The 61817-nt window shown below is 37.9% G+C and overlaps 2 protein-coding genes across 2 annotated transcripts; one reads left to right on the forward strand and one right to left on the reverse strand.

Moving 5' to 3' along the window:
• Positions 1-3963: 3963 nt before the first annotated feature.
• LOC134648672 (transketolase-like protein 2) lies at positions 3964-23869 on the forward strand. Its single transcript, XM_063503172.1, has 13 exons — positions 3964-4167; positions 8825-8942; positions 10334-10551; positions 11447-11597; positions 14171-14398; positions 15328-15515; positions 16267-16338; positions 16848-16971; positions 17589-17737; positions 19900-20017; positions 20800-20911; positions 23146-23265; positions 23680-23869. The coding sequence occupies exons 1-13, from the start codon at positions 4070-4072 to the stop codon at positions 23850-23852; spliced, it is 1869 nt and encodes a 622-aa protein (XP_063359242.1). The 5' UTR covers positions 3964-4069; the 3' UTR covers positions 23853-23869.
• Positions 23870-26899: 3030 nt separating this feature from the next.
• Positions 26900-38835, reverse strand: LOC134647947 (uncharacterized). Its single transcript, XM_063502336.1, has 3 exons — positions 38363-38835; positions 29503-29581; positions 26900-29022 (listed from the first exon to the last, which is right to left on the reverse strand). Exons 1-3 carry the CDS (start codon positions 38388-38390, stop codon positions 27066-27068), a joined length of 2064 nt encoding a protein of 687 aa, XP_063358406.1. The 5' UTR covers positions 38391-38835; the 3' UTR covers positions 26900-27065.
• Positions 38836-61817: the final 22982 nt, after the last annotated feature.

A 61817-nucleotide genomic window follows, 5' to 3' on the forward strand; every position in this document is an offset into this window, starting at 1 on the left:
ACGGTATACGGCGTGCCTAATATTTATATATAATAATATTTATATATATAATAATATTTACTTCAAATTAACCTATTTGTCCTCAAAGTATCGAAGAAACCAAATGAAATACGTTCGCGTGGTCACCGTGCCGCCAGCGCGCGCCCATTCTCCCGCCCATAGACAACAGTTTTATTGTTTTTATATTTATTTATCCAAACTGTTTTTGCTGTCCGTGTCCCTGTCGTTTGCGCCTTTATGATAGCAAAGAACCAGAATATTATTATAGATACGACTTGTTATCCGTAATAGAGATCGGACGTAAAGATTTGCCTCTTGATCCTGGGCCATTATGATGATTGAAAGGTATAGCAGAATCAAACAATCTTATGTCCTTTCTATTTATTTCGCAGTGGTTTGTTTAAGAAAGTTAATATTATTATTAAAGCCAAAAAGAAGAAATTCATGATGGCGGCCCACAGGCCAAGAATATGGGCGGCCCACAATTTGGCCAAGAATACTTTCATACAAACGAGTTGACCACTATATTAAGACCCCTCACAAATATATTTTGGGACTTCTAGCTCCATATCCATAACCCCTTTATCTATCCTGCTCATATTCAATCAAACTTAAAAAATAGAATGCTCTCTACTAAAATGCAATTAGGTACCTAATAGCCTACCAAATTAGAACAAATTTACTAAAGTTATATCGGGGGTCAAAGTATGAAAATCAAAAAACTTGAATGTACTTTATGTAAGAACTCAAAGAACTGTGATATTCCCTAATAGCAGAAACCTACCTATTGTTAATTTTAACTGATTACCAATACCAACCTCATTTATTGTCCTTTAAAAAAACAGTTTAAAAAGCCTATCATTTTGTAAGGTCATATCCCTACTATGCTATCTGTATCAGGTGAAAGCAAAGGTCCGACTATAATACGTCAGCGCGATTTAGAATAGCCACCCCCGCGTTATCGTAAACCTTTACCGCTTTATACTTACGGACTCTTTAGACTAACATCGACCTTAACGAATTGTTCCTAGGGTCGGTAGTGAGAGTAAAGATATTTTGGTAAGTGTGTATGATATTTTGGCGTTCGAAATCAATCCAATATCGCGTCGTGTTTGATCGCATCGTTCCGAATATTACTCATACAATGTCGCAAATGGATATAAATATGTACGTGAGATACGTTGAGCGGAAAACATGTTTTGATTGCGTTATAGAAAATAAATAATGAGGGGTTTTGGAAAAAACGTTAGTTACCTGTAGGTACTAGAGTCTGTTCGAAAAGAGAAGAGTCGTGGAATGTATTGGGCCCCATACATTCCACGACTCTTCTCTTTCCGCACAGACTCTAGAGTCTAGTTGTTAATGGGCCTGTCTAGTCCGGAGGTCACTAGGGATTTCAAAGCTGTGCATGTGGCATCAAGTCATACCTACATTTCTGAAATGATAATTAACCTTACCTACCGACTTACATTACACCTACTTAATTAAGTATGTAAAGGTTTTTTTACCTACTTATTTACCTACCTACACGTTCGCTGACAGTGCTAGCGTTAAGCGGCGTTATCTTGGCAAGGCTCAAAGTATTTTAATTTTAATTTTAGTTTTTTGTCACCCGCAGCCGAGGGCATGGCATGAGTGGTGGGGATAACTGACAGAACGGGATAGTCTTATGTATCTTTCACTAGAAGTAGCAGAGAAAGCGCTATTATTGTTTGTCTTTGTCACAGTCTCATATTTTTTTATTCCCACCGTAGTTTATGGTGGGATAACAAACAATGCGTAAACGTCAAATTGGTGTGAAACATATGAACAGTGCAAAGATTATCAGGAAAAATATTGAAATCAGTGTTTCGTGTGCATGTAGTAGTACTTAACAATTCAACAAATATGGTGAATTGCTCAGTTTTGCGCTGTACAAGTGACTGCCGGCAAAAACAGGACAACGTAACATTTCACAGGCAAATACAGTATTTTATAGTTCGGTCACATTATCATGCTTAGTAACAGCATCCTACAATCTATATCAATTAAAATCTGAGTAGAAAAAGCATTTACAGTAAATAATAACTCGGGTAAAAAAATTAACCTATAAATATTTCCTGATAAATTAACCGACCAAATTACGTACGCATATTGACAGTAAGCCGTCACCCTTTTAATAACGTGTATTCAATTTAGTCGCATTGCTATTATTCGAGGGATACCAGCCCGTGATGCATACAATTACCCCAAAATTCGGGTATTTTGTATTTTAATAACATTTTTATAAATAATTTTGCTGCAGAACTGGACATATACGTAGAATAAAATTGAACTGTGTTTAAATTAGAATGTAAATTATATTTATTTAAGCATTACGGATTCTTTCTAACGTTATAGGGGGTGTTGCCACGACTCAGAGAATCTAATTGATATGCTGCAGGCACTAATTCTTAATTTTGCAATAAGAGTGACAGATTACAAAATGAATATTTCGTTTATTACCTCCAGATTTCCACAAGATGCAGGCACGCGTGCTAAATGGATTTTAGCAACCGGAAGGAGAAACTGGGCACCGACGCCACCGACGCAAAACTACCGAATATGCTCAAAGCATATTACGAAAACCTACCTTTTCTATTTCTTCCTGTGGCACACAGTATGCTAAAAATTCTTTCTTTATGCGTACTTGTAATATGTATAATGAATCGCTTAATGATATAGACATTTTTGTTCATAGTTTGTCCGTTTTCAAGAACAAAGTTCGGCATATTTTGTTTACGAGTAATTGAAAAATTGTTTCAAGTAAATATTTTGCATTGTTTTCTTACTTTATTTGCGTCTTGTACTCACAACTATACCTACGGGTAATTTATAATTAAGTAACCTATTTACTTTTCATTGTAATAGTCAACTTAGAAACGTATTAGGCCTATTTTTAGTCATTTTTGTAAGACTTATTTGTAAAAGGCTGTTTGTTTTCTAAATAAATAAAAAAAAAAGAAAATTGGCCCATTGATATTTTATTTATCGCTGCGTCTTACGTAGGCGAACAACTCGCGAACGTGATTAAAATTATTTGATAATATTCGGGTAATTTTTAACTATATGGTATCCCCGGGTTTGTGACGTCATCTATGTCTATCCCTTACGGGGGCGGTAGGCCACATCTATAGAAATACTACCATCTATCACATCTATGCCCGCAGCCTACAGGTCGTACTGGACATAGCCTATATCTATAGGACAGATAGATCAACGGCAAGATGGCGGCAGTCAGTTTTTGCCGCCAAAACTTCGCTCATTTAGTTTTTATTACCTACGTCGCACGCCGCCCACTATGGTCGTGGTTCTTGTCGCCATCAATCAATGTTTTATGCTAAAATCTAAGCAGATACAACCTCCTACAAAATATAAATGTATTTTTCATTAAATAAAACTCATCAAAACCAGTAAAAACCACAACCACAGTTACGATTGTGTGGGCTACTCGTACCGTGTATTTTTGATTAAGCTACCTTCATACTAAGAGTACCACGATATATAGGTAAGTGGGAAATATACACCAGCCTAGTATCCAATTAAGAGTTAAGATTTGTATGGCAATAAAATTTTTGACCATACCATGGACCTAGAATATTATTATAGGTTCATGGACCATACCATATACTGATGAATGACGAATAGTCGAATACTGAAACAGAACGAATAAAGGCTGCCCTCTAGCGTCGAGTAGTCAAACGAAAAAAAGAAAATGTTAAGGCGTTATAATCACAGATGGCACTACTCGGTACACAAAAACAATGAATTGAATGAAACTATTTAATATAAATAATGCTTACTGCTAAAAGCTGAAATATACCTTTTTTTATTATTTTAATACTGTGCAAAAGAAAAGAATTCTAACTAAAAAGTTGCATTCACATGGCATTACCGGCATTGCCTCACATCCGTTGAGTACCAAAGTTATTAAAAACAAATCAAACGTCAATTTTTGACACTTCTCGGTTGAAGCGCGCGGCGGGTGGTCAAACGCCTGGTGTAACAACGTGGTGTCTTATATCCTGTGATAAACATTCCTAAATCCAAAATGAAGGGGGACAAGAACGTAGACGTCCAGGCTCTTAAGGACATCGCCAACAAGCTCAGAATCGACAGCATAGTCGCCACAAATGCGTCTAAGTCCGGGTGAGTGTCTAACCTCATAGCGTCGGTACTTTCTTGACCTGTTTTGAAGGTCTAATGAAGGTTAAAAATGCGTATATTACCAATTAGATTACAATAGTTTCCATAAGGAGTTTATCTTGGTGGCTTTCTCAGCAATATTACTTACTCGATACACTCAAAATAGTAATCAAATGGTGCCTGACTTAGACCGGCCGCGTCCTGCCCGGCGGCCGCGGTTCTGGCCGGCGTTTTAAATGTGATGCAAATGAGCTCACAAGGTCAGAAGTACATTTGCCGGTGTTCCGGTGGACTTTCGACTGTAATATATGTTAGTACTACTGTTAGTTTTATAAATTATGACAGGCTTTGGATTAGGTTTGCAATCGCTAGGTTAGGACCACGTGATTGTTTTGTAGCCATGATCCAAGGCCGCCCGCTCTCTCATTTCGTTTACGATAAATACTGACTGGCTGTATCATTATGATAAGAGATATAAACACAGTTTTTAGGTAACAGTGATTCTTTATAATCAGTTCATTAAATAAGCTATCTGTGTGTAGATTATATTCAGCTTCTACATTGAAGCATGAATTCACTCTAAATTTAGATCTGAACTAAGTGTTTTGTGATTTTTTTATTCTGAAATTCATATTTGGTGAATTTTGATTCTATGAGCCTTTACATGTAGAAGTTGAAAAGCAATTCCTATCCAAATTTCCACCCTAATATTCATTGTCATAGTCCTATAATATATTAGACCAGGTTAAACATACAGGTGATGGTAGCATAGTGGTAAAGTGCCTTTCAGTTGCTGTAATATGCAAGAGTGGTAGAGAAGCAGAAAACGAATGATTATTGCAGTAGGCTATCTGTAGTTCTTAACTGATGGTCCCTGGGAATACCTGACCTGCTAGCATGAGTTGCCGGTCTGAAGTGGTCTGTGAATTATATTTATGATATTATCCATAAATCAATTACAAATTTAAGACATAAAAATACAAAGTCCGAAATTATACAATTAATTATAAATACATACCTAAAAACTAAAAATTAAACAAGCAACTAATTCTTAAAGAATAAAATACAAACTACATACAATTTCATCCATCAATATTACAAAAAAATAAATCTAAAATAACCCGTCCTGGATTGTACCTGGCTCAAAAGTCCCCATTATTCAATGGCAATGGACACCTGTTGAACCAGATACGACCCAGAGCGCGAATCGCAACCCCTTCTCACGCAAACGACGCCCTAATTCCCTGAAGAAGGAGCGAGCCTCTAAACCCCAAGGCCCGCCGTCTCAATAGCCACCAGCACAAAGTCATAAGCTGATTCAAACGCAGAGTACTTTGCGTGCTTTGACTTTGTCGCGGACTCCGCTGCCGAGCCAGCACAACCCGTAGTCTGCCTCAAATGGGATGCAGCATACGTGCTGACACACGTTGCATCCCACAAAAGGCAGCGCCCCCTCCGCCATGGAATCAAGGTCAGTCCATCAGGCCTTTTGCCGTCTGTGCGACTCAACCCCGCCGGCTCCAAAACGCACGGCACATTAGCCGATTATCCAACATAAGTATTAACTTCTAAACAGTTGATGGTCCCTGCAAAAAACTACAGCCCAATATCAACCTTTGTGCATTGTGACAAGGTTCTTGGTGACATGCCGCACACAATGGTAAAGAACTAAGAACTGCTAGTATATGATATGTTAAATTGTTACTTTTTGCAATTTACTTTTGACCTAATTTGGGTGATAATAAATTGCCAACTTGTCAATAACCTTAACTTGTCATTGATGGAGGATTGTGATTGACCAGTGACCTGAGATATAAATAAACCAATACCTATTGATAATGGGTGATATCATAAAGTCACATGTGATAGCGATTGGTTAATTAATTTGTTCATGAAGTTTTTCCACCCAAATCTGTTGAGCCATTTATTTTGTATGTTTGAGTTACAGATATTCAAACCTAACATCTGAAAAGATACAGACTCACTATCGAAGAAGATTTTTATTCACTGTATAACAGGATTACAAGTTTTTTTTGAACACCACAATGTGGCAAACAAGCAAGTTGCTCACTGTAAATGGGCTTAAAAATTAAGTAGTAAATTTAAAAGTGCAAAAATTACTGTCTTGGGTGAGACTTGAACTCACAGCCTCTGGATTCTGCTTGTTAAAAATTAAAAATTAAGTAGTGTCCAAAATCCTCAGTATTGTGGGACCAAAGAATTCGGTTGAAGAAGAAGTGTCGAAAATGTGTATTGGCAATTGGCAACATATACTTTAAGTATAAAAGGTTTATCTGTGCTGACAAGCCCCACAGTGCATATTTGTGAGCATTAGGAAATTCATAACAGAGTTTTCATGACAAAAACTGCTGATCTTGCTAGACTAAGCCTGTTTCTAAAAGTACTGAAATGTGTTATTTTCCGTTAGAGTTCCCAAGTAGTTCACATAACCTAGTTATTTAATTAATTACATAAGTTAACTACATGAAGATAATGATTACACTGTAAACCGAGTCAGTAACACTATAACTCAAGCATACAATGACATAATTACGAGTAAGTAGTAATTGTGGTCCAATCTGTTTCTGCTTGTGGGTCTTTCAATTTTTTACTTTATGGACGTCAAAAATTAGGTTCATTATCTTTCACAGTTTGTTATTCAACTGAATCATGAATATTCCTTTATCTTTTGCGTGGCCAACTTTTGTTTTGATTATTTCTGGTATAAAGTTATATAATATTGATTTTGATAGTAAAAACAAAACCACTCTAATCAATCGATTTTGTATTATCTTGTCATGGATGAATCTGTCGCATTAACCATTCTTATAGACCGCAATTTAGAGAAGAGTCTTAAATAAGTGTGCCGTGAACAAAGTTATGTACGGAACACTAAAAATTACTTTAAATGGCAACCCCCTACATGTGTAAGGGGAAGGGCAACGGCTGTGTGCGGTGTCCTAACATAAACCCATAACCCATCTAGGCTACCGGAGAGCGTCATGGTAAATTTGGTAGAATGTTCGCGATTCCATAACGTTCCCCAGACGGCATTGCGGGCAACACCGGTGTGGGTTTAGGGGCTGCTCTCCCTCTTGGTAAAAGAAAGGTAGGGGAGATGACTCCCATACAACCCTCACGGGTTCCCAGGCACAAGGCGTATGCGTAACAGAATTACCACACCGTTAAAAAAAAGGCAAGCATGAACGGAGGCAGCGGCATGAGCGTTGCCCACTGCCCTGCATTGCTTACTGCCTTAAGGGATAAACAGTATATAAGGGATAGTTTAGGAATGACGTCCTTAAAAAGGCAGTTTATAGAGTTATTGTTTGACAATTACTGCGGTAAAATCGCTAGTACTTACTCACTAGGATAGCGTGCAGTGATAATCACACTGCAGTAATAAATTTAAAATAATTAGGTACTATCCGTAGTCATCGCGTGTCTACCGCGCCTGTCTCCTAACTTTGTTAGTTAATTATCTATTTACTGAATATTTATGGACGTTAAAGTTTAGATGGTCGAATGATCTAAAAAGAATAGGAGGAGGTAAATGGACGCAAACAGGAAAAGAAAGAAACAAATGGAAAGCTATGGAGGAGGCCTACTTCAAAGGATGAGTTGAAGTTAAAGTTATGAAACCGAATTAATATATACTATGTACCAACTAACTTCACTAATAAAGGCTAATTACAATACAATTACAATTACAAATTTATGGACGAAAGTAATTATTATGGATAGCACCTTAACTATTACCTAAATGCGACAATCCAATCGAGGTGAGTTTACGTTCCTAATTAGTTAAATTAGTAAAATTGCTAAATGGGTATGCGATTACATAAACTTTAAAAATATGTACCGACGAAAAGACAGCCCGGTGTGCCTATTGCGCATATGCACACGCATGGCTACAGTATGGCATAGTCTTATGGGGGAATAGTTGCGATGCATCAAAATTATTTTTACTTCAAAAACGGTGCCTTCGAATTATTGCAAACATAGGTATTATGACAAGCTGCAAGGTGTACTTCATTCAACATAATATCTTAACTCTGCCGTCGTTATACATTTTAGAAGTAAGCACTTTCGTTAAAAACAACATTTCCCTTTTCCCGCAGTACTCTCATCCATCTAACTTACGACCCAATACAAGATTAGCCCGCCTTAACTCAAACATGAAAATGATCCACTCTGGTCTATTTGCCATGTCAGTCAATATATAGGTATAATAAAATTCCAAATTCAATACAGGTGGAAACAAAAATAAATAGATTTAAAGTGCAATTAAAGCGATATCTAATTAGCAAATCATATTATTGTATCCAAGATTTTTTAAGTGAGATCTATACCCTATACCCTCGCAGGGTTCATGTTGAAACTATACTTAACCCTAAGATACACATGAAATGCAATAAAATATATGAGTATGAGTATGGTTCAATAGAAAGTCTAATTTCAATTTAGACATTGACTTCTTCGTTTCTTCATGAGTAAGGGTCGCGACCACATGAAGTCGTGACAAAATAACGACCGTTGGTAGTTATTTTGTGCCCCAAAGCTGTCCAGTCTCCAGTCTGTACGATTTTCCGTCTTCCGTCAACAGACCACATTCAGAAGAACAATTCTGGATCTCATCAAAATGATTGTTTCATTGCAGACATCCGACATCATGCGCTTCAATGGCAGAAATCATGTCTGTCCTGTTCTTCCACACCATGCGCTACAAGATCTCCGCGCCCAGGGACCCCTCCGCCGACCGCTTCATTCTTTCCAAGGTATTTTGGAAAACATTTGCTACACTTAGCGGCGACCTTACCATGCTGCCTGAGGCACAAAATTGAGAAGAGAAAAGTGCATCCACACCGCAGTTAACTTTTGTTGAGACACACTGTGCAACAGTAAAGCTTTGGATTCCTCCGAAAACGGTGCCGTCATATTACGGCCGCTATATAGCGTTGACTGACGTCACTAGAACGTTGTCTATGTAAACAAGATGGCGCGGTTTCCTAGACGGCGTTACGTTACGTTGACTGTCAACGTAACGTAAGATGACGGCCGTCATGACCTTGTCGATAGTTTCGTGAACGTTTTATTAGATAGCGGTGACGCCATTTTGAATAAATGACACGAGATTTGAATAAATGATTCCGTACTACGATTATTTTCCTCTTCTGATGATATTTCATCCTCCAAGTAAATTATAGATGATCAAGCAAATCTTGTCAGTAGGAAAAGGCGCGAAATTCAAATTTTCTATGGGACGTTATCCCATCGCGCCTACATTTTTCAAATTTGCCGCTTTGACCTTGGTGGATGACGGTGTGTTATGACGCCGTGGTACTTTCCACATGTCGCCACCGTAAAGACGGCCGTCTTTTGCTGCCGCTATATGACGGCCGTCATATAACGGCACCGTTTTCGGAGGAATCCAAAGCTTAAGTAACTTACTTAATGTTACCGTGTTGCTCCACAAAAGTTAACTGCAGTGTGGATGCACCTTAAAGAAGCTGGTCAATGCTTACTTAACTGAGGTTATTATGCCTCATCAATATTAAACGCTCGTGTGGGTATTCATGCTAGATAATAGTTGTAATTGTAAATACGTTAACATATACTGACGACTCTGAGAAGTCTGAAATCATGTTTTGTTGGTCGATTTAGTTGGTATTGTAAATACATTTAACATATACTGACAAGTCTGAAATCATGATTTGTTGGTCTGTTTATATTTGCCTCAATTATCGTTTGCATTATAATAGGCAAAAGCAAAATACTAATTTAACATTTAGGTACACGTCTTTCATATTTCATAACACGAATACTCATATAAATTGTTTATATGAAACCACACCTTCAAGCTAATACAGTAAAATTCAAAATGGCTTATTCAGGATTGAATTTATTTTATAATAGGTAATACTTGCGTTGCACCATAGCGCGGTATAAACCAATTATATACTTTATTTCTTAAACTTTTATATTTAGTTTTCTAACGGTAACGGTAGATGTTGTTAATGGCCTCCCTAAGGAGCATGTGAAATATATGGCGGAAATATTCGCTGTCAATAAGTAAATCTTGTTGGTAGAGCGGTGGGCTTGTACCCCAGAGACGCGAGTTCCAGTCTCGTCCCAAACAGTTTCATTACCTACCGAATTAATTACCCAGGGTCACGCCGCTCCCATCCTATACGCCGCGTGGGCTGAGGCCGGCCTCTTCCCCGTGGAGGACCTCAAGAACCTCCGCAAGATCGACAACGACCTCGAGGGCCACCCCACGCCCCGCCTCAACTTCGTGGACGTGGGCACTGGCTCGCTCGGCCAGGGCCTGGCCGTGGCCGCCGGCATGGCCTACGTGGGGAAGTACTTCGACCAGACGCCCTACAGGTATGTGGCCATTAGTTAATGGACTCCACATGGACGACTAGGACCTCAAGGATTACCCTGCACTTTGCCTGAACTTAATGGACATGGACAGTGTCTAGGTCATCCTATGTTTCATTGCCATTAGAACAGCTCTGCTTATATAAAAGGATTCTGCAAACTCCTATCTTTATATTATGCTTCTGTTGTCTGTTGTACTGCGAAAGCATTGATAAATTTGTACCACTTAAATAAGTACTTATGTACATTTTGATTAGGTAACTATAACGAATGATAAAATAAATTTGTGATTAATGGTAGAATTATGGAATGTAAGTAATCAGCTGAATATGTCATGATTTTCTTAACAGAAAAACCCAATGACCAGTGTTACCTTAAAAAAAATGCAATACTAACTTTTCTATTAATTTCCTTATGTTACCAAAAAGGCACTTTACTATTATACAGTAATGCACACAGATTGTGCATTACAGACATTGGGTGCCAGAGTATGTCGTGTGTCGTACTCATGCGCTCGCCGTCGGGCGTCGTGGCCAGTAGCACTCGGACAACCACATCCTACTAAAACCACATCCTACATAATATACAGTTTCATTAAACATTTTTTTACAAAGACCACTGATACCGACACAGCAATCACACAGTGGCATATTTTATGATATCATATATATTCAAATTTATTACCATACTTATTTTCTTAAAATCATAATAAACAAATAGCAGGCCTTAAGCAATCCACTGTTAATTTTACCTAGCTAAAATTAACAGTGCCTTAAAAGTCTACTTAATACCGCCTGTGGCAATATCCTACAAACCTTTTGCATCTTAATTAACACTTTATGAAGCTTATTAAACAATCTCGTTATTACCAAATGTACTGAAAAAAGCTCTTGATCAGGGTGTACTGCCTGGTGGGAGACGGCGAGGCCGCTGAGGGCAGCATCTGGGAGTCGCTGCACTTCGCCAGCCACTACAAGCTAGACAACCTGGTGGTCATCTTCGACGTCAATCGACTCGGCCAGTCGGAACCCACCTCGCTGCAGCATCACGTGAGTTTGCAACACTATTGTAAGCAAACGTACACAAGGGATTTACAACCTTATCGTAAATGTGAACAAGGGCAGCATCTGGGAGTCGCTGCACTTCGCCAGCCACTACAAGCTAGACAACCTGGTGGTCATCTTCGACGTCAACCGACTCGGCCAGTCGGAACCCACCTCGCTGCAGCATCACGTGAGTTTGCAACACTATTGTAAGGAAACGTACACAAGGGATTTACAACCTTATCGTAAATGTGAACAAGGGCAGCATCTGGGAGTCGCTGCACTTCGCCAGCCACTACAAGCTAGACAACCTGGTGGTCATCTTCGACGTCAACCGACTCGGCCAGTCGGAACCCACCTCGCTGCAGCATCACGTGAGTTTGCAACACTATTGTAAGGAAACGTACACAAGGGATTTACAACCTTATCGGAAATGTGAACAAGGGCAGCATCTGGGAGTCGCTGCACTTCGCCAGCCACTACAAGCTAGACAACCTGGTGGTCATCTTCGACGTCAACCGACTCGGCCAGTCGGAACCCACCTCGCTGCAGCATCACGTGAGTTTGCAACACTATCGTAAGGAAACGTACACAAGGGATTTACAACCTTATCGGAAATGTGAACAAGGGCAGCATCTGGGAGTCGCTGCACTTCGCGAGCCACTACAAGCTAGACAACCTGGTGGTCATCTTCGACGTCAACCGACTCGGCCAGTCGGAACCCACCTCGCTGCAGCATCACGTGAGTTTGCAACACTATCGTAAGGAAACGTACACAAGGGATTTACAACCTTATCGTAAATGTGAACAAGGGCAGCATCTGGGTGACTACATTTCGCGAGCCACTAAAAGCTAGACAATCTGGGGCCTGCTTCACAAAAGTTTGTAATTTGTACGACAATCAGAAGTTTATTTTTAGTAAAAGGTATTGAAGTGACTACTGCTTTTTTACTACATCTTTTTTTTTAGAATCAGGCCCCGGCCAATCTTCAACCGGTTTGACCAGTTGGAACCAAAACACTGGGCCAGTTTTCTGGTCCAATCAAAATGATAGTTAACAATATTTGAGGCGATATGAGACTACAATATTTTTTGCACAGTAAGAAAGCGGCAACTAGTCACAATTTCACCAGTTATCGTAGACATGCTGTGCTATAGATATTGATTATGAATGTATGCACCACTACAATGCAGCGATTCACAGTACTATATATTGTGAATTGCAATCGAGTGGTGCAAGAGCAAACCGTGCGTCGTACTCATGCGCCCGCCGTCGGACGACGTGGTCAGTAGCGTTCGAACACTTTTCATAAACCAATATAGAAGTCCAGACACCCTTTGAATGTAGAATTGCTCAACGTCTGTACAGTTCCGATTACTAGTATATAGGCTTATTGTCACATTTCTTCGATATAGTTATGAATATTACAGGAAAAGTTAAGTAATATACCTGGCGGCCTAGCCAAGGTGACGGTCGCTTGCGCTTCACTTTCGAATCGCTTTGTGTCTCTCTATCACTCTTCCATATTAGTGCGACAGTGACAGTTGCGTTTCGATCGCTACGGAGCGTAAGCGATTGGCACGTTGGCTACGCGGCCTGTATGAATACGCGAATTCAGAAGCGTTTAAGGCTTCAAATGTAATAATACATTCACAGTAACTTTCTATTGTATGTATCAGGAAAACTTATTACGTTTTTTTTTTTCAAAGTGTTCATATCGGTTTTAACCAATAATATGTTTCTCTTCACTGAGCCAGCAAGCTTATTCTGCCAGCAACTTCAAATCACACTACAAATAATAGTACATTATTGTCGAGGTTCGGAAGTAGCTACTTGCAGGCTGAGGATTCGTTTTAAACGGACGACCTTGGGAGTCCGTTTAATTGAATCCGAAGCCAGCAAGTAGCCTTCCAGCCGAGTCATATATAGTGCTTTTCTCAAAAATGGTGCAAGAAATAGAAATATTTTACAGAACTTACAGAAGCAACATTCTAATTGTCACAGAAAAAATACAACCATTAAAAAAATTTGCTTGCCGCCTTTAAAAAAAAAAGAAGTGTATTTTTCTGCTGAAAATACGCCAACCTATTTGAGACACCTAAATAATCGCGGTACCAACATTAAGCCTGTAACAGACTATCGCACCGCACCGCGACCTTGGAGCGTCGCACCCATAAGTGAGAGCGAGAAAGAGATATCTGTTTCACCCATAAGTGAGAGGGAGAAAGAGATATCTGTTTCTCGCTCTCACTTATGGGTGCGACGCTCCATGGTCGCGGTGCGGTGCGATAGTCTGTTATAGGCTTTATAATAATAATAATATAAGTGCTGATCATCTGTTTGGCTGTTTAAGGGACCTATGCCTTCATTTGATATGGCCATTTAAAGTTTTAAAAAGTTTGGAACTCGTTAAATAATGGAATTTGTATGCGACATTGCAGTCCCGAAATCGAGACTGCAATGTTTTTAACTTTTTAATTTTTTGAATGACCATAAACTACGCACTTCGCGACCTATTTTTTAACCGGCAACGTCGACTTTGCCGTCCATTTTTGAGAAAAGTACTTTCTCTGGCCAGGTGGAAGTATACGACGCTCGGCTGAAGTCGTTCGGCTTCCACTCGCTAGTTGTCGACGGGCACGACGTGACCGAGCTGGTGAAGGCCTTCGACGAGGCCGCGACCGTCTCCGGCAAGCCCACGGCGCTCGTCGCCAAGACCTTCAAGGGCAAGGGCTTCCCCGGCATCGAGGATCTCGAGAACTGGCATGGAAAGGCTCTTGGCGCTGATGGCGAGAAGGTCATCAAGGTTAGTTTATTTAAAACTCTTCATTAATATTACAATGTTTATTTATTAACGGATTTGTTACATGCTCGAAACAAAAGAAAAATACTGAAGAAGATACTGGTACCTATCAGCAAATTCCTCAAAATCATCAATCACCAGATTTTCCCCAATATAGTATACAAAATGATTCTAAGGAATGGGGAGTGATGATTATTTTGTATATCATTGGATTTACTCCTTAACAAGGATCGTAAGGCATGATATTGTGGAAGAAACTTACATGTGTAAAGTAGACCAGTGCTGGCCTGTTTATCAGAAGCTTGTAACTTGTAATACAACCAAAGCTGTCAAAAAGGGACTTCCACTTGTATTACAAGTTACAAGCTTTTGATAAACAGGGCACAGGTAGTCAACTCTTAAAGAATCTTCTGAATCTTAATGTTGCATTTACTCTCAAACTTCTATCTACAAATTATATACCTACTGCACTACATTATTTATACCGCAGTGTACACAGATTGTGCATTGCAACTAAGTAGTGCTAGAGTAAACCGTGCGTCGTACTCACGCGTCCGCCGTCGGGCGAAGTGGCCAGTAGCGTTCGGACACTAAACACAATTGCTGCACCAATTGTTTTGTTCAGCCCGATGCATAGATGGTAGGATCCTAATGGATGCATCCGTGAGGGACAAAACATAGGTAATGCGACACTGATTGATCGAATTTATTTGTTGCCCACCATAATCCATACTAATTTATGGTGGGGAATAAAAAAAAAGTGAGACTGTGACAACGACAAACAGTAATAGCGCTTTCGCTGCTACTCCTACGAAAGATACATAAGACTATCCCGTTTGGTCATTTCCCCCCACCCCTCTGATCCAGTTAAAATACTAGATTCATGGCTCGATACCAAAACCAACGTTTAACGAGCTCTTTTTACCCTACAGCACCTGCAGTCGCAGATCAAGAACAACACAATCTCGCTGAAGCCCAAGGCGCCGCTAGCGGAGGCGCCGCGCGTCCACATCGGCGACATCACGCTGTCGTCTCCGCCCGCGTACAAACAGGGCGAGCAGGTCGCCACCCGCCTCGCTTATGGCACCGCGCTCAAGAAGATCGCCGACACCAACCTGAGGTGAGACACTCATTCATACAACCAGTACTGCTGGATGTAACTCGCCGATGAACTTACTACTTAAAAATAAAAAAACCGGCCAAGTGCGAGTCGGACTCGCGCACGGAGGGTTCCGCACCATCAACAAAAAATAGAGCAAAACAAGCAAAAAAACGGTCACCCATCCAAGTACTGACCCCGCCCGACGTTGCTTAACTTCGGTCAAAAATCACGTTTGTTGTATGGGAGCCCCACTTAAATCTTTATTTTATTCTGTTTTTAGTATTTGTTGTTATAGCGGCAACAGAAATACATCATCTGTGAAAATTTCAACTGTCTAGCTATCACGGTTCGTGAGATACAGCCTGGTGACAGACGGACAGACGGACGGACGGACAGCGGAGTCTTAGTAATAGGGTCCCGTTTTTACCCTTTGGGTACGGAACCCTAAAAAGTAACCTCGACTAGATTAGGGAGAGGACCTCTGATGCTCGCGAGGGTTCGTACCTGGTGCAAAGGTTGGCCATCGCTATCCAACGTGGCAACGCGGCCAGTGTGATGGGCACTTGCATCCGTTACAGCTCGCAGAGGTCTTTTTTAGATTAGTTTATTCGTTAATTTAGATATTTTTAAGTTTTTTTTTCAGGACTGTATATACCATTAAAGAAATTTGCCGAATCCTCAACTTGATCTTAGTATTTCGATTACTATACCAATTTTATAGGTTGTTGCTCATAGGGATGTAATATTTACTGGTTCTTAATTATTTCAGAGTAATTGCTCTCGACGGTGACACTAAGAACTCGACCTTCAGTGACAAACTTCGCAACGCGTACCCTGAGAGGTAAGATTATGAGTAGCATTTTTCCTCATCTTTAGTTAGAAAACTGTATTCATTTCAAATGTAATACCTAAGATATGAACTGTCGGGCCCAGCAGTAAAGCCCCGTGTCCTGTCAAATCCCACGATATGACGTCACCATAAGCGTAGCGGCTCATATATGAGCCGTGGGAGCTGACGAGTTAATGGCGCAAAGTGTAAATGTCTACTTTAAATTTCCAATTCGGGCCAAAAGGTGGCAGACCCTTTAACGTGTACTGTCCCTATAATTGTTACGAACATTTTAACTCTTTAACCGCCAAAGATGACAACTGACGCGCTCGTCTACAGCCCAATACCAACCTTCGTGCATTCCAACAAGGTTCACGATGACGCGCCAATCACAATAGGCGTGGCGTTTAAAAAGTCCACTAGACTATAAACTCTTCAATACTATTTAGTATAATGGATCATGTTAACTCACTTCATTTCAGCACGAAGTTACAAACATGAACACTATTTAAATGTTTCAGATACATCGAGTGCTTCATCGCGGAGCAGAACCTGGTGGGCGTGGCCACCGGTGCCGCCTGCCGCGACCGCACCGTCGCTTTCGTCTCCACTTTCGCTGCCTTCTTCACCAGGACCTTCGACCAGGTCTGTATATGTGACGTTCCACGGCAAAAGGTACCTTATGGCAGTTGGCGCTTACGTCGCATAGCGCCGCAATAATAATAGCGCGCGGCGGCGGAGCGGCGTTAATAATAGCGTAAGCGCCAACGGCCATAAGGTACCTTTATCCGTGGGACGTCACATATGAATTATAAGTTCTTTATAAACTAACGGTATCCAGTACATGAATGTGGGTCAATCAACTATTTCTTGTTTTTATTCTGTCCCATCAGCGAGGAGACAATAGCAGCATAGATTTTTAGAAGAACTGCCGTACCATGTTCTACTAACATGCTCAGTAGATGTCCCATTATGGAAAGGTCTTATAACTACCATAAAATGCATTTGGTTCATTTAAATACGAAAAACCTATAATTTTAAGAGTGACTCAGGAGACCGCAACCATAGCGACGTGTGACAAGAAAAAGTTGATTAACCCATGTACAGAGAGCTGCAAAAGAGCAAATGACGAACCAAACTTGTTTTTACAGCAAAGATAGTAGTAGTAACTTTAGTAAATGTTTTTGTGAATGCATTTTATTTTGACATGTAAAATTTAATGTACATTTTCAATAAGAAATAAATTAATCTAATCTAATCAGATCCGCATGGGCGCCATCAGCCAGAGCAACATCAACCTGGTGGGCTCGCACTGCGGCGTCAGCATCGGCGAGGACGGGCCCTCGCAGATGGGGCTCGAGGACCTGGCGCTGTTCCGCGCCGTGCCAACCGCCACCGTCTTCTACCCCTCGTGAGTACAATGTTGCAGATCCGCATGGGCGCCATCAGCCAGAGCAACATCAACCTGGTGGGCTCGCACTGCGGCGTCAGTATCGGCGAGGACGGGCCCTCGCAGATGGGGCTCGAGGACCTCGCGCTGTTCCGCGCCGTGCCAACCGCCACCGTCTTCTACCCCTCGTGAGTACAATGTTGCAGATCCGCATGGGCGCCATCAGCCAGAGCAACATCAACCTGGTGGGCTCGCACTGCGGCGTCAGTATCGGCGAGGACGGGCCCTCTCAGATGGGGCTCGAGGACCTGGCGCTGTTCCGCGCCGTGCCAACCGCCACCGTCTTCTACCCCTCGTAAGTACAATGTTGCAGATCCGCATGGGCGCCATCAGCCAGAGCAACATCAACCTGGTGGGCTCGCACTGCGGCGTCAGCATCGGCGAGGACGGGCCCTCGCAGATGGGGCTCGAGGACCTGGCGCTGTTCCGCGCCGTGCCAACCGCCACCGTCTTCTACCCCTCGTAAGTACAATGTTGCAGATCCGCATGGGCGCCATCAGCCAGAGCAACATCAACCTGGTGGGCTCGCACTGCGGCGTCAGTATCGGCGAGGACGGGCCCTCGCAGATGGGGCTCGAGGACCTGGCGCTGTTCCGCGCCGTGCCAACCGCCACCGTCTTCTACCCCTCGTAAGTACAATGTTGCAGATCCGCATGGGCGCCATCAGCCAGAGCAACATCAACCTGGTGGGCTCGCACTGCGGCGTCAGTATCGGCGAGGACGGGCCCTCGCAGATGGGGCTCGAGGACCTCGCGCTGTTCCGCGCCGTGCCAACCGCCACCGTCTTCTACCCCTCGTAAGTACATCATAAACCTGGTTGACCACAAAGTATGGTCCTTCAAATATGAGGTCAAAGATTTTGGGCGTCAACCCTTTGTTATGCTTTGTTTTCCTAGGATAGCGGTGCCGTTATATAGCGGCCGTCTCCGTACAAATACTACGACATCCATATTTAGCCGTATTATTTAGTATGGAGACGGCCGCTATATGACGGCACCGCTATCCTAGGAAATCCGATCTTAAGTGGCAAGATTCTTCGTAATCATTGTAAATATAAACTGACAATGTCAACAGCTGTGTTTATGCTTAACCCTTAAGTTTCGCCATTTCCAGCGGATTGACACTTCATTATTTTGGTAAAACTTTCACATGACACGTGGAGAGCAATAAGCCCTTGTACTAGAAAACTTTTATATAATTCTAAACTGCACTACATTATTTATATTGCAGTGTACACAAATTGTCCATTGCAACTAAGTGGTGCTAGAGTAAACTGTGCGTCGTACTCACGCGCCCGCCGTCGGGTGACGTGGTCAGTAGCGTTCGAACAAACTTTCCAAGATATTGTAAAGTTGAGTATGAATCAGATATGTGAGAAAAAATCCAACGATAAAAAATTTCGCAACTAAGTAGCATTGGGGCCCTTTTCTCAAAAGCTTGTAACTTGTAATACAAGTGGATGTCACTTTGTGACAGCTTTTGTTAGAAAGAACTTCCACTTATATTACAAGTTACAAGCTTTTGATAAACCGGTCCCTGTAGGACAGTTATCACTGATTCAAATCAGCAAATTACATTTACCTATTTCTATTTACCCTTTAAAGTCTTTAAACGTCAGATATTAGAAGTGATTCATTACACTGCAACCTTGTTACTACAAGGAAATCAATACTATTGATGCACCGGATATCCGATTACTATTCGGTATCAGGCCTATCCGGCCGTTATTTTAGTATCCGGCCGGATACCGAATAGTAAAATTAACACATTTTCGCGTATTAAGCATCTTCTTTGTCCACTTCATAATACTTCCAAAGCGGAGATCTTTTTGTAGCCATTTTTCATAACTATGCTAACGACACAGTAGATAAAAATGAATACGTAACCAATGTCACACAATGCACTTATTTGTTTCCACAAAAATACGCGCGCGCACTTGTAACTATAAACGAACTTACTACGTAATGACATGATAAAACTCGTTACGATCCTAGAAATGTGTCCGCGCGAACTTTCACTACGAAACAGTACGGTTACCATCAGTTTGTCACACATAAACGCCGTCGAGAACGTAATTTACTTTCTTAAAATGTTTCTTGAGCAATAGATGTTGTAATTTCCAGTGACGCCGTGTCGACGGAGCGCGCCGTGGAGCTGGCCGCCAACACCAAGGGCATCTGCTACATCCGCACCTCCCGCCCCAACACCACCATGCTCTACCCCAACGACGAGGTCTTCAAGGTCAGTCGACTTTCATTCTACTATAGACTACCTATATAGTACGGCTCTTCTCAGGTGAACTTTTCGCTTCGAACCTTAATCTTTCAAACAAAGGCCATTGTCTCTATTATCGCAAAGCCGCTAGCTCCCGACTTAGCACGTGCCAGTACAACATTCATATTGAAAAACAACCGGTATCGTTATAGTATTAAGGTTCAAATTTAATGTCACTGATATTCTAGATATTACGTTTTGGTAGTGTAGGACGATAGACCGTCCCGAAGCGATACGGCACTCATATTATTTTGATACTTAGTGTGGTGTTAAAAATGAAACATGGTTATTTATTATATTGTTTTATTTAAATTATTAGCTTGCGGTGGTAAATGTAATAATTTACAAAGATGCAGCCGCAACGTAGCCGATTACGTAGTCAGCGGCGAACAATCTTGTTTTTCAAGAGAACAAGACAAGGTTTACTTATGTGCAAATAATTCTGGATAACTGGCCACTGAATAAGACGATGCGTACTCAGAAAGCGAGTTTATTTAGACTCACCCGAAAACTTTTTTACGATGAAAAGTTGGCGTACTTTGCATGATTAGGTACTTTAGAATCTAAAGTTTAGATGGACACTAAATTATGTGACTCAACAGACTATTTCGTCATTGAATGTATATTTATGAAAATGATCTGGCAAGAAGTTGGGTATACTTCCGTGGTTGCAGTGACAATGCAATAATATGTTATTTATAAGCTTGTTAAAATTGTAGGTATATTTAAATAACTTCGTTGTGTTTCAGGTCGGACAAGCTAAGGTCGTCCGTCAGTCTCCCAAGGACCAGGTTCTGCTGATCGGCGCCGGCATCACGCTGCACGAGTCCGTCGCCGCCGCGGAGGCGCTCAAGGCTGAAGGTATTATTTACCACCTTAATATCTACTTAGTCATAAAGTTGCTTTTTCTCCAATATGCTCGGAAATGTTCACCTTATTGTAGCAAAAATAGTACAGGAAGTTATTGTCAAACTCTAATTTAAAAAAATCAAACTATCGCTGTCCTGTTCTAGCGGACGGGAATGAAAAAAACACTACAGTAATAACTTATTACTGTAGTGTTTTTTACTTTTTAAAAATAAAAAACGCAAACGCCAATTATTAAAGCCGCGAGCCGCGTCTACACGACCCGATCAGCTATCATTTCAAGCTATACGATAGAGTGAGATAGTGAGATAAACGACCTTACTTGTCTCGTTCTTACAAGACCGTTGTGCTCGTGTATGATCGTGCGAATACTGCTTAATAAAATCAAAGATTATTTTTATATTTTTTTAAGGATCTCATCCGTGTACATAAAGTTTATATAGTTTGTCAAAGGACTTTCTCATTTCAAACATAGACAGAGAGAATCATACTATCTTTGTCTTTCACTAGTACTAGTACCCAAAAGAAAAGGATAGGTATAGTTTTCCTGGTTCTTACTGACTGACAAATTGGTTTGACTAACTATATTGCACAATTATATTGAATGAACGAATATTGAATGGTACTGAATGGCAGAATAACTTTGTGACCTTAACTTTTAAAAATTAATTTAGAGGGAAATTGTTTTGACATTTTTGATGTGAAGGTTCGATTTGAGTCATGCTTGATGCTTAAATAATTACTATTTTACCTTATTTCCTCGCATGTTTGGAGAAAAGCACTATATATGCCTCGGCAGGAATAGCAATTCGTGGATTCGTCTTCTTTGTCGGACTCCGCTTCGCGTCGTCCGACAAAATCGAAACTCATCCACGAATTGCCCTTTCCCGGCCTCTGCAATAATGTACTATTAACAATCAATCCAAGCACGACGATGCCTGGTTTTCTCATTAAAAGAAAAACGCATGAGGCGCCACGAGCACGCCTCCAACCCCCGCCCAATGATATTATATAACTATAGATAGGTTATACTCATACTTAAGGAGCACAAAAAATACTTCCATATTTATTTCTGTGCCTACGAAGAAATCTGTTATTTTTGATTAATTTACTCATCCCATCCATCTTTGTCACACTCGTTGTCAAACATAAGGTCGTTTCTTTCTCTTTCGGTGGGCGGGAGCTCGTTAGCACGTGTACATTTCTCGCTTGTCCAGCCGCGACTAAAGACAACTTGTCCAATTTGTCACAAGGTACGCGCTTCAATTTTGGAACGCCTATAACCTATCTTGAGTTATAAATCATTGCCCCCGCCCACCTGGGGGAGCATACACCTGCTGCGTGTGTGGCCGAGGGATCCTCTCGTATAAGGCTTTACAGCCTCGAACTTAAGTGTCGTAACCGAGATGCTGCTTAAACATCTGACACAGATGGTAAAAGCCTATTATTATTATCTACTTAGTCATAAAAGTACTGGTAGTGATCCATCAATAATCCTTGAAGCACTGCGTCGTTACAGCGGCATACTTAATTAGTGTGTAGCATTGACGCGGTGCTAGAGCAAACCGTGCGTCGTACTCACGCGCCCGCCGTCGAGCGACGTGGTCAGTAGCGTTCGGACATAGGTATTCAAAATAAACAACTTTCAATGCGTGTTGGAGTTAGCCTTGTTAATAACTATTTCAAATCTGTAGCGTAAGTAGTCGATATTTAGCGATGTGACAGACAGTGAGATAGAGTCGCACCATAAGGGTCCCTTTTTACCTTTTTTGGGTATGGAACCACCTTTTAACCTTTTACATACGTGCTCCGTGAACAAATTGTTTTATGTAGCACTAAAAAACGAACAGCAGATCACTAGGCGTAGATAATGTACTTCTTTTACCTGCCTAAACAAGCCAGTAAGAACTGAAAAATGTAAAGTATTACTTTAAATAAATAAATAAAATAAATATTAATTGACATTTTTACACAAGTTGACTAAGCCCCACGGTAAGCTCAAGAAGGCTTGTGTTGTGGGTACTCAGACAATGATAGATATAATATACAAATACTTAAATACATAGAAAACAACCATGACTCAGGAACAAATATCTGTGCTCATCACACAAATAAATGACCTTACTTACAGAAACTTTTAAACTTTGAAAGAACAATGTGTATAAAAGGCACACAAAATCCTTCGTCTAAAAGTATGATGGCGTATAACAATTGAATATTGTTTGTAGGCATCAACGCCCGCGTGCTGGACCCGTTTACCATCAAGCCGCTGGACGAAGCGGCCGTGCTGGACAACGCGCGCGCCTGCGGCGGCCGTATCGTCGTCGTGGAAGACCACTATCAAGCCGGTGAGTTGCATTCGCACGTCTTAACCTTTTTCAACTAAAAATAACTTGTAGATTTTCAAGATGTCGATTTCATTTTTGGAAATTTCGATCCACCGCCTTTTTGATTTCCTATGTCGTTCTTCAGTAATATATATGTATGATAGGTGTCTCAGTTACTGCTACGTCATGCTCTTTATCGGTGTTGATTTTGAAAATTAAACACAGTATATTTTTAAATTTACAACCGCCATCGAGGGATCCAAAATCTAAACTATTATCCGATTATACGTCCGAAAATCCCGTAAACGATTTCCATTTGCACAATATTATTCATTTCTATTCGTAAGTCTAAATTATTTCGCCCCGGATTCGATACGCCCCCGCTCACCAACGATCGGCGTAATCTTGAATAATAAGAGCGAGCAACGATTCCAGGAGGCATTGGGGAAGCGGTGCTGTCGGCGGTGGCGCTGCAGCGCGACGTGGTGGTGAAGCACGTGTTCGTAGCCAAGGTGCCGCGCTCCGGGCCGCCCGCCGCGCTGCTCGACAAGTACGGCATCTCCGCGCCGCACATCGCCAGCGCCGCCAAGGCCGTGCTCAAGGCCTAGGCGAGCCCCCCCCCCCCCCCCCCCTCCGTCACCGCGAGAATCGACAAATGGGCAAATCATCGGGTTATTCCCACTAGTTACCACCAAGTTGTTAACAGTGGTAACTACTGGGAATTTTTTTCCCACCGTTTACCACTGGTAACTACTGGGAAAAATTATTCCCAGTAGTTAGCACCAACTCGGTTTAGTGGTAACTACTGGGAATTTTTATTCCCAGTAGTTACCACCAAAATTTTGTTAGAGTTAAATACTAATAAAAATAGTATAGTATAAATATATAGTGATTTTGAATTGCCTAATAAAATCACTTGAAAAATAATATAAATGGATTATTAAATTTATCTTACATATTTTATAGTTTTTGTACTAGTACCGGTTAAACTGTTTCAATATTCTTGGTCACGTTTAAGGCAGTTTACTAAAACACTAATCGACTTATAATTGTTTATTAAATCACTCTATATTTATACTATACTATTTTATAAAGTTTTTATTACTATTTAACTCTAACAAAATGTTGGTGGTAACTACTGGGAATAAAAGTTCCCAGTAGTTACCACTAAACCAACTTGGTGGTAACTACTAGGAATAATTTTTCCCAGTAGTTACCAGTGGTAAAAGGTGGGAAAAAATTCTCAGTAGTTACCACTGGTAACAACTTAGTGGTAACTAGTGGGAATAACCCAAATCATCACACGGTAATATTTCCCGGGCCTTCGAAGGCCGCACTGATCGGCCTTTTACGCACCCGTCGTTCGCTTTCTGATTCTCGTGGAACGTATGACTTGCCAAGATTCACAAAGTGTCAAATAGATAGTCGCGAGCGGGTTCAATTGTTATCGTTTTATCGGAACTCCACAGACTGAAAATACAGTGAAAAATAGGGACCATTATTTTCGGTCGCTTTATATGTGATTGATGTTAAATCTGCTCATTTGAAAACCGTCAAACGACCCGCCTACTCGCGGCTTAAATTCACAATTTTTTTTTGTTTGTTCCGATCATCATTGATAACATTCCTGTTATTTTACCACATTCCGAGCGTAATTTTCTAATTTGAATCTAGTTCCTAAGCAATTAAGGTGGACTGTCCTACACTGATCCAATGAGCTTATTTGCTCAACCCGGTTGTTTCATTACATGTATACATCGATATAATCTGTGACTTGAAATGTTATTTTTATACATCATTGTTATTCAGTGCCTTAATTAATTTCGACTGAATACTTTAAATCATTTATATGGCAACTTTTAAGTCTCTTACGATCTCTAATTTTGCTATATAAATTCAGTCGGGATTTTAGTATAGCTATAATCTAATAAGAATGCACGAGGTACGCAGACTGTTGAATGTTTTGGAAAGATTTTTACGATTTGCTTAGCTTGTAAGGAAAATTTACTATTTGTTATATTGCAATCATGAGGTGTGTGAAGGTATAAGGGGCACATGCCTGGTTTTGAGTAACCTCGGGTTAATAGTAACCCATAGGGGTTTCCTTCCTTTGTTATGTTACAGAAATCATACAAAATATGATTAGATCAAATGTTTAATTGGTATATTACATTCCCGTTGCATTTTGTTTTTCTTTCATTTATCACAGAACTATGTTTTCTGTAATAAATAATATATAAAGTACAAAACGTGGTTTTATTATAAAACAGTTCATATTAATCTATTAAATGTTATATTAACAACCAAGTAAAATCTTAACACTAATGACTAGAATAACTCTGTTTGATTCTGTATGTACATTTATCCGAGAACACGATGAGAGTTTACTGAAGCTACAACCAATACGGTTTTTAAAAAATAAACAAATATCGTTTCAACCACTTATGTGAGGTAAATATTGATAATGAATAGATAGTTATAATAAAGGTTTGCTGCAACTGTAACCCAAATATCTTGTTCCATTTTAAGTAGGTACATTAAATACAAGGGTTAGAAAGTTTGCAGACGTTCATACAAAATTAATTTAAATACAATGGAACTGTAAACACGTTCAGCTGTGAATGCAGCTTTAGTAAACTCTCATTAACGCTTATTTAAATAATACTACGTTAGAGGTGTCAAATGACTAGTTTCATTAGTTTTCTATGTCTACATAAATAATTGTACTCTAGTTATTTGTACCCTCACAACAACATTAGATTTTAAAAGGCACATACAAATTTCTCACTAATTCATATCCCTTCATCTGTGGGAAAGCACGACAGGCTTGATCAACTTTGCTACCTAATCAACGTAAATATAAGACACGGGTAAAAATAAGACGTAAGTTTTTAACACTCAAAAACTTATTATATTTCATTCCTATTACATTTAAAAAGTTTACACACAGGGCTTCTTTTTAAATAGGTTTAAAGTAGAATAAGTTTTTGAGTGTTAAAAACTAAGTGCCAGTTGCACCATCCGCACTTGACACACTGATCAACGTCACCCGGCGCGCCGCGGCGGTTTACTTTCCATAAGGTAAAATTTTGCAAACCCTTTAACGATAACAGTTTGGTGCAACCGGCCTAAGTCTTATTATTTCTCTTATTTACCCCACCTGACCCTATATAAAATTCAAAATTGCTTGGACCCTCGGGCCCGTTCACAGCTGAGGGGCAAAGATGTTTAACCATATCATCATATTCTTTCAAGCAAAGTTTTAAAATTCACAACACAGGTAACGAAATTTAACAAAGCACAAGTGTAAAAGGTAAACTATGAATTGTATTAAACAATGTCCATAAAGTTTAAGGCAATACACAATTAAATAAGTAATGGACGGACGCGATCAACAACCAGCCCTCTCTAATTTCAGTAGCGAAAGTCCAAAGTTAATTTAAAATCTCACTACAGCAAGTTAAATGCACTTTAGCAGCCAGTATACAACATTCTTTGGCTATAATTAAACAATTCTCAATAACAGGAATTCGAATGTGCACTACGCCACTGACATCAAACTATTCGAATCATGAATGGCAGCTAACCGATATGATTCCAATATCATTCTAATATCGATTTAATGTCAGTGCACGTTCGAATTGGCCTGTAAGTCCTTATACTCATGTTGTGACAGGCACGGCACTTGTTTTAATTTACAGTTTTTAACACGCAAGTCAATATACTGTTCTCAACAATTATCAAGACAGGCACAGCACAAAACGCGGACACTTAACGAGGAACCTTCATAGTCTGGAAAAGCAATCTAATATACTAGGTATTTACCCCCACTCACTGGCAGGGCCTTCTGAAAGGGACGGCTGCGGGTTCACAGCTTCACCTGTCCTCTCATCCAACTCGCCTGGCAAATAATCTTTCCAACTCCTAAACAGATATCTCGTAAATTTCCGGAGTTGTCTGAACTTGCAATAAGTGGCACCTTCCGCTGACTGCAGTTGCTGGGTTTGAATCAAAAAACCTTTTTCCTTAAAGGTTTGCTCCAGCTTCTCCCTCTGTAGACTTTTCCGGGATTTTCTCTTCCTCTTACTCAAGTCTTCTTTACTGGGCGCAGTTGCCGGAGCCTCAATTTTAGGCTGACTTGAAACGGAGGCTTCGGCTAACTGAGCTCGACCCTGATTGGAGTCTCTATGTAAATAATCATATCCCTTATTCCCTTTGTTGCCTGTTCCACTGTAGTATCTGAAATTCCCTCCAGAATCTACGGAAAGCATCTTCTTTTCTTGTAAGGAGGGTTTTGATCCCCCAGTAAATTTAAATTTGCAGATGCTGACTTCTGTAGTTGGCGTCGTGGAATTAGTCTTGGTTGGCACTGGAGGAATGAATATCGCCGACCTTTTCCGCTTGACCGGCGCCTGCACTGGTACGGGATTTGGGGATGACCTCTTCATCTTAACCAAATCAGGGTTTTTAGATTCCTCTGTTTTCTTTATTACGTTAGGGTCTAGTAACTCTGAAATTTGTTTTAGAACTAATTTATTCTTGTTATCTTCTACCGGTGGCGAAGGTTCCGTAGATATGCTTTCGTTCACACTACTCGGAGTAGATAACCTCTCTTGTTCTTCAGGTGAGAACGGTAGCTGGCCCGACGCAGCTAGCCTCTGATAGTAGAGGAGTTGCGTCTGTAAGGCTAAAGGATGCATGTATATGCCCGCGTTAGGCCAGTACACGTAGCCGGGGAACTTTCCGTCCCCATCGGGACTCGCCGTTGATTGAGCAGGTTCCGATAGCGTCGGGGATACGTTCCGGTTTAGCCGTGACAGGTCGGGTGAACTGCTAGCTGTAGCAGGAAGATTTGTATTCCTTTGAATTACAGATATGGCGTTGGGCTGTTCTTTATCCTCAATTATTTCAGTTTCCGGTTCAGTCTTTACTTCAGGTAGGGACATATAAATATTGCCGAATTTCTTTTGAATTTGAATCTTAAGCTCGTGCAGATCTCTTATGCATAGATTGAGAGGCTCCTGGTCGCTGTGTAAGGGACCGGCGATAGTGACGGGAGCTTCGGGCATCGGTTCGTCCGGGCTGGTGAAATGTGGCGGCGTCAGAGTTTCTAATCTCTTCCTATTTTCCTGTGACAGCTTCCTTTCCAACAAGTTTGAGATTATTTTATTCTGTAAGTCGGTTTTGGATGTACTTAATCCGTCACTTCGTAGCGGCGGACACAAGCTAAGCTGATTTCTCTCCACCTGAGGCGGAGGTTGTCCGGGTACAACAGTCCCGTAGTTTTCATAAATGAGATGGCAAATGTCTGCCTTCTTGGGTTTGCGGCCTCTTCTAGGCTTGGAATTATTTAACGTCATTTCCCCCATGTACGGCAGATCTTCGTAAGTGACAATCTTACTAGGAGCGATGGCCGGATTTTTCTTCTTCTCGTCCTTTTTAGGTGCTTTAGCCATGTTTGGTACAGTTAAAGTCCCTGTCTCATTCTGAATGCCCGCTAACCTTTGCGCCCATATTTTGAAGGTCTCGTTTGTGATGTTATTGAGATCAACAGGTTCCGCTTTAGGTTTCTCCGGTTTCTTGGTTTTATTGCCTTTTTGAAGGCTCTGCTCGTAGTGGTCAAGGTACTCTTGCGGCAGGGCCTGGTGGTGGAACTTGAGCTTCCATCGGTTCTTCTGGCGGCTGCGGTGCTTGGGCTTGGGCTGCTCAGCCTTGTCCGCGCGCGCTTTACTCGCTGACAGTAGCTGCTGCCGGAGTAACTCCTTATTTTCTGATGTCCTGGAAAAAGTTTTAATTACACTTAGGTAGGTACATATGGTAGACATAAAGAGATCAAACACATCAGAGGCCCTACCGCGAGTAACGAAAATCAAAATTTCTTCATCTGCCTCTCTATCGCTCGAAAATGCCAGAGAGAAAGAGACACGGATAACGAAATTTCGATTTTCGTGTTTGGCGGCGGCAGGTGCAGATTCAGAGTGTCTAGCCAAGATGCCAATCGTTAGCTCCGCAGAAAACAATACGGTAATCTCTCTCTATCACTCTTCCATATTAGTGCGACAGAGACAGTTGCGTGTCGTTCCCTACGAAGCGTAAACGATTGGCATCTTGGCTACGCACCCATATATGTAGTTGTCGGCCGAGACATTTCTTACTCTACTGCTCTATGTTTGTAATATATATTGTTATAAAGTTATCTGGTAAGTAAGTAATATGCCTTCAGGCAATGTTGATGTTATTTAGTACATATTTGCCTACCTGTTGGCGGGATGAAGCGGCGCAGGCGGCGCGAGCGGCGCGGGACACACGTCAGCGCACGCCACGCGGCGCATCACTTCTGGAACAACAATTAGACGACATTCAAATTTTATAAATAATTCTAATTAAGTCATAGGGTTAAATATAAACTTCTCAAAGGGTAGATACAATCTACTTACATTTTGATTCAAATTTAGTCCCTACAAATATAAACCATTATATTTTGTATAAGTATACCAGTACTTCTATTATAGTCTGATAAAAAGAGTTTAATTACATTAAAAGCTGCATAGAACTGCATTCCACAATTTTTTTTTTTAAAGAATTAAGGTTTTTATCATTTAATAAAATTGAAATTAAGATATTTAATAATACTTAAGGCTTTTAACCTTTCGGTTGCGAGTCTAAAATCTTGGGTGTAGGTATGCCTTTCGGCGACCCACGCTGTAGGCATACCTACTTACTCGTAGAGTAGACAAAAGTCGTCGAAAAAAATGCAAAAATGGGATTAAAGTTAGACCAAGATAAGTCTGCAACTATTTTGATAGCACACGCAGTGCAAGTGTTATTTTAAACGCCAAACTCCTATGAAATTATGACACAAAATCGTTGCAGACTTATATTGGTCTAACTCTACAAAATTCCGTCAGGATCAAACACAGACGAAAGATTAACTATTTTAATTGACTAAGGCACACTTGCACCATCCCACTAACCCGGGGTTTAGCGGTTAAACCGTTAACCCAGTGTCCAATTATACTGGTAACTCCAGGTTTAACTGGTTAACCCCGGGTTAGTGGAATGGTGCAAGTGGCGCTAAGATATAAACAAACCTAACTTAAGGGGTGTCCCTTTCGCTTGATTAAAAATTCTAGAATGATTGACAGCCGTTATCTCGCAGAGCAAAAGAGGTAAAAAGAAGTAAGTTCTCGCTAGGTAACCCGAGCGCGCCCGAAATACGCGCGCCGCGAAAGGCGCGTCCCGAAATAAAGGATGATACCAATTTCGCAACGCTTGCGCAAATAGACTCTCCTTTTACGGCAACTATTATACTCCAGTTACTGGGATCGCCTTGGCTAGGGTCTCTGGCTCCTTTTCTAAAATGAGTACGGAAATACGAGAGAACCTGACTGATATAAGGAGATCAGGGTCTGATCTCATATCCTATGTAATCACTTGGTCCCTATGCCCTGACTTATCCAGACGAGTGCCAAACGAAATAGGTAAGTACTTACTGGATTTGGGGCTTGTAATTAGATTGCAATGCGTTGTCATTTTCATTTGCAATTTTCAAGTACCTATTAGGTACACGGTACTAGCTGAGTAGTTCAAACTTGTGAAGCTTGAACTGAACTTCAGCATCTAAGTAGGTCATCTATTCGCCAGGTGCGAAGTCGGTGGAGGGGGAAGTGGCGCTGATCGTCACAGACACAGGTAATCTTATGGAATGTCCGCCATTAGTACTTAGCGGCAGCCGCTTGAACTAATTTTACTCCATAAGATTTAACGTAGAAAGTCTGCCAAAATGAGGGCAGCACCAGTCGTGCACCTAGCGAATAATCATCTTGCACCTATGGCTCATTAATCGCCTAAGTTAAGTAGGTATTCGAATCTAAAAGCCATTGCACTTTTACATTTCAAATAAGCTGAAGGCGCTTGCTTACTTAATGCTTAAATGGTTAATAAATATATATAAAACACTTAGCTTACATTATCAAAAAAACAAACATAGGTACCTAACTAAAGTATAGATATGAAAGATCAGTCAATAATATTCTACCAAAGTCCATTGAGAACTCACCGACAGCTGGGCTATGGGCCGCTAATAGAGCGCCATAGTAAACACCAATGAGTCATGCGTACGCCGGTATTATTTACACATCGCTATATATAAACGAAGATGGCTTACTATTATGCTCATACGCATCTAATAAGTTCAAAAAAATACATTAAATAAAATAGAGAAAAATAAGAAAAGTTTGTAATAGGTAGGTATTGCAAAATCAAAAATACCTATTCCATTTTCTAGCCATTATAATACACATAAGGTAAAGGGCCCCTGTTTCGGCAGGTTAAGGCTCTTGAGAGTTTGTATATTACTAAGCAATTTTTTAAAATATTACTAAGCATATCAATACCTTGAAAGCTTTTGAGTAAGTTATATTAGTTCTTTGTTAATAATTTAATGTATAAACTATAGGGTTTTACTTGAAACTTTTTTTTATATGAATTTTTTCGTGAACCTCTTATTTGGCTCCCATTTCGTGATACAAATTTAGCTCAGCTCCTAAGTTCGTGAATTCGTGTCCCCTGTTTCGGAATAAAGTTTTCTTAGAGTAATTGGTGATAATTTGCTGATAATAATTTTAAATATTTAACAGTCTTAACTACTTACGAGTAATTGTAAGGTCAAATTAATAATAATATTAAAAAAAATTTTTTAAATTGAGAGCTATAAAGTTTTTTGTACTCGTCGTCTTTAATGGTTGAATTAAGACTTCGTAAACCATATGGGTACTTTAATACTTGATTAAAAGCCGAACTATATAAATAAAAAAATAAATAAAAAATTAAAATATAAAAAATATATAAAAAAAAATTACTATCTTATACGTTAAATATAAACATACTTACACAAAAATATATCAAATAAATTGAATTATAAATAAATTTGTGCTAGTAGTTAATATCAGATTATACGTGGAAAATTTAAACTCGGGTCACATTCAAACTCGTTTTATGAGAATTCTAGTGAAAAAAACATATACCGAATTTAGCTCATACGAAACTTCATGAAATACATTAATTATTTTCTAATTTTTTTTTTTTATTATCTTCGTTGTTCTATTTAAAAACAAGCACTCAAAATGTATCTAGAAAATCCTTGATTCGTTAGTGGCACGAAATAGGAGACACACGAAAAATAAAATGACCGCTATTTCGTGAGTCGATTTATTGCAATTTTAAGGTATTTCTATGCATATATTCAATATTTTTTCTTATCAAATCAATTAATAAGGAACCCACAGAAACACTCCCAAAAACTTTTATTCGAATGGGTTTAGCTTTTCCTTCCTATAAGCTTAACAAGTGAGAGCGCGCACCTTACGCCTACAAAAAGTGCACGCATACAACACAGCTGTTCGCGGCCGTCTGATAGTTTCGACCGTCGTATTACTCTCAGTTTAATCACTAAAATATTGGTTATTATTTTATTGAAGAGATTAAATAATACAGATTTTTTTCATATGTATAATTTAAATAAAAAATACTTGAATTCCTTATTATTTGCGCCAGAAACAAAACTAACGAAATAACGTACTAACACGAACTTGGGGCCCTTTACCTTACCCAGCGAAATCCAACCATCAATTCTGTGAAATCCAAGTTGCATTATATGTTGAAAAGGTATGTGAATTTCTTGATTTGTGAAAAATAAAAAACCACCGCGGTATTCGAAATACAATTAAGATACGTTCTAGAGAAGAGAATGATACAATATGTACTAGATACCTAGCTGGTAGTTTAGATTTCAACTAGATATCTTTTGCAGCTCAATTCGGGCAACCAATGTCACTTTTACGTTAAATTATCGTATTACGATCGTTTCAAAATCGTTTTGTGATCTAAGAATACATAACGAGACATTTAAGACATTGTGGAAATCGTTCAAGAGTATCTCCAGAATCGCAGAAATGTCAAATTTGACAGGCTAGATCTTAAAAATATCGTTGTCGTATCTTGGTGATGTCTAATAGATGTCAAGTTCAAAATCCGAATCGGGCCCGCAGTTCTTCTTTGTGCTTCGGATCATGAACTACAGGTGAACTCTAGTATTGCACTAGTACCTAACCTGCCGCAAGGTGGGCGTATTAGAAACACATGGAACTATTTGGGATTTATACACAATACATGCCCACCGCCCAGTGGATGCGTGCTGGGCTGGGCCCATAACCTGATAAGTATACCTACCTATGTCGTTATAGGAAAATACCTATGGAATATTACCTACTTAACGAATCCATATTATGGGCTAAGCATTGACAATTCATAATTTTCAAACTTGATTCTATATACGCATTTACACGGTTAGCTACTAAACAAGAAATGTATTTGCCGTTACAATGCACATATAAGTCAAGTCTGGTCAAGCAGATCTTGTCAGTAGAAAAAGGCGGCAAAAGATCTTGTCAGTAGAAAATTTGAATTTCGCGCCTTTTTCTACTGACAAGATTTGCTTGACCATCTATATCTAACAGTTGTAACTAACGAGAAACGAGCATCCCAAATTACACTTCCGCTAGATGCCCTAAAATAGAATGGAGTAGCTATTAATTATTTATTAATTAGTTTACTAATTGGGCGGCATGGCCAATTGCAATGTGTTACGTAAACTGTTAACTTCAAACGGCTTCATTCTGTTTGTCGTAATCCAATTCCAGTTCAATTTAATTATCAGTGCCGGTGACATATCAGGTGCAGGCGCCAACCAATAGGTATAAATAAACTCTCAATTGAATACCCGTCATAAAATCTTTTGAGTTTATTTATGGAACTATGTTTAAGGCGATTATACATCATGGGTATTACACCATTCAAGGCATATTCAAATTTTTGAGAGCTTAGGTATGCAATAATATAAAATTGCGACTACCTATATATGCATATTCTACTAACGTTAAAACCTTAATTTAAGTAACAAATGATTTTGTTTTTTATACCTAAACCTCCTTATAAATGATTTATTCATTTGGTAAATAAACGAGCTAAAGTTAATCCAAACTAAATTGTAAATTAATCTCGGGTGCATATTCTTATCAAATCAGCTGTCCAACGTATAACATCACATCTTAGGGCCGAGACGGACTGGAAACCGACTGCAATTTGTTTGGGAATTGCACGCCAACTGCAAAGCTCCCATACAAGTTGCAGTCCACCTGTACCTGCCGGCCCTTAGATGTGTGTAAAGGGGTCCACTGATTAACAGTCCGCCGGACGATATCGGCCTGTCAGTTAGAACAAAAAGTTGACAGTTCCGAACAACTGGCCCCTTTAGGTACTAATGTTACTATAGCACATTACACATGCGGGCAACCCAGCCGTGACGTCACGAGACGCAGTCTGGCGAACAGCCAAGTGTACCACGTCACGGGTGCGCCCGTCACGGGAGATTTAACCTTATACCCGTTACGTAAGACACATTTTAATTAGGGCATTTTACGGATGTAAACACGGCTATATGGGTAAAAGGAGTGGATATTTTGGGTTTATTGTATCTTGGAAACTTGTGAAAGTATGCCGGGAAAACGCGTGCCAGTACCTACTCGTACTTTTGTATGTTCATTTCAAATTATTGTTTCGTGGCTGAGGAAATATACTAGTCTGTCAACTGGGTCACAATTTGTTTTAGTCAATTTAAAAATAACTAACTTGTAGTGATCATTTTGACAGTTGTAATAAAGGTGTAGAGTTAATTGGACTATGCTTACATCCATGGCATTATTGGCATTTGCAATCAAAAAGTGTATAAAATGTCATTAATTGTGTTTCTTAATACGATAACAAATATTATATTTCTAGCAGGCAGGTACCTATACCTATTATTTTTTCAGAGGTATATTGTAGAGGTACAAGCTCACGCTCAACTCAATGCATGCGCAAAGTTGTTGTTTACTGCATTGTGGATGCAAATATGAGATGACACATATTTTGGCAACTGACACAAATCCAAAACAAAGCGTATACGGTTTTATTTTCTTATAAATTATACATGAATGTTAATATTGGCCGTATTAGGAGCATTGAAGAATGAATCATGAGCGCGTAGGAGCAATATTAATGGTGTCTTACAAAGCGAAACGCCCTGTAAGGATGTGTAACATTATGTTGGCATAATCTTATTAACATTATGCTTGTATTATTGCTTTTCATATTATGCTCTAATATGTTTTAACCACAATGTTTTATGGTTTAGTTAGTTAGCTTAAGTAAGAGCATAAATATGGGTATTCTATTTTGGTATAGCGTAGTTACCTATACCTACCAAATCATTGACCCGTAATGTTTATAGCAGACGACTCGTTACAATATCCATGTGAATAAAAATATCAAATAAATACCCACTCTGGCGGAGGCGGGCTGCTTGGAGGAAAATTGGAGAGGCGTATGCCCAACAGTGGACCCATACTCGCTGACGAAGAAGTAAAAGTTTTTTATTGTGACCTAACACGTACTTGCATATATTCACCTTGCAAACTATGGCTAAGGTATAGACTCTACTTTTCACTTTACATACGAGCAAATTTAATCATACCTAATAACACAGTAATTCCTCATTGTTAGCTGTATTTCAAATCAGGGAAGAAAAATATTATTGGTAGTAATAGTGATGTTCCGTTGGAAATTTTCCCTTCTCGGAATCAATGTCAAGTTCGATTAAAGTCCCATTCTGCCTTTACCGTTGGTTGATAACTTCTTACAATCTAGGCCTGACAGTTAGTACGTTACAAGAAACTATGCCAGCTCCAATTTGTTTATTTAGCGTCTCCCGACTAACGAGACAGAGCCACCAACATGTGGCTAGATCTAGCGATTACAAGCCGTATGTCAATGGGGTAACAACCACGATCATCGATACCTTGGTGAATGTAGTTGGCAAATAAACATAGCGGCTCTTTACCCTTATGTGAGAGGTGTCAAATGTTCACTGACCAAATAGCAAACCGCATTCTATTTGTTTTGAGCATTGGCAAATCCTTTATGGAAACAGTTTCTTCATAGTACCTATGTACTGTTATAAGACTTATAAGCTTAATAAGTTAGTAATGCCTACATGTGTTACATTAAATAAGTGTTACAACTTCGAGATGAGTAACAAATATAATTTAAATTAATTTCAACCATTGCTTTGCTTGAATTTGCACGCAAATTTTGAAAATATATCATTCTAAAATAAGAATAAATAATTTATAGTAATTATCTGACTCTACTTTTGCTAACGATGGCCTCGGTCTTCTTTTGTCTACCAGTATACCATAGGTTACAGGCTATGTTAAGTACCTAAGTATATAAATATAATATACCTAGGTAACTAAAACCACATAAATAGGCGTTTTAGTTAACAAAATAAAATGTTCCCTCTATAGCGCAATACCCCCTAAACAGTAATTAATAACAGATTATTAAATTATACAGCGGGATCTAATCGCGTATCTAAGTTTTAAGATTTACCTCCGACGTTTCGAGGACGGCGTTGTCCCCGTGGTCTCGGAGAAGACTGGCTTAAGTTGACATCAGTGTTAATTAATAACAGGTTACGTATGTAAAACAATAACTCTATCTAAAGACTAAAGTCTGAGTCTAATTTTCTAAAAAAAATTGTGCCGATACCCTCAACCACTGAATATACGAGGTTCGTGTTGTGAAGGTTTCAAGGAATTGTATACACCCCAATACAATTGTTTACTTACATGTATTGTATGAATTATCCATAGATTGTATACTGTTGTGTTAGTAATTAAATACACGATTGTTTTGACAGCTGACGTGGTAGTATGCACCTGAGTCAGTAGGCGTGATCAGCGATGCAGGACATGACTCCGCCGTCATAAACTATAACCAAGGTCATGTACCGTCATATACTAACATTACTGACCAATACAAAGCTATTGAAACACATGCAGGTAGTGTTAATGGTTCATTGCAAAATACAAGTATATAGGTAGATAGTTATGTAAGTATTAGGTGTAATCATTTTTATCTAACGCATATAGATAATCATCTTTAAAGTCGTGATTTTATAGTATCCGTACCCGTTTTTGTACAAGTTTATAGATGGTCCAGCAGATCTTGTCAGTAGAAAAAGGCGGCAAATTTGAAAAATGTAGGCGCGAAGGGATATCGTCCTACAGAAAATTTGAATTTCGCGCCTTTTTCTACTGACAAGATTTGTTTGACCATCTATAGATATGAAAACAGTTTATTAAAATTATTTTTTGTCATATACCTATATAATAAGTAATAACGATAATAACTATTCCGGAGACTGATTCTGTTTTTTTATTTTTTGTTCTGAAAGTGATGGATTTGACCTGTCAAATTGTCATCGTTAACAGCTGACAGAACAAATAGAACTCCCGGTTTAGGTTGTAGAAAAACCAATTAGTCTACTTTAATAATTTTAAGGCATCTCTTGTGTTAAATATCTTACATAATGTTACAGTAATTAAATTCCTTAACATTTATGTTAACTGATAATAATACATAGTTAATTGCACATATGTAAGTCGCTAACACCAAAATAAATAATAATCATAATTTTGGAAGGTTATAACTATTATGTAAGTGAATAAAAACCATTAGGTACATTAATTAAGTACTTAGTTAGAAACGAAGGTGAGAACCAGGCGAAGACGCGCGTCGGTCGGTGCAACCATCGCGAGACCAAACAGGAGGTGAAATTGTACACGAACACGATCAAATTACATTACTTACCTACCTTGTGTACTAAGTATATACCCCTAACTTTACAAAGCATGATAATATTGATAATGCCTCGCACACAAACAATTAAAATAATACTGCTCTGCATTGATAAAGTATGTTTTTATTGCGATAAACTAGATAACGGTGACTAGGTTAGCCGGACTGGATTTTAGCCAATTCCTGTTATATATATAGAGAAAATAACAAAAATGAATCTTAAAACTTAGTCTGTTAAATTACGAAGATAATTTAATAACAAGCATTTATTTCAATGTTATTGTGTTTATGATTTTTTAAATTAATTTACTGAATGGCGATGATTGATTAAGCAATTCAATCTGCGTCACACAAAAAAACAAGTGCTTAAAATATTCACCTCCGCCTTCGGGCAGCATTTGTGACATCCAAATCCAGTTAGAATGCACTATCACACAGCATCGCACTCGCGGCGCCCGCGCTCCGACTGCGCGCGGCGAGGTTATGCAAAAGCGCGTCGTTATCAACAGCCGGAGGTCGGCACTCTAATCTAAATACAGACATCTCGGCCCGAACCAAAATCACTCGTATTACTTTCAGTTTTCATGCGAACATACGGCCTAAAATTAGAGACGGCTCGCTACGAAAATAAATGCGTTTTTACGTGTTTTTCGTGGATGCGGCCGCTTGCCAGCGCGGCGGGGGTAACTCGAGATTCGTGCCGTATTTGGCAGGCGCGCACGGTTTTGGGTATTTAGTTTCTTGCGCTGAATTTAGCGCTTCCGCTGCGCGTACGATGCGCGCGGCGCGCATGCGGGCGCGTACAGACTGCCGCCTTATATGGCACTATAGCCAATTCACGGAAGCGGTTCCGCTATGCTCCTTGATTCAGCATCAACTGACAATACATACGAGTATAGTATTTACAAAACTTCCCTAAATTAACCATGACTATATTATTTATTATTACAGAAGACATCATTAATATAATAATTTATGATTGAAACTATAACAAGGGAAAAAAGTGCATGGCGAATGAATTCCATTCATAATGTGTCCATGCGATTTTGCATCGCGCTGTACCTTGAAATCTACCCTATATTTCTGGGAAATTTTCTATGTGGCAAATGCATTTATTATAATACGAATGATTATGAATGTATTTCCCGTACATGGAACAAAGGCGTTTCGGACATTTGGGAGGCGTGCGCGGGGCCGAAGCCTACACGTAGAGTCCGTTAAAATCTAAGGGACTAGGAGGAGCTACTGACCTTGCTCGTGTCCTGGGACGCACGCAAAGTAGCCCGCCATGTTATAGGAGGGAATATTGACAGTTATTGGACTTTAAAATATAGTGGGCTCTAAGGTATAGGCTGAGGTCGCTGGGGGTAAAGGTAATTCACTGTAGCTGTACTTTAAAGATATAATTACCTACTTATGTTTCCACATCTATCATTGTCTATTCTGGATGGCCTGCTAAGACAAGCCAGAGGAGTCAGAGGGGCTACCGCGAAAACCGAATTTCGCAATTGCGGGGATCTTTCTCTTTTACTCCAATGAAGGCGTAATTTGCGGAATTCGGTTTTCTCGATAGCCCCTCAGATCTGCATATTAAACATGCCATATCGATACAAGGTACAAAAATAAATGAACTACCATTAAAAGCACAATTAGCACAACCACCCATTTGCACCATAATCTGGCATTATCTCAGCATATCTCGAGCTATCTCGCTCGCCGAGATAAGGTAAATGCGCTTTAATTGCAACCGCCTTATGCAAATTAACATTCATAGTGAATAGGCGTCTTTACATAGTGGATGAGATGTCCAGCAGGTGTGTACTTGTTAGTTTCAATTTTATTCTAATCAGGAAGGCCATCTTCATTCTGTTAACGGACGTTTTGAGGAAGACAAATATAATTTAAGACTTGTACTTAATTGATTTGCCCTTTTTACAAAAGTCAGTTCGGTTTTTTTATCAATGAAAAGAATTCACGTAATGCTGATCCAAAACCTATCCACATAATTCATAATTTAGTTTCGCGATACTACCCAACCACCAATTTTCAATAATTCATTACAAACACAGCTTCATAATCATCAGTGCCACATAAAGTAGGTATATTTCCCATAAGGACATATGACTTTGTCCTATGTTATAAGTTGTTGTTAACCTATATGTAGTTACCTATATATTACGATTGTAGATATTCATTAGTAAAATTATCCAGACTGTGTCAAGTGTTGAATAAAGGCTATCGCCTACTGTCGGTACCTGTGCGCTCCCCAGCGACCCGGCTGCAGCCAGTTGCGGCAGCTATCGCCCACGCGGCCCACTTACTCAGAACCAATAATAATCAATACAATTCACGTAATAATAAACCTTGTGTCCAAGTAATAAGAGCGTCGACACATTACTGGTAAGTTGGGGAACCTGTGTCGCCCGTAGGAGGATGCGGGCTTTCAAACATGTCGCCAGAACGATTTGATACATAATCTGATGCTAATTAATGGAAATATTCATACCTACCTAATCGGACTATGTAAATTTTGTTTCAGGACCATGAAGTGTCCACAGAGTGATCGTAGATCGTACGAATAAGTAATACCTGCCTTATAAGGAAAAACACTTTGAATGATAAAAGGGTCACATCGCTTGATCCATAGAATCCGATTCCCATCGACTTTGGCTTCTGAATATTTTTATTTCAACTGTCCTAACGTTCAATCAGCTAAATTTGGTACCCATCTTTGCTGTTTGTAATTTTCAAGGCAATATGGCACTTCATCACTTGCTAATGCCTAATAACCAACAGCGGAGTGCTGGTGCGTGCGTTAACAATGTTGGTAGGGAAGCCGCAGCTTAGATATTTAATTTTCCCTGTTTCATGATCTGAAGAAAAAGTGCTGTCTGAAAATATAAGGTATGACAATGTGAATCGAGTTCTTAGCATGTTGCATGACCAGTCACTGCTAACACTGCTATTAACCAATCTTATTCTAATTATCGTTTTAACGCAGTATGTCATAAGTAGGTAGGTACATACCATTATACCTATTTCAACATCAAAAGGTAACAAACGTATGCAGCAGTCAACATATTTATACCATGATCTAAGCACGCTTGTAATTTGATAACGTTGTCGTTATAAAGTGCACTGCTATCAGTGTTGCGCAAACGCACACGTAATCCACTCCCCCGCGCCACGCGGGCTGCGGCGCGGCAACCATACTTATTACTTATCGGCAATCGTTTCGTGTGACAATAAGAATGATGGATGATAACTGGAACTCGCCCCCGCTCGGAGCACATTAACTATGGTATGAAAAAAGACGATCTACTAACTTTCACCGAGTTTTAATTTGAGGTGTACCTACCTATATCGAAAAATTATTTTTTCTACTCCCGTACTTTTATTTGTCATTTAAAGGGTCGTGCACACATCTTTAAAACCCTATCTTATAGTTGTCAAGCCAAGTCTTTAGTATATTCCCATTAAAGCATTTATGCATACACGCAGTATCTTTTTGGCACTTTTACGATACTTCGTGTAATGACCACTTAAACAATATTGTATTTAAATACATTGTTGCCAACCTTATAGGCGTAACACACTATCGCACCGCACCCACCTTGGTTCGTCACACTCATAAGTGAGAGCGAGCGAGAAATATCTTTTTATCGCTCTCGCTTATGGGTGCGAATGTAATCTCTGACAAATAAGTGAGCCATAGACATGTTTTTTTTTTTAATTTCATTCATTATTTTCCCGCCCGTACCCTCCGTTCTTTGCTACTTCTTGAATATTGTGAATCTTGAATATGAATACTATTGTGCCTGTCGAATAAAAACTTAACTTTTGTCTTAAAAACAGTGTGTCTTTCAAGTTAAAATGGATAAAGACATAAACTTAGTCTCTACGCTTGAAGAAATATCAGTGATAGCACAAGAATCACTAAATACAGGTAGATACCGTAGGTAGAAGTCCACTAAGTAGATGACATGAAAAATATTTGTTAAATTTACATTTTTATCTCAAAGTAAGTGTTTGGTCGTAGAAAAAGTATTGTATGCAACGTTGTTTAACTGGGTCAAAAAATACTCGTGGCGTCTTTATTAACAATTTTCGGCTTCGCCTCAAATTGTTAGTCACGCCACTCGCCTTTTTTGACCCCTCTTAAACAACGGTTGCATAAAATACTATATTACAACTGTACTTAAGTTAACGCTCGTGATAAAATGAAATCTAAGTGTAGTGCTCCCCTAAGCACTATACAGGGTGTAATCTAAAACGTGATACAAGATAATCAAACCTGAATCTTTTCATGATTTTGAACAACTTTTACTATGGGGTCAATTTTGTAATATTAAAAAAAAATTTAGCTGTTCCATAGAAATTGTCAAGGAGAGGTAGACAAAAATGTATGGCAAAGATTTTTTTTATTGTTAATTTACAAAGTTGACCCCATAGTAAAAGTTATTCAAAATCATGAAAAGATTCAGGTTTGATTATCTTGTATCACGTTTTAGATTACACCCTGTATATGTATTAAGTTCACTGGCTCGATACCACACCAATGTTCGGCAGACACCCGTCCGTGACCGTAACTGTCATCGAACTGACTACCCAAGTACCCACATCCGCGTGTTCGAGACAGCGCTACAGCTGTCACTATAGCTAGGCATAGACAAACTACATCCCTTCCTTGGTACAATTTATTTATTTCGATCAATTTGATTATGATCTGGATACACTCATAGGATTAACTGTCCATTCGCCTTTACTTTTTTTAACTGTACTACATTCCGTCAAGTCTTTGTCCTGTTTCTTCATTTCTTGTAACTACGTCTCCTCCTGTCCCTTATTCCACGACATGAGGTCTAGGTTCAATATTCGGCGTTACTTTGTTTCTTTTCTCCATCTGGTTTATATAAACTTTCTTCCCTTCTACTAAAGTACTGTCCTGTTCCCCTCCTCCTATTATTTTCCTTTTCTTATTTCTGAGAGCCTCTGAGAAGTTCCCCGTCGCATGGCATTCTCAAGAAAGAACCCACGAGTAATCGCCGCCCGACTTAGTTCGCCCCGAACTGAGAACTCGCGGTTCGCCACAAAGATAGATCGATGAAGTTGTGGCACCTACTTAGTCGGCAGTGGATCAAAACCGCGCAAAATAAAATAGCTGTATCGTGGTAAGCCGCAATCTTCCAAAGCAAATTTCAAATAGGTACCTATATTATGTTCATTTTATTTCGTTTTTATCTTATTATTTATCATAAAATGGTACATTTAAATTCAATATTATAAATTTAATGTGTAAACCGAGCACTTCCATTTAATACATAATTAATACTTTCATATTAGTTAGAACAATTTCACTAAAGTTATTGCATGATAACCTCTAATTATCCCCAGACAGCTCACTCAAAACATCCAAATGTTGAGACGTACCACTATTAGCCTGCCGTGTGTGTCAAATTCAATGTAAGAACTTCACTTTGCTTTGCTCGATCGATAATGTTGTAATTTTATTCATGACTTAATTGTATCTTAAAAATGACAATTATTAATTCCTTTTGTGATAGGTACTTTTATCTTTATTTGGATTGTATTGACGACATTGTATTGTTTACATAGACGTCGACTTATTTTAAATTTAACTTGATTTATATTTAATTAACACATACATTTTTTTTTACATCACAATCCTTATTGGGATGGACATTTTTATTTTTACTTTTGTATTATACGTACCTACGATGATGATGAGAAGATAAACATAATTTTGACGTAATCCAAATGGTGTTAATATTTATCATTAAGTAAAGAAATCTAAATTTGAATCTATTTCTATTTATAAAAAGTGGTTCTATACCATAGGTGTAATTATTGTTACTGTCTGTTTTTATTGACCTAATGGTGCAACGTGGTATATAATCACATATAATCAAATTGATCAAAATACATAATGCACTTCTTCCGTTTTCTTAGACATATTTCCCGAGGTAATCAGATTCCCTTCTTTCTTTTGCCGTTTATTTAACTTGTTGGTATCATTCTGGTTGTGTTCAAATTTACGTTTCTCAGGTCGGCTCCTACAGAGTGCAATAAAATGCCCCAATTTTCCGCATGAATGACATTTTTTCCTTTTCGCTGGACACTCATGCTCTGTCGCTGAAAGTATCACAAGACCACATCGTTCACATTTGTTAGTTTTGCTTTTAACCCCGTCTCTCTTTTCTCGTATACTGCCTTTCCTTGAACTTGGGTCTTGATTAAAATGGCTAATTCTGTTAATTTCAGTTAGTTGTTTCTTCTGTTCATATCCGTTCAATTGCTGTCCTACTATTTCTAACGTATTAGCTTCCGTAATGATCTTATCCAATGTCACGTCATCTCCTAAAGTCAATATTTTCTTTCTGAGTTCGGAGGTCGCGCACTTCTCTACGATCTGATCAACCAAATGCTCATCGGTATTTGTAAATTTACATTTACTTGCTTGATTTCTTAATTTTATGACAAACTTTTCAAATCGCTCTGCTTCTTCTTGCTTAATTTGGCGGAAGACGTATCTTTCGTAAATTTTATTCTGCTTTGGCTTGAAGTAGCTGTCCAATTTAGTTACGGCTGTCTCATACACATTCACCCCTTCGACTTGTTCTACCATTGCTCCAGGCGTATTATAAATAATTTCCTGCAACCCTGGGCCCCCAAGGAGTAACAATGTTGCTCTTTTCCTCCCATCGTCCGTAATAGCTGAAGCTTCAAGGTATATGTTCAATGACCTCTTCCACTTTTCCCAACGAACCGCAATCGTAGCGTTATCTCCTTCGATGTCAAGTTTTTCGGGTGGAGGTAGAAGATTCGCCATGATAGAGTTGAATCGGGGTGACCTGGAAACAACCATTGCTGGTTATTCCTGACTTCATGCCTGCAGATAAAATCGAAACTCTCTCGCACTGTCGCAATAGTAACAGACATACGCATAACATAAAATGTAAGCACACAACCGCAATACATTCACGCATGGTTCACATGTAATGTAGGCCCATAATGCCGCAAAACATTCACGCATGGTTCACATGTAATGTAGGCCCATACTGCCGCAAAACATTTACGCTTGGTTCACATGTAATGTAGGCCCATACTGCCGCAAAACAATCACGCATGGTTCACATGTAATGTAGGCCCATACTGCCGCAAAACATTCACGCATGGTTCACATGTAATGTAGGCCCATACTGCCGCAAAACATTTACGCATGGTTCACATGTAATGCAGGCCCATACTACCGCAAAACATTCACGCATGGTTCACATGTAATGTAGGCCCATACTGCCGCAAAACATTCACGCATGGTTCACATGTAATGTAGGCCCATACTGCCGCAAAACAATCACGCATGGTTCACATGTAATGTAGGCCTATACTGCCGCAAAACATTCACGCATGGTTCACATGTTATATAGGCCCATACTGCCGCAAAACATTTACGCATGGTTCACATGTAATGTAGGCCCATACTACCGCAAAACATTCACGCATGGTTCATATGTAATGTAGGCCCATACTGCCGTAAAACATTCACGCATGGTTCACATGTAATGTAGGCCCATACTGCCGCAAAACATTCACGCATGGTTCACATGTAATGTAGGCACATACTTTATCTTTGCACCCTAATTAATAATCAATATAATATTATTAAATTATACAACGGGACTTAATCGCGTATCTAAGTTTTAAGATTTACCTTCGACGTTTCGAGGACGGCGTTGTCCCCGTGGTCTCGGAGAAGACTGGCTTAAGTTGACATCAGCATCGTCTAACCGCGCGAGTTTTTCGAACTACCCGCACTTGGTCTTGTTTATCCGCTTGAACGTTTTGCGCACTAGGGATGTCACTCTGAATGATAAAATACTTAATAATATTAATTTGGACTTGATTTGGTTTAATTTTGTTTGATACTTTATAGTTAGTATTTTCTTTGCGTCAGTGTGGTGAAAAAGTCTGTGTTTCACCCGGTGGAAAGATCCGTCCAACCCTCATGCCTTAAAACCCTTGCAACGCTCAAGATTTCACCCCTCAATGAACCAGAAACATTTCGCTTCCTCGTGTATCAATATTCGCACGAGCGCGGTTAACCAACTCCGCCCCCTTGTAAAATAACTAGTGTTACATTATTGTCAGCACAGAAATAAATAAATACCTACCTGCAATATGGCATGTCTGTAGCATGAACCATCAGGATAACTTAGTACCTACTTAAAAACCCCATACCAATTTCGCCTTACATACTGTCCACACCTCACACATACGCTCAATGATTGGTTTTTGTATGAATACCTACATAAAATCCTCTAATCATTCTCATTCTCAGAATATTTACTGCCAATTTATATTGAATTCTCAAATTTCTACTTTCTACTCGTATTACTAAATTCATAACTAGGTAGGTAGGTACCCACAGCTACAACCATTTTTATTTTTTATTTGTTCGCATAGGTACATACAATAAACATTCATTATTATAGTTTCCATAAGTTACAGGAGTATAACGGTTAGCGTAGGTAAGTATGTAACGGGTAACGTAATAATATGACACAACTAGGCAAGTATCTTTTAGGTATCAAATAAAACCTATCTTATGGTTTTTCTTCCGTGGTGTGTCATTATTTGAATCCTAGAAAGATCCGACTAGTGTTAACTTTATTTAATATTAAAAGGCTTCGAAAACAATAATTCAACCTTATTTTGGATAACCAGAAGTACCTACGTAAATAGTACCTGTCTTAGTCCCGGCAATAAGTATATTACCTGATAGTTGTTTATGCCAAACTGTTGCTGAATCGACAATGTTCTATGTAACCTTAAGTACCTACCGGCCATCTACCGGCACAGCGGTTGTTTATATTAAGTATATCATGTTATGTTCAATTAAGAATAAGAATAAGAATAAGAATAATTTATTTATAATAAAATAGGTAGGCAATCACAAAGGTGTCCGGTAAGCACCAAACTAGGCTGAGCCTGTATCTTGGGGCTTACAAAAGAGTAGGTAACATACGGTAACTAAACCTAATTAAAATGATGTGTGAAAGAGGGTGATAAGGTGTATGCTTTTAGGGTGTGTATGTGTGTGTGTGTGTGTGTGTGTGTGTGTGTGTGTGTGTGTGTGTGAAAGGTGTAGGAGAGCGAGTAAGGACTAGATGATGACAGACCTAAACATAAGAACGTATTATATTTTCCGTATCATTGTAGGATAGGGTCACAAACCATTTTTTGAGTTTAGATTTAACATTTGATAAAGTACACGTTTTTAGATCGAATTACCTTATCTGCGTAGCAAGTAACTTTGTAGGTAAGTAAATACTCTCTTTGAGGTTTTTTTTTTAAGCTGTTTTGTAAGCTAACTACCTACCACCCTCATTTTTTAGGGTTCCGTAGCCAAATGGCAAAAAACGGAACCCTTATAGATTCGTCATGTCTGTCTGTCTGTCTGTCCGTCTGTCTGTCCGTCCGTATGTCACAGCCACTTTTCTCCGAAACTATAAGAACTATACTGTTGAAACTTGGTAAGTAGATGTATTCTGTGAACCGCATTAAGATTTTCACACAAAAATAGAAAAAAAACAATAAATTTTTAGGGTTCCCCATACTTCGAACTGAAACTCAAAAATTTTTTTTTCATCAAACCCATACGTGTGGGGTATCTATGGATAGGTCTTCAAAAATGATATTGAGGTTTCTAATATCATTTTTTTCTAAACTGAATAGTTTGCGCGAGAGACACTTCCAAAGTGGTAAAATGTGTGTCCCCCCCCCTGTAACTTCTAAAATAAGAGAATGATAAAACTAAAAAAAATATATGATGTACATTACCATGTAAACTTCCACCGAAAATTGGTTTGAACGAGATCTAGTAAGTAGTTTTTTTTTATACGTCATAAATCGCCTAAATACGGAACCCTTCATGGGCGAGTCCGACTCGCACTTGGCCGCTTTTTTCTTATGTTAAATTTGTTTTTCATATAAATTATCTCTTTTCGTTTGATTATTTTTACACTAACCTTTACCCTCGTCGCCACTTGTAGTGCTCCCCTAAGCACTATATATGTATTAAGTTCACTGGCTCGATACCACACCAATGTTCGGCAGACACCCGTCCGTGACCGTTACTGTCATCGAACTGACTACCCACATCCGCGTGCTCTAGACAGCGCTACAGCTGTCACTATAGCTAGGCATAGACAAACACTGCACTAAGTACATATTTAAAACATTCAACCCTAGGTTAATAATCTACCTAGTACTTATATAAGGTCCTCTCCTACGATAACCACCACCGTAATCGATTATTGTAAGTTATTTTTATTCTCCAGCAATACCACTTACAATAGAGCATTATACTGCGGGTGTAAAGAACGCCGCTGAGCCTAATGTAACCATACCTTACAGCTTAAATGCAACGCAACGACAAAGCGTAGGTACAAAATTGCATTAATTTACCTTACACAGCATAACGTGTCAAAATTACAAAGTGCGACTTAACAATTACGAATAATGCCAGTAATGACAGCGAGCCGATTACAACCCACGTGCGGGGTATCGAACCCACTCCCCCGCCGGCGTGATGACACGAGTGACACTGACACGACACATTTACACCTTCGGTGAAAAACCATGACAAACTGCGTAACCAGGTGAAGCGAATTGAAACGGATGGCTGAGTGACACGACGGTAAATTCATTGTTTTTGTAGGCATTTACCAGATTTTTTTGTGTCAAACTTTACCTACCTGTTGAGTGAGTAACTTGATTCATAACATAACACATAAAATTGCATTAAATAATCCCAAACTTGACCGCTGTATTGAGTCTTCTCTTCTTAAGAGGTACCTATAAATCAAATAATCTCAGGAGGTACTTAGAAAGGTAAGAAGTAAATAGGTAGGTTTGTTCCCTTTATTATGTTTAATTTAGGTAGGTATACATATACGACGACTGCTGCGTCTGCAGCTGCACCTATTATTTAGGTGTGTACCTACTCCCACACGGAATCGACCAACTAGTTTGCTTTACCCTAATTGATTATTACTTCCTAAAGATGGCATGATGAATTGACACTGACATCCACGGAGACCGACAATTTGCCAGTGAATTGTGATGTCAATACGCCATGACAATAGTTTTTGCGGTAGTCCGGCGTGGGTTATTTTTTTGGTCATGAGTGCTTCTTCACCGCTAATGGTTACGCTTAGCAAGCTAAAAGTCTTAAGTGCAATCAAAACTTTAATGGATATACGTCACTTTTTGGATAGATGCGGTGGTAATTGACGTCCTACGTGCGTTTCGTAGGTAAGTACACTGCGCTCTTATTTGTTATGGTTAATATTCGGGGCCATATTTTGTTTGTCCATTTGTCTTGTTCACAGATAGTCGAGAAGTCCGGTTAAGGTCATTGTGGTTTTAATGAGCCGGTCTACCTAATGTCCACATTTTCCCTGACAATTTGCTTATTAAGTATGTAGGAAAACCTTTTCAGTATGGAATAAATATACCTACATATGACATATGACTAATTACTACCTATCCTACTTATTACTACCTACCCACCTGCTTACTACTCCTGCAAACTCCATTAGGTAGATTCCTACATTAATAAATAGTATTTAGTAGGTACTTACTAATGCGAGTACCTATCAAATTAATCTAAAACTAATTTAACTAAGTACCTACCTGTATATAGGTAAATACTGTTTGATATATTTAGGGATATTGGTTTAAATTGTACCTACATATTACTAAATATACATGTACATATACTACATATTAATTAATTACAGACCTATCTTAGATGAATTTCCGAAAACTCGATGGGTAGGGTGACAGGTGTCATCATCTCCATATACTTAGGTAATTTATTTATAAGCATTGTAACCTAAAAACGCCAAATCTCCAAAATTGTATTGAGATGACATCTATCACCGTAGGTACCTATATATTGCGTTTGAAACTATTAAAATTAAGTTTTACTATATTTTGTGCAATGTTAGCTATTAAATATATATACATACCGTAAGTATTATGATTATAACATCAATATTTTGCAACCTAAAGACCTACGCAGTCATGCCAAAACCACAATCAGAACTCCCCAATAAGTAAGTATTCAATAAAAGCCAATTTAGTTATAACAATCTGATCATACCAAAAATAGTGGTCGATAAATTGTCCGCGTTTTGGCCGTCCTCGAGTTATTTCCTTATGCCCTGTCAATGGCCATTTTGCCCATTTCGCATCTCGCCGATGCCAACATTGTCTTGCCTGTTATGGTTTATGGTCGCCATCTTAACCGCCATCTTCGGTAATCGGTTACTCATTGGTATTTTTGGCGCAAAATGGCATTACCGCGATTTGCACTTAGTCCTACGCAATTATTATAACGACGGGCTAAATAACCAGCTTTACGCATTTAATTAAGGAATCAGATTACTCGGCTATAGGTAACTAACTATCCATCATGCTATGAATGAGAGAAGTACGGGGTTGAACAACTTGATTATTATTATTACTATTGTATACACGTCTATGTACGAGGGCTGTTTGATAAGTACCCGTTTTCCAAATGTATTAATATCACGGGCCGAAAATATGTATACAATCGTTTTAAGCCATTTTTCAGAGGTGGGAAAATTTAAAAAAAAACAGCATTCTTTTGTTTTTTCTCATTTGACAGCGATTCAGTGAAAGCGTGAACTTAAATTTGTGAAAATGGAGAAAGAGCAGTATCGGTCTGTAATTAGATTCTTGTTTTTGGAAGGAAAACATGTGATGAAATAAAAGTAAGAATGCAAGCGGTTTACCATGAATGTGCTCCTTCTATGACAACCGTCAGATACTGGTTTAACGAGTTTAAGCGGGGGAGAACAACCGTCTTTGATGAGGATCGCCCAGGCCGGGCGCAATTGAGGTGACTACAGACGATATGGTTAAGAAAATTGAAAATATCGTTTTAGCCGACCGCCGAATTGAACTTCGAGAAATCGTTGATGCTGTAAATGTTCCAATCGAGCGGGTACAAAACATATTAGAAGAAAAATTGGGTATGAAGACAGTATCGGCGAGGTGGGTGCCGCGTTTACTCACGGAGGAGCAAAAACGGAACCGACTGACTACTTCGGAGCAGTGTTTGGCCGTGTTCAAACGTAACCCGAAGGAGTTTCTGCGTCGTTTCGTGACCGTAGACGAAATGTGGGTCACCACTACCCCCCGGAAATGAAAGGGCAGTCGAAGCAGTGGATTTTACCGGGTGAACCTGCGCGAAAGATAGCAAAAATCGTTCCATCGGCTGGAAAGGTCATGGCGACCGTTTTTTGGGATTCGCAGGGTATTATACATATTGAGTTCTTAGAAAAGGGGAAAACGATAACAGGGCAGTACTATGCCAATTTATTGGATGAATTTGACGCTGGGTTGAAGGACAAACGACCCCATTTAAAAAATAAAAAAGTACTGTCTCATCACGACAACGCACCAGCTCATTCGTCTAGAGTTGTGATGGCTAAATTAACACAATTACGCTACGCCCTATTGCCTTACCCCCCGTATTCTCCAGATTTGACCCCATGCGATTTATTTTTGTTTCCCAACCTGAAAAAATGGCTCGGTGGTAAGCGATTTGGATCAAATGACGAAGTCATTGCCGCCACAGAGGCCTATTTTAATGACTTTCCGAAATCATACTTTTTGGATGGTTTATTGAAGCTTGAATATAGGTGGAACAAGTGTATAGAGTTAAAAGGAGACTATGAAGAAAAATAAATGCATATAAACAAAAACAACTGATTATTTTTTTCATAAACGGGTACTTATCAAACAGCCCTCGTACACCTAAAATAATACCATTAGTACTATACAACCTTAATGTACGAGGGGCGTTCAAAATATTCTCGGTATTGATATCTTACGACCTCTTCTAAAATTTCTTTCGTTACTGGCCGCTAAGGTTTATTCATTGACATTAAAAAAAAGTATAATTCGAACCGAGATAGTCTTTTGTTTTTCTGCAATTGCTGAACAAACATGAACATCCTGTGCGAATTGACAATGTTAACTAAATTAGAACATCGATGCGTGATAAAATTCTTGACAAAACAGGGTAAAAATCAAAAAACCATAAAAGAGGAAATGGATTGTGTTTACCGTGAGTCTGCTCCTTCTTTATCTACCATTCAAAAGTGGTCAAGCGAGTTTAAACGCGGAAGGGAGAGTATTGAAGATGACCCTAGACCTGGCCGGCCTGTAGTAGCTACTTCACAAGAAAATATTGATAAAGTGGAAAAACTTATATTGGAAGATGGTCGAGTGAAGGTAAAATCTATAGCACAAGTAACCAATCTCTCTATTGGTACCGTACATGATATTATACATGACCATCTTAATATGTCAAAAGTAAGTGCAAGATGGGTTCCGCGAATGCTGACTCGGCTTCAAAAAGACATGCGTGTAGCTTGTTGTTCCGATTTTATTGACCTGTGCGGTGAAAATCCTGATGAGGTGCTGCAAAGAATAGTTACTGGAGATGAAACCTGGGTTCATCATTATGACCCAGAGAGTAAACAAGAGTCCATGCAGTGGCACATTAAGGGTTCAGCTCATCTCAAGAAGTTGAAGGTCATCCCTTCAGCTGGCAAGGTCATGGCCACGATATTTTGGGATTGTGAAGGAGTATTACTAATCGATTATAAAGAAAAAGGTGTAAATATCACAGGACAGTACTACGCTAACATTCTACGTCAATTAAAGGATGTAATTAAAGAAAAGAGGCGAGGAAAGTTAACCAAAGGTATTCTGCTTCTGCATGACAACGCCCCCGTCCATACTGCTCATATTGCCAAGGCAGCTATTGTTGAACGTGGGTTTAAAACTGTTACTCACCCACCGTATAGTCCGGACTTAGCCCCCAGCGACTTCTTTTTGCTCCCCAATCTTAAAAAGGATCTGCGTGGAAATAAATTTTCTGACGATGAAGCATTGAAGGCGGCAGTGGAGGAGCATTTTTACACGAAAGATAAAAAATATTTTTTCGAGGGATTAAAAAAAATAATTGATCGATCTTTTAAGTGTATGAACATAGGGGGGGAGTATATTGAAAAATAAAAATATCAAACTTTTCGTACTTGTTTGTTTTCATTCTCATACCGAGAATATTTTGAATACCCCTCGTAGGTACATATAAAAAAAACCGGCCAAGTGCGAGTCGGACTCGCGTTCCAAGGGTTCCGTACATTACACAATTTTTTACAATGTATTTATTATGTGAAACGTGGTTGAAATGTCTATTAAAAACCCGTAGGAGTCGGATCAAAAACTAAGTAGGTAATTAAGTCCGACTCACGCTTGAATGCACGTTTCTAATAGGTTTTCCTGTCATCTATAGGTAAAGAAAGAACTATTTTGTGTATTGGTTTTTTATTTTAGACCCACTAGTTTCGGAGATAAAAACTTGAACTCACGGCCTCTGGATCCAGAGGCCGTGAGTATGTCTCACCCAAGACAGTAATCTTTCCACTTTTAAATTTATTCTAAGCTTAATCAAAATTAAATCCAGACTTAAATTCATACAAATATATTTAAACAGTGAAGTACACATGACAGTGTGGTTATACTATGTAATATAAAAGATAAATTCTACAAATTTTGAGTCGAGCATAGTATTTTGAGTGGTGCCATACCTATGGTATGCACAATGTTATTAGCAAGGACCGGAAAACCCCTCTTTACGCTTAATCCTATCCATTCGGTAACCCAATCAATTCGGTTACCGTATCATTCGGTAACCCTATCATACTGTTACCTGATTGTAACGGTAAGCTTATTGAAACGGTAACCTTAACCTTTAACCGAGTTAATCTCAAAACCCCATCGCGTTAGGGTTTTTGTTAGGGGTTTTTAACCGGTTTTTATTCAGTTATGGTAACCTTTATTATCGGTTGCTTATTGGTTTGCTACATTCGTATTTAGTGATGTGCCGTCAGTCAAATACCTACTAAAAGAAAAAGTTAATTTATTAATAGAACTAATAGTTTATTTTGTTATTTTTGTATTTTTTTTTAATTTTGCATATTTTAATGTTTTTGTTTATTTTACTTATTTTGTCTATTTTTTTATTTTGTTTATTTTACTTATTTCATTTATTTTATTTGTCATTAATTTTGTTAATTTTATTTATATAATTTATTTTGATTATTTTATTTATTTTGTTTATTTTTTTTTATTTTTTTTTTATGTATTTGATTTACTTTATTTACTTTATTTACTTTATTTACTTTATTTACTTTATTTACTTCATTTACTTCATTTACTTCATTTACTTCATTTACTTCATTTACTTTATTTACTTTATTTACTTTATTTACTTTATTTACTTTATTTACTTTATTAACTTTATTTACTTTATTTACTTTATTTACTTTATTTACTTTATTTACTTTATTTACTTTATTTACTTTATTTACTTTATTTACTTTATTTACTTTATTTACTTTATTTACTTTATTTACTTTATATACCTTATTATCCTTATTTACCTTATTTACCTTATTTACCTTATTTACTTTATTTACTTTATTTACTTTATTTACTTTATTTATTTATTTATTTTATTTATTTTATTTATTTTATTTATTTTATTTATTTTATTTATTTTATTTATTTTATTTATTTTATTTATTTTATTTATTTTATTTATTTTATTTATTTTATTTATTTTATTTATTTTATTTATTTTATTTATTTTATTTATTTTATTTATTTTATTTATTTTATTTATTTTATTTATTTTATTTATTTTATTTATTTTATTTATTTTATTTATTTTATTTATTTTATTTATTTTATTTATTTTATTTATTTTATTTATTTTATTTATTTTATTTATTTTATTTATTTTATTTATTTTATTTATTTTATTTATTTTATTTATTTTATTTATTTTATTTATTTTATTTATTTTATTTATTTTATTTATTTTATTTATTTTATTTATTTTATTTATTTTATTTATTTTATTTATTTTATTTATTTTATTTATTTTATTTATTTTATTTATTTTATGTATTTTATTTATTTTATTTATTTTATTTATTTTATTTATTTTATTTATTTTATTTATTTTATTTATTTTATTTATTTTATTTATTTTATTTATTTTATTTATTTTATTTATTTTATTTATTTTATTTATTTTATTTATTTTATTTATTTTACTTATTTTACTTATTTTATTTATTTTATTTATTTTATTTATTTTATTTATTTTATTTATTTTATTTATTTTATTTATTTTATTTATTTTATTTATTTTATTTATTTTATTTATTTTGTTTATTTTATTTATTTTGTTTATTTTATTTATTTTGTTTATTTTATTTATCTTATTTATTTTATTAGGATAAAGTTCATTTATTTAACTTAAAAGGTAATAATAAAAAAAACATTACAACTAACTATGAAATCTATAAATTAAAAATTTAAAACCTAAACTAAAATTAAAATAAACCTACTTAAAAATTAAACTAATACTTATAATATTATATAAAAACTAAAATGCAATACTAATAAAATAGATGTCAATAATATAATTTATTTGTTTTTTTTTATTTATTTCATTTATTTTATCTATTTTATTTGTTTTATTTATTTTAGAAACTTACAAAATTAAAAGTAGTAGTATGTAACTACAAAAGTTAAATTAATTCAGAATAACATTCTAATTGAATAAAACGTTATTTAGTATAATCCTACATCTGGAATAAATATTCCGTTTTGTCTTTTTAATTTAAAATAAAAGTGTCATGATTTATTCACTTTCTATTTATTCTAAATTAACGAGTGCAAGAATTATTCTTATTCAAATCGATTGGAATAAGAATGAAATTTCTGTTTTTATTCTTATTCTTATTCAAGTTATTTTTTGCCCAACTCTGCTCTAGATTACTCTCGTGTTGTTGAAGGTGACTATTGAACAAAATCTGCAAAATATCTTTCATGTATGAAGTCAATTATTTGCACTTCCTAGTACCTAATAACATGAAGATAATAAATATACCTACACGGGCGAAGCAACATGCGTATTTAAATCGAAACGCTGCGCTCCGCTGGCACGCGCTACAACGCAAGTGCACCGAATGTTTAAAGGTCGTGGTATTTTCTATTGTATTAGGATATTTAGGATTAAGCAGAATGCGGTGAGAGTCATAGTGACAACAATAAAGCCTTATTATTGTACTACACTACAGTATTGTTATCAGTACTCTGCCGTGTCATGACTAATTGATGTAATTGTAGATACATGAGTTAGTGGTAACAAGGTTAAATGGCATTTATTTGGTCATATTATACGTCATATTATATGTAGTACAATGCATATAGATAGTAAAATGAATTTCACCCCTCTTTTCAATGGTCGGATTGATTTGAATTTTTTGAAGCCTTCGAAACGGTGATGATAATTTTATAATGAAGCTACATAGAAAGTAAACTGCGAAATTATAATTATGATGGTTCAATGTATATTTCTTTGCGTATTAAGTATGTATTTTGTTTATTATTCCTACCAGCCTTGAGGTCTTACGTATGCTATCTCTTTCACACCTACGGAAAGTGAATGAGATAGTAAATTACTGCAGGTAAGAAAAGAGTCCTACGCTTATCACTATAATTAAATAGATTTGCAGAAAGTTGCAGGCGTGTTTGCACTTGAGACCGTCATTCATTACTCATTGGCAATAACAATAGGATTAAGTCGTGGCGTGGTGAATTCTTTGTCAGCATTTGCTAAACACGTGCGGCAAGCGTTGTGTCAAACGATATACCTGTTAATTTCCGTCTAAATAATAAATGCAAATTTTAAATATCAGAAGAGCTTTTAAAAACACCATAAGTCTTGGTAGTAACTCGGATACTGAAACCACATACTATAGTTCGTTTTTTTTTAGCATTAGAAATAAGGTAATAGTACATTATTGCAGAGGCCGGGAAAGGGCAATTCGTGGATGAGTTTCGATTCGTTCGAAGAAGACGAATCCACGAATTGCTATTCCTGCCGAGGCATATATAGTGCTTTTCTCCAAACATGCGAGGAAATAAGGTAAAATAATAATTATTTAAGCAGCAAGCATCACTCAAATCGAACCTTCACATCAAAAATGTCAAAAACAATTTCCCTCTAAAATATTTTTTTTTTAAGTTAAGGGCACAAACTTATTCTGCCATTCAGTACCATTCAATATAATTGTGCAATATAGTTGGTCAAACCAATTTGTCAGTCAGTAAGAACCAGGAAAACTATACCCATCCTTTTCTTTTGGGTGCTAGTACTAGTGTAAGACAAAGATAGTATGATTCTCTCTGTCTCTGTTTATGTACACGGATGAGATCCTTAAAAAAATATAAAAATAATCTTTGATTTTATTAAGCAGTATTTGCACGATCATACACGAGCACAACGGTCTTGTAAGAACGAGACAAGTAAGGTCGTTTATCTTACTATCTCACTCTATCCTATAGTTTGAAATGATAGCTGATCGGGTCGTGTAGACGCGGCTCGCGGCTACAATAATTGGCTGTTTGCGTTTTTTATTTTTAAAAAGTAAAAAACACTACAGTAATAAGTCATTACTGTAGTGTTTTTTTCATTCCCGTCCGCTAGAACAGGACAGCGATAGTTTGATTTTTTTAAATTAGAGTTTGACAATAACGTAGAACTTCCCGTACTATTTTTGCTACAATAAGGTGAACATTTCCGAGCATATTGGAGAAAACAATCTTGATGTCTCTTTTAATTGAAAAGCACATTTTAAAAATAAGTTACGGTAAATATGTAACAATTATGAATCTAATACGATCTTTTATAGTCTTCTGCTTTCATAAGTAATAGTTATGGTTTTTAAAAAGTGTTTTTCAATTAAAAGACATGTCAAAATCGCTTACCTTCTTTCAAGTTCTTTCTAATGCTAAAAAAAACGAATTATAAACATAATTCGAAAACAGAAAAAAATCATGAGTATTTTCCCCATTTGTTCCTGTCCAACGTGATCGCCGCGATACATGAGGCGGGGACATATGGGAATGATTTAACTGAAGCGCCTATTCCCATCTGTGCCCGGCGGGGAGAAATAGGAATACACCATATCAAGCCATTCCTTATCCTACCTTTAAAAACATCTTTTTTAGGGTTCCGTACCCAAAGGGTATAAACGGGACCCTATTACTAAGACTCCTCTATCCGTCTGTCTGTCACCAGGCTGTATCTCATGAACCGTGATAGCTAGGCAGTTGAAATTTTCACAAATAATTAATTTCTGTTGCTGCTATTACAACAAATACTAAAAACAGCATATAATAAATATCTAAGTGGGGCTCCCATACAACAAACGTGATTTATTTGCTGGTTTTTGCGTAATGGTGCGGAACCCTTCCTGCGCGAGTCAGACTCGCACTTGGCCGGTTTTTTATTTTTTACATTAATTTAGGCACAGTGAGCCATTGAAGAGTTTCGCTATCCACCATCCGTTCAGAGCAGCTGAATTGTACCTGATGATTTAGTTATCACATTAAAATAAATACGGGTATCGTCCAATACCAAGACTATGCGGCAGTAAATTAAATTTGTAAGATTTTATTGCATAAAATCAGGTATAAATTAGTCAAGAAACATAATAGTTTCTTGTCTAATTTACTTCTATCTATACGTAACGCCTATACGGCACCCATACTACATGTTTAATCCAGGAATATTATTTAGAATATAAAATCATGATTATATTTATTTGATTAAGAATGAGATGATTCTTATTCAATTTTTTCACATACGAATTATTATTTGAATAATTTTGACGGGAATAAAATCAACATGATTTTATTCTTAGGAATTCTTATTTAAATAATGATTTTATTCTTGAATGCCCAACACTGCTTACTAAGTATGTATGTAATGTATGTATCTATTTAATTTAATCAAAACTATTTCACCTACCAATGTTATAGATACCCAATGAATATGTATAATGAATTCTGCCCTAGTAGCACGGTCGCATTTTTATCGTTTATCACCATGCCTGTCACGTTCTAACAAGTATGTAAGTGCGAAAGTGACGGGCATAGTGATAGTCGATAAAAATGGAACCGTGCTGAGCCCCCTGGTATTAATGAAAGATTTGTAATATTAAAATAAGTTTATAACTGCTATAGATATATATTTTCTGATCGCTGCATTAAGCGGTACAAGGTAAATTACGACTTAGCTCATACAACTCACCGCATCTGAAAACATATAAACTAAAGTCTATTTTTTATTCGGTAGACTAAAATGACATTTCGTAGTATGAACATCATGTGTCATTTCATTTCATACTATGAAATGTCATTTTAGTCTACCGAATAAAAAAATAGACTTTAATTGCTTATTATAAAATAAGCTCATAATAACTAGTACATATGTCATTTGTTAACAATGGTAAAATATCTACCACAATCCGCTAGCGCATGTATCTTTATCACAAAGTGTTTTTTTTTAAATCACTTAAGATAAATTATACCTAACTAGGTACCAGTAAAATTACTAGTTAGGTGAAAATTTTTCTTTAAATCAGTCTTTAATCTGTAGGTACATATCAAGTGTGAACCCGAAAATAAAAATAATAATCTAAGTAGCATAAAATATATCTAAATAATAGCAGATATTACTAGGATAGGATGTTGTTTACTTGCAACCCCTTTTCTAAAAATTTCTAAACTAGAATTGACAAAAACAATAGGAACACACAGGTATAAAGATAAACAAAGGAATGGCCGCGCTGCGCCGCGGCTGTCGCTCTAAAAATAATACTGTAATCGCTTACTTGTTTTCAATTTTAGCTTAAGGACTCAAAGTGCAATATTGTTTGAATTGACAATAAGCGAAGTTACCGGCAAAAAAACTTGTTTGTGCTGGAGGCTTCATAGACCGCCCATGCCAACCACGGTTATTCAATAATAAGTTGAATTTAAGTCTGCGTAAAGTTTACAATCGTTTGAACTGGTTCAAAACCTTATTATGAGGTAACAGCATAGACGGGGTTTTTATTTCGGTTACCGGTAACAGGGGTTAACTCGAACTGATACGGTTACCGAATCAAAGTGTTACCTTATCAGACGGTTACCGTTATGGTAGGGGTTTTTATAACCACTTCTAAAATAACCCTATGAAAAACCCCGGTTAAGGTAACCGGTTCCGGTCCCTGGTTATTAGTCGACGACAGGCTCCTGTCCAATCTCTTCGTCATCAACAAAGATTCGGGGGTCCGTTTTGTGTTTTGGGAGCCATTGGCTTGATACGACTGCCTGGCGAGTCTAAAAAAATACGTTTACAATTTACCTACACAGCTGAAGATAATTTTGACATTAGAAAAAATCCTACTACCTACTTATTCTATACAAAATTATTATAAACGTGAAAGTAGCTCAGCGTGTTAATCAATACATTATGAGCAGAAATTTAGCATGCAGAAAGCTTAAAACACTACTTAGTGATTGTCAAAGGACATAGGTAGATAACTTTTTTTGGAAGTTGGAAGTCCACCGTTGACTAGGGGGCCGGGGATGGAAATGGAAAGGACTACCACTACTAAGGACCACCACTAAGGACTCCTATGCCGTTGCTAAAATTCAAGAAGCTGGTTAAAGAACATTTAATTAAATTACAGAAAGGAGATCCCCCTAACTAACTTACTATTTACTACTTAATATAAATATAACTAACTAATAAAACATAATATACATATATACATAATATATATACATAGTATTTGGTTCATTAATCAGTCTAAGTCACTCACATACATACACACACACACACACACACACACACACAAACAGCCGCGCCGTTCGCATACCTATATTATTATTACAATGACCAGTGTAGGTACTGGGTGTTGTGCATCCGGTATGTAAAGACCGACCTGTCATAGCGCTGGGTATATATCTAGACATATATCTGGCAAAAGCTGAAATTGGTACCCATTGCCTATACCGTTATAAAATTTTTGTGCATGTTTTTGTATAATTGTGAAATGAAGATTGTTTTTCTCTCGTGTATTTTTTTTTTGTGGTACTTGTGGCAATAAAACATTTTTTATTTATTATTTTTATTATTTTTTAAAGGTAATTACGTAGACCGAATGCCACTCGCACCCGCAGCAGACACAGCTCGTTTATAATAAAAAGCGCCCATGAAGGATTCCGTATTTAGGGGATTTATGACGTATTAAAAAAAAACTACCTACTAGATCTCGTTCTAACCAAATTTCGGTGGAAGTTTGCATGGTAATGTACATCATATATTTTTTTTAGTTTTATCATTCTCTTATTTTAGAAGTTACAGGGGGGACGACACATTTTACCACTTTGGAAGTGTCTCTCGCGCAAACTATTCAGTTTAGAAAAAAATTGTATTAGAAACCTCAATATCATTTTTGAAGACCTATCCATAGATACCCCACACGTATGGGTTTGATGAAAAAAAAATTTTTGAGTTTCAGTTCTAGTTTGGGGAACCCCCAAATTTTTTTCTATTTTTGTGAGAAAATCTTAATGCGGTTCACAGAATACATCTACTTACCAAGTTTCAACAGTATAGTTCTTATAGTTTCGGAAAAAAGTGGCTGTGACATACGGACGGACAGACAGACGGACAGACAGACAGACAGACATGACGAATCCATAAGGGTTCCGTTTTTTGCCATTTGGCTACGGAACCCTAAAAATGGGAGTTGGTGATGGGTAATAGTTTGACATACCAAAACATAGAACGA

The sequence above is a fragment of the Cydia amplana genome, chromosome 1 (genome assembly GCF_948474715.1).
Source record: "Cydia amplana chromosome 1, ilCydAmpl1.1, whole genome shotgun sequence".
NCBI lineage: Eukaryota > Metazoa > Arthropoda > Insecta > Lepidoptera > Tortricidae > Cydia > Cydia amplana.

Excerpts from the sequence above, each read along its gene's own strand:
- LOC134648672 (XM_063503172.1), top strand. The coding sequence starts at position 4,070 with ATGAAGGGGGACAAGAACGTAGACGTCCAGGCTCTTAAGGACATCGCC. Across the intron at positions 8,943-10,333 it reads ACCGCTTCATTCTTTCCAAG|GGTCACGCCGCTCCCATCCT; the intron begins GTATTTTGGAAA and ends TTAATTACCCAG. Across the intron at positions 10,552-11,446 it reads TTCGACCAGACGCCCTACAG|GGTGTACTGCCTGGTGGGAG; the intron begins GTATGTGGCCAT and ends GCTCTTGATCAG.
- LOC134647947 (XM_063502336.1), bottom strand. The coding sequence starts at position 38,390 with ATGTCACAAATGCTGCCCGAAGGCGGAG. Across the intron at positions 29,582-38,362 it reads AATGCTGCCCGAAGGCGGAG|AAGTGATGCGCCGCGTGGCG; the intron begins GTGAATATTTTA and ends TTGTTGTTCCAG. Across the intron at positions 29,023-29,502 it reads CCGCTTCATCCCGCCAACAG|GACATCAGAAAATAAGGAGT; the intron begins GTAGGCAAATAT and ends AACTTTTTCCAG.